Source organism: Lygodium microphyllum, chromosome 26 (assembly GCF_053477565.2).
Source record: "Lygodium microphyllum isolate KBCC chromosome 26, Lygodium_microphyllum_v1.1.10, whole genome shotgun sequence".
NCBI lineage: Eukaryota > Viridiplantae > Streptophyta > Polypodiopsida > Schizaeales > Lygodiaceae > Lygodium > Lygodium microphyllum.
Window position 1 is genome coordinate 53,124,796 of NC_141160.1, and position 72,089 is coordinate 53,196,884.

General features: G+C 38.3%; 2 protein-coding genes and 2 pseudogenes across 2 annotated transcripts; 3 read left to right on the forward strand and 1 right to left on the reverse strand.

Annotated features, from left to right (window-relative positions):
• Positions 1-30,178: 30,178 nt before the first annotated feature.
• LOC148013273 (alpha-galactosidase-like) lies at positions 30,179-35,234 on the forward strand. The gene is made up of 15 exons (XM_087667773.1): positions 30,179-30,501; positions 30,678-30,736; positions 30,965-31,021; positions 31,126-31,160; positions 31,611-31,714; positions 31,902-31,974; positions 32,734-32,792; positions 33,369-33,434; positions 33,571-33,654; positions 33,803-33,867; positions 34,096-34,178; positions 34,349-34,439; positions 34,575-34,624; positions 34,736-34,876; positions 35,003-35,234. The coding sequence occupies exons 1-15, from the start codon at positions 30,323-30,325 to the stop codon at positions 35,093-35,095; spliced, it is 1,239 nt and encodes a 412-aa protein (XP_087523899.1). The 5' UTR covers positions 30,179-30,322; the 3' UTR covers positions 35,096-35,234.
• A 2,827-nt stretch (positions 35,235-38,061) lies between these two features.
• Positions 38,062-40,290, reverse strand: LOC148013274 (uncharacterized). Its single transcript, XM_087667861.1, has one exon. The coding sequence runs from the start codon at positions 39,742-39,744 to the stop codon at positions 38,062-38,064; it is 1,683 nt and encodes a 560-aa protein (XP_087523987.1). The 5' UTR covers positions 39,745-40,290.
• Positions 40,291-44,946: 4,656 nt separating this feature from the next.
• On the forward strand, positions 44,947-45,618 carry LOC148013275 (tryptophan synthase beta chain 2, chloroplastic pseudogene; annotated as a pseudogene).
• Positions 45,619-54,083: 8,465 nt separating this feature from the next.
• On the forward strand, positions 54,084-54,756 carry LOC148013276 (tryptophan synthase beta chain 2, chloroplastic pseudogene; annotated as a pseudogene).
• Positions 54,757-72,089: the final 17,333 nt, after the last annotated feature.

The window sequence follows — 72,089 nt, forward strand, 5'->3', positions numbered from 1 at the left end:
TGTTCTAAATCCTCATAACCTGTTGGCTACTCCATATATACTTCTTCTTGCAATTCACCATGCAAGAAGACATTCTTAACTTTAATTTGCTGCAAACTCCAACCTTTGGCTGCTACCAAGGCAATCACACATCTAACAATTGCCATTCTAGCAACTGGACTGAATGTCTCTTCATAATCTATGCCATATGTTTGAGCATAGCCTTTTGCAACCAGCCTAGCCTTATACCTGCTAACTGAACCACCTACATCTATTCTTGAGTTTGTAAACCCACTTACATCCAATAGCTTTCTTACCCTTAGGTAAGGGTACCAAATCCCAAGTCTTATTGTCTTCTAATGTAGCCATCTCCTCATCCATTGCTGCATCCCAATGAGCATGACCAACAGCATCCTCAAAACAAGTGGGCTCAACATCCTCAAATATTTCACCATATAAGCATAATGGTGAGCTGCATAACCTTCAAAACCAAATCTTTTAACAGGATATCTGACCCTGCTAGATTTGCGTACCATCGGATCACTCAATGGAGCCTTTACATTACTATGGGCTCTCTGTACACCTAGTGTCTTGACTAAAGGAATACCAAGCTCATCGTCCAAACTCTCTGAACCACTAGAATCTCCGTCAAATCCCAAATGACCGGTAGATGCATCATTACCATCCAGCACTTTCTTCTTTCCTTTGTCCTTCCCTGCAACACTTATAGATCCACCTGAAGATGTGGGGCTACTCCTTAGTCTCCCAGACCAAGGGCTCACTGTAGGTATAGTACTAGATGATGTTTTTGGTCCACTAAGACTCCGTGATTCTTTTTTTTTTTTTGCACACAACTGTCCTAATCATTATCATCATCTAATACATCACCATCAGGTGCATACCAGCTGCCCAACTCATCAAAGATAACATCCCTGCTCACTCTGAACTCACCTATGACAGGGTTATAATAGCGATAAACTTTCTGCTCTAAAGAGTATCCAATAAAAATACATTTTTCTGCCTTTTGATCAAGCTTCTTTCATAGGTCATCTGGCACATGAACATATGCAACACATCCAAATACCTTCAAGTGTGATACATCAGGCTTCTTGCCAGTAAAGCATTCTTCAGGAGTCATCCCATGAACTGCAGCAGCTGTGGGGGTTCTGTTCATAATATAGACAGCAGTATGGACAGCCTCAGACAAAAAATGTTTAGACATATTTTTTTCAGCCCCATTAATGCCCGTGCGACTTCTGCAATATGCCTATTTATTCTTTCTGCAACCCCATTTTGCTGTGGGGTATACTGCAAGTAAATTGCTTCTTTATCCCATGAGTTCTCAAGAAGCCACTAAACTCATTAGAGAGGTACTCTCCCCCTCCATCTGATCTGAAGCACTTCACTTTTAAGCATGTTTCTGTTTCAACAGTCGCCTTAAAAGATTTGAAGTGCTCGAACACATCACTCTTTTCCTTCATGAAGTATACCCATAACTTCCTTGAACAATCATCAATAAATGTGACAAAGTATTTGTTGCCACCAAGAGATACATTCTGTGTAGGCCCCCAAACATCTATATGCACTACATCAAGTATTTTTCTACTCACTTCTCTGTCATGCGAGAAGGGTTGTCTTGCCTGCTTACCAAACTGGCATGCTTCACAGACTTTATGTAATTCTGCAACTCTAAAAGAAGGCAACCCTGTAACCAATCCTTTGGATTGCATTAATTTCAGCCTTTGCACATTTGCATGTCCAATACGTTTATGCCATATTTCAATATCTGCAACTACTCATTTTCCTTTAGCATACATATCAGCATCCATTGCAGGAATTCCAGCATCTAAAGTGAACATGCAGCCAACTCTACTTTCTTTGCAACCAACCTGCACTTATAATTAAAGTCTTCTACAAAACAACCTTTTGCATTGAATCGGGACTTGCAACCCCTGCTCTACCATTTGGCCAACAGACACTAGATTCTTTGTGATTGATGACACATGTAATACATTTGTTAGACTCTTTGTCTGGCCATCATACAAGGACAAGGGAACCTTTCCAATGTGTGAAATTGGGTGGCATGAATCATCACCCGTCTGCACATAACCTGGATTTTGTAAGTCCTGCATCTCTCCAAACCATTCAACATGACTGGTCATATGATTAGATGCACCTGAATCAACATACCATACATCATCATGTGTCCCCTTTCCTGTAACTGCATTCATCATATGCTGCTGCATAACAAATAAGCACTCATTTTTGTCTTCATTCTGTCATAAAGACGATGCATAGTTTCCTTGCTGCAATTTATCATTGCGAATATCATCCTTCTTACATAGCAATGGGCTGCAATATGGCCTGTTTTGCCACAATAATGGCAAACAATAACAGAATTTCCAAGCTGCATGTGAAGTTTCTGCATTCCTGATATGTCCCAACATCGTATTATCAATGACTGCAGATAACCAATACATCACCTTTTTGTCTTTCGCATTCCATTCTTTCCATGCTTTTAATTCATCTACAGTCGGAGGGATACCCAGCTCTGGCTCCTTTTCTTCACCTGAAACAAACTCATAAAGGCCCTTTCCAATGAGGAAGTTCGTCACACGGAACTTCCATGAAGGGTAGTTGTTCTTGTCAAGCTTCTCAATAATGGGATTTCCACTATTCTCTACCATTATCACAAACAAGGATACAATACAACAAGCTAGTCTTCTACAATCTTTCACAACACGTGCAGAACAATATACCAAGCAACCTTTTTCACTGATTGCTCAATAGTACATGTAATCTGCAACCTATTTGCAGATAAACCTTATGTTTTCTTCCTGCAAACACCTCAAAAAATTACAGATTCGAAATCTATAACTTGTGCACCCACTTTTGGTCAATACAACCGAAATCACAGTGTACCCTGAAACTGATGTCCGCAACCTTGCGGCTCTAAAACGGGGCCTGAAATGGCCTTAGACACCCAAAATAACTGTAGAAAAGTCCTAAAGGATTTATCTATAGAATATACATTGCCCTGCTCGCACATCAAATCTCACAGCAATCTGAGGTTTTCACTCTACCCTGCTTCTGGTGCCTCTACAGGCACTATCCAAGAGAGGGAGTGGAAGAATGGGAGAGCTTCTTACCCATTGCTTGCTTGCTCAAACCTTGCTTCTTCTCCTTCACTTCAACCTTAAAAATCATCCTCTCTCAGTGGTGCGGCTGTGATACCATGTCAAGAATCACGTGGTGAGGGGATTTGCTTGAGCTGCTACGCCAAACACACACTACATACACAAGAGGAAGCTCACTCAAGAACACGAGAAGAGAGTTGGAGGCCAAAACGTTTTCTTGCTGATTTTTTCTTCTTCTTCCACACACTATACAATATACGTGATAAGTTAGTGGCCATGTGAGTATCATAATGGCCACCAATGTGCTAAGTATAGACGTGCAGACTCCTTTAGCCAGGTGGTCTATCATCAATGTCCGCACATGTTGAGCTTGCCATCTCAACAGAAACTACCCACAATAGCACTATTTACTGCTAAGGTAGAGTATAGGGGTTATATAGTTGCAACTTGTGAGATAGCTTGGCTTTGCAAGCTACTTAGTGATTTGGGGCTACAAGTGGATAAGAATATTATCACCTATTGTGATAATCTTAATAGCATTTAGTTGGCCAAGAATCCAATATATCATGCACATAACAAACACATAGAGTTCCATTAAAATTTCATTTGAGAGTGGGTTCTAGTAGGTGATATTAACTTGGTTTATGTCAGTATAAAGGATCAAGTTGTATATATTTTTACCAAGGCCTTGGGTGCTAAGAAGCTTCATCACTTCAAGACTATGCTTGGGGTAAATGAGCTCAAGCTGACCTCAAGGGGAAGGGTTGACATGCTGAGCTCCACATGAGCTATCATCCATTACACACCTCAGTGATGTGGCAAGAATTTACTCACTAGTGTGTTAGGTGATCTTAATGAAGGATATGGCATATTCATTGTGCCACCTCATCTCCTTTATTGGTACACTTAGTAACCACATGTATATATGTCTTAGTACTTTCATATTAGCCTTTTATCTTATTGTAGACGAAGTTCTTTTGTGTGGAATAAGAAAAAGGAAGAAGAAGAAGATTTCAGTCCTACTTCTCTGTATGCTCATGTCTCCATTGTGTGTGTGTAGTTTTGATTTCATCTCTCTCTCCGCTTGTATGCTTTGATAGATTGAGGAGCACCATATGAATCTTGAGGCTATAATGAACCTTTAATGACATCTAGAATATAATGAATGAAGGTGAGAGGTCGAGTTTACCGCTCTTGCTTGAGTTGTTGGGTTTTCTTGCTTGAATTGGGAGTACAAGAATGGAAACACAATGACTTAGAGTTTGGAATGTAAGTCAACTACATGAGAGATGGTTGATCCATGATGGTACAATTGAAGCTGTTGAAAGAGTAGGAGTCCATTCAATGTCCCATCATTGAGCATTGAGCTAGAGATCGAGCCCAATAAGTTCACACATGAGTTGCAACTTAATATTTGACATCCAAGTAGGAAAATGGGGATACACTTAGTAACTCCAAAAGTACATATGTTTTAATACTTTCATATTAGTATTTCACCTTGTTGTAGACTAAGTTCTTTTGTGTGAGGAAAAAGAAGAAGAAGAGTTTAGCCCTACTTCTCTATATGCTCAAGTCTCCATTATGTGTATGTATTGTTGGTTGCTTCATCTCTCTCTCCTCTTATATGTTTTGATAGATTAAGGAGCACCATATGAATCTTGAGGCTACAACAAACCTTCAATGGCATCTAGACTACAATGCATGAAGGTTAGAAGATGAGTCTACTAATCCCTCTTGAGTTGTTGGGTTTTCTTGCTTGCATTGGGAGTGTGAGAAGGGAACACAATGACTTAGAGCTTGGAATGAATGTTAGCTACATGAGAGCTAGTTGAGCCATGGTACAGTTGAAGCTCTTGAAAGAGTAGGAGTACATCTAATGTCCCATCGTTGAGCGTTGAACTTGAGGTTGAAGTCTAATAAGTTCACACGTGAGTTGTCACCCAATAAGTTCAAAGTGAGTTATAGCTTAGTATTTGACACTCAAGTAGGAAAATGGGGACATTATAAATACTATATCATAGATAAGTTATGTCTCTTTGAAAAAGCCCACACACACACACACACACACACACACACACACACACACACACACACACACACACACACACACACACACACACACACACACACACACACACACACACACACACACACACACACACACACACACACACACACACACACACACACACACACACACACACACACACACACACACACACACACACACACACACACACACACACACACACACACACACACACACACACACACACACACACACACACACACACACACACACACATGTAGATGTATAACTAATAATAACCTAAGTTTAAGCTTCATCCCATGCATAATTTTTTGTGTAATTTATTTTGTTAATATACTACAAACTGACAATATATCCAAATTTCAAGCTTTTTTATAACTTTGTGGTTTTCAATCATTCTTGTGAATTAATGCTTATAGTCTATTTAGTGTAAAATTTGCAATGTAAATCTTTGTTTTGCAAAATCAAAATGCAACTTCATGTGTTCTGAGCTAGTCAATGTAAAAATACTACTACAGATCTATCGTTTTAATAACCAATTAGATTAGAGTACTTTTCTTGGAAATGCCTTCATGAAAACCAAATTATTGCGAATGGGTGAAATGGATAGTACATTGTCATTTTGTTTGTCTCCAATGTATTAATTATGGTGATAACTAATCAACATCACATTTACAAACCTTAGTTGCAAACCCCCCTTTTGAAGTAAATCTATGTTGCTTTTAAGGCTCTTAAGTGCCTTTCCGTACGTTTGTGAGAATGCTATTGTCTCTATATAATGCTAAGATTGGTACTTTCAATATTATCCAAATCAATTTTAGTTTTTCCCTTATCTAATCTCATGGAAGCAAGCATTCAATGAAAAGTTAGATACAAGAGTGTAAGAGAGAACATAAAAGAGAAGTGCACTCTCAAGATTGTGATGAGGGTGACATGCATAGAATACTGGAAGAAGAAGGGTCTCTTGAGGATATTTACTAAAGTATTCTAAGAGCACTTGAAACTCTCTATAAGGAAGGAAGACATTTCAAGGAGTTGAGAATGGTTTCAATTGCCTCAAGTGTTCTAAGAAGGGACATGACAACACAAAGGTACCCACATGTGAATACTAATGTAATAGTTTTCATTTATTCCATTGCATATAACACGTATGTATGTACACATGCGTACATATATTCAATTGCATATAATATGTATGTACACATGCGTACATATATTCAATTGCATATAATATGACACGTATGTATGTACACATGCGTACATATATTCAATTGCATATAATATAACATGTATGTATGTACACATGCGTACATATATTCAATTGCATATAATATGTATGTACACATGCATACATATATTCAATTGCATATAATATGTATGTATGTACATATGCATGCATATATACATCTATTTTTCTTACATACATGCATTAATATATGTACATAAAGCATATTTTCTACATATAGATATACATAGATTCTAGCAATATTCATATGTATACACACATGTGGTGTAATGTTGTGTGTGCACAAAGAGAGAGAGAGAGAGAGAGAGAGAGAGAGAGAGAGAGAGAGAGAGAGAGAGAGAGAGAGAGAGAGAGAGAGAGAGAGAGAGAGAGAGAGAGAGAGAGAGAGAGAGAGAGAGAGAGAGAGAGAGAGAGAGAGAGAGAGAGAGAGAGAGAGAGAGAGAGAGAGAGAGAGAGAGAGATTAGCTTTCGTATCATCACAAAGTAAGTTACAGATCATTATTAATGCTTTTTCTTAAAACTATGATCTTTGTTTTATGTGATCTATATGGACTCTTTGGCTTCAAGCTAGATAACAAAATAATCAAGGGACATGTTTCTTGCAACCCCTTTTATGAAGTTTTTCAAAAGTTGTCCACTCTAGAAACATGTAGTTGTGGTTTAGGCTTCTTGGTCTATTGTGTCTAAAGAGTGGGTTGGTTATTTGTTTGTATTGGGAGGTAGTGGTTCTTTTGTCATCAACACAATTGTATCCAAAAGAATTCATGCAACCTTGTCATCAATAGCTTCTAGATACTTATGCCATTCAAACTCTATTCCAAGTCACATCATTCCTAAATAATGTACAATCTTGTTGAATAGGAGATTTATCTACTTTAGGTGGCAATGGATTAGGCATTTATCAAATTTTTCTCTTAACATTGAAATTACATATTTTGTTATAACACAACCTATCAAACATAGTTCTTTTGTAGGTTTACCATTCTCAAAGTGTAGTTTTGTTGCATCAAAAAATTACATTGATTTTATAAAACAATTTTTAGAATGGTCATTCATGAGAATGCCAAATAAAGGATAAAGATATTCTTTCATCTAACAAAAGAGGTCATATAAGGACCCATGTCCACCAACTTACAAGGCTATCGTGGTTTGATTGGCTCAACAAGGATTATCTAGGATGGAATATTTCTCCTAAAAAAGAGGTGCTACTTTTGAATTGATATGTTCTTCATATTGCACTTTGCCAATCTAACTTTATCAAAGTCCCATCAAAGCCTTTTGGATGCTAGACCCCAAAACTCCTAGTCATAGAAGAACAACCCAAAATGGAGGAGAAAATCCCAAATGTATCAACCAATGTAACCTCCTTGGACACACTTGCCATGGTAAGCCAAGATGATAACTCATAGGACTACGAGACTTAGCCAATGGGTATAGTTGAGTCCTCTTATGGTGGAGAGTAAGAGTAAAGAAAACAGACATAGTCTATCACCTTAAGCTTAAACATTGATCTAGCCATGCATCCATTAAGGGTAAATAGATATGCTAAGAATAAGGACATTTGAACATGTTGCCACATAGCTTTTCATATGAGAATTTCAAATTGCTAGCCTACAATGAAGATAAAGTGATAATTCTTATGAACAAACATTTCATTTCTTAGCATTCACCTTACCTAGTATGCCTTTTTATTACTCTAAGCCATTTTTTGCACAATCGAAGTTTTATTTCCTAACATTCACTTTACCCAATAGTGGTTTTTCATTAAGCTTTGTTGCACTTAGAGAGTTGTCCCTTTTTGTGCACATTGATTTCCATTAGGCTTTGTTGCATGTGACTCGATTGTACTTTTGCCACACCTCAAGCACTCTAGCTCATCATGTGCTTCTATCTTAACATATGAACTCTCACTTCATATTGGAAAGAATCATAGCTCTTTTTCACATGACATTGTACACACACACAGAGGGTCATCAAGCTTAGTACAATTTTCCTTACACATCAATATTTTGAATACCAAGAGCTTTCAAGACTTTGTATTCATTTCATACAGACTTTAAAGGTTTATGTTGAATTTTTGTTCTTCTTTGGTCAATTATTCCATTGGGTGGTTATAAACGTATCTAATTCATTTACTTCTCTTGCAAGGAGATTTGATCTTATCATATCTTTAATGTAAAAAGTTGCATGATGTCTTCATTTGACTTTCCAAATTACATTCACCTACTTTTTCATTCAATTGTGTGGACATTTAACTACTTTTTCTTTTTTTTTACATACCTATCACTTTTCTTTTTGAACATAGGGAGCTCTCTCTCTCTCTCTCTCTCTCTCTCTCTCTCTCTCTCTCTCTCTCTCTCTCTCTCTCTCTCTCTCTCTCTCTCTCTCTCTCTCTCTCTCTCTCTCTCATGCACTCATATATGCACACGCAAAGTATGGATGTATGTGTTGGAGCCCCGTTGTCCTTATAAAGCTCATTTTTTGCCATGGAAACCCCTTGGAGAAATCTTGCAAAAAAGACAAATATCCTTCTCATTCTAAACAACTCCAACAACAATTATTGTCTTATCACATAGTGAATCATGCCTTTTGGTTCATATTGATGTTAAAGTGTGAACATCGTGTGAACACAACTAACTAATTTGCACGTTTGTCTCTTCATTCTTGTTAGGTTTGGTTCAATCGTATCTATCATCTTTATTTTGGTTCATATAAGGGAGGTTATGGTTGAGTATTCTTGGGCACTAAAAATGTGCTTTTCAATAGTAGTTGTGCTAAATAGTGGAGCTAGTGAGTAGCAAGGACTAGAACCACTCCTTAAGTACTTTTCATAGTAGTTGTGCCACTATAAGGAATAAGGGCAACAACCAATCCTTACATACTTTTAATTTGTGCTAGTAAAGAGAGCTAGAGCATGAAATACATGGTGGGCTCACCATGAGAGACAAAGATCATAAGTGGATGAAAGGGATAGAACTTGTTCTTTTTTGCACCAACAAACAAGAAAGCTTATGTGGAAGCTTAAGTGGACTCATGAATAATCACAATCTTCCTTCTTTGACACATGTCTCAAAAGAGAGAGAGGGAGAGACAAAGAGAGAGAGCCTTTTAGCTCAAAGAAGAGTCTTTGCTACCTTCTTCCTTCTAAGCATCCCTATCCTAATATCTCTTTTCATGCATCATCCAAAAGACAAAACATCATTATTAAGGCTCGTCCTAACTATCCCTCAAATGATAATGGCAATATCTTGCCTCATACAAGCCACACAAGTTACATTGAAGTAGCCGCTTCTTCATGCAAACCAAGCTTGATTTTTTGGGGATCTTGTTTAGTCTATACACACCTACAACTACAAATGGAAGAATCCATCAAATGGAAGAATACATCACTTTACACCTTCCATGTTCCACATCATGACAAGGAGGATGCTCCCATGAAGCTGTTGACACATTATTTTACCTTGTGGATTAGCTATGGATTGATCATAAATATGTCAAATCATTCACCCATGGGTTCCATAATGCATTAGAAGTGACATATATGACCATTGTGAAAGATGTTTATCTTTGGGTCCTAAGACATTGTGGTACAATCTCAAATAGACTTTTTGATCCCCTTGTCACTTTTGGTCTAACTCTTTGATAGACTAAAGGTTTTTTGTAGCCTTTGGAAGTGTCAAACTTTGACATTTGGTCTAACTCATTAACATATTGAAGATTTCTCATAGCCTTTGGAAGTGTCAAACTTTCACACTTGTTCATAGTAATATTAAACCATTTTATAGTTTTTGTTTTCACTAGTACAGATGTCTCACCACCCTAATGCTTTTACATTGTTTATTAATATTAGTAACATTAATTCAGTCACATTTGGTGTTTTGGTTATTACACATCTCACACAAGGATCTTGTGTTATTGTTCCTTATTACAAGCTAGAATTGTCTCACTACCCTTTGTAGTGCAACATATGATTTATAAATTTATAATTTTATTAATTCAATCCAATTTTATGTCTTCATTACACCATGAGGTTCGATGTTTCTTAATGCAACCTAGATTTTAGGTTCAATCAATTAATGCAACCTAGATTTTAGGTTCAATCAAAATAAGTGTTTTATTATAATATATTTTGAATAATGGTATCCTCACCTCCATAGTGCAAATATTATTTATAAATTATTTATTATTTTGATCTAGTTTTATGTTTTCATTAAATATGTCACACAAGGAGATTCAATGCCTCGTAATGCAACCTCGATTTTAGGTTAACTAGGAGAATCATATTTGTTGCAAAATATTGTGAACAATGGTTATGGTGATGATACTTCAAATGGCATAATCATATTCTGTGTGGCCTTTTCTTGAATAAAAAGTCCCCTTTTCTTGCATCCTTCTTTGCCAAATTCAACCCACTACTCCTATAAAACACACTTTGTTATAAATAGACTTCTAGAGATAATAAACTTATATATGTGAGAAAATATTTATATTCTTCTATTATGATAGATAGTTGCTTTTCATATCCTTTTCATGTGGATCCACTCATATGGGTTAAATTTTCTTATCTAAAGGTAGCAAAACCACCCTAAAGACTTGTGCAACATTTAGACCATGTCAAAGTGGTACATAGATTTGGTCTAGCTACCTTCAAGAGTTATGTGTGTGTAAACATCAACTTGTTACAACTACCTTCAAGAGTTATGGTGCGTATACATTAGTGTGATACATCAAATATGCTATAAAATTTCATATGGTTTCATCTATCATGAGCCACTTTTGTACTTAAAAAGTTTTGAATAAAAGGGGAATATCACATACAGACAATGGAAAAAAATCCCCACCAAAGCTTATTGGACTTACAACATCCCTACCAAAATGAATTGAGTATCTCCTAGATACATTGCTCATGTATTAAATCCTACCTCCTACCCTATTCCTCTTTCCATTTTATCTCAAGCAAGCATAACCTCCAAAGAACCTTTTACTTATACTAAACGTTTTAATGTAGATGGTATGGATAGAAGACTGAAGGATATGGGGTAGATCTCACCTCCTAGGCTTCTTCTTTAGAGAGTGTATCCAACTCTCTTGGGTGCTTAATTCTATTGTTTTTCAACCACTTAACTACTCACATTTTGGTAACTTTTAGCACCTAGAGTTTTCTTACTCACCCAAAGTTCACTAGCCAATAATACTTACCTTACCTCTACTAGCTTCCCTAAATCTCATTCACTTTTATCATGGCTTAAGATACATTGGCCCTTTGAATCTTCCTTTTTGAATTAACTTGTTGAAAAAAAATGTAAGCATCTATGAAGCTCCACATAGCAATAAACTTGATGCACTCCATTTGGCATTTGAATTCGCCTAGTGTAATATTTCCTCCCTCTTGAGAAAGTTTTCATCCCTCTTGAGAAAGTTTTCGCCTAGTGTAATATTTCCTCCCTCTTGAGAAAGTTTTCATGTCCAAGAGTGACTTCACTTTGGACTTTTTGAAGTTATTCCATTATTGGAAATTTGGGGCATACATATTTCTTAATATATAGATTCTTTTTACTTTAGTGATATTTGCTTTGATGTTAATGGTCTCAAATCAAATTCTTACCCTCTTTTACCAAAAACTATGATTATCATCTATTTGAGAGTACATTCACATGTTTATAACTCTATTTTTAAGTAATTGAATTAGTTAACACATCCTTTGTAAAGATGTGTAGTCCATTTTATACTAATGTTCTACCATGGAATTCAAAGCATTCCTATTCATATATCTTATCTGTGTGTGATCCAATAACTTGTTGAGACTTAGCTAGTACTGAATGATGTTTTGGAGTTCATATTGATGCAACAATCTCTTGCTTTGCAAGATAGGCTTCTAATGTTGCTCAAGAGGTAATTGAGGCTCCTTTTGTGTAGTTTTTTGATAGTAATAGATGGATCAAGTTTTTCTCCCTTAGATCCATTCTAAGTAGGTTGTCCTTCCCCCTTATAAACTTATAGATTCTCAAGCTACTAATTCTTGTACTTGGAGCAAGTTACATAACCATCATAGACTTCTTTAACAAATATCTCTCATCAATTTGCAATTTTATTGAACCAATTGAATTTTCTCATTGCTTTCTTCTCAAGTTGGCTTTGACTTGATTCTTCTTTAGGCTATAGGCACTAAATGTTATGGAAATCATGAAGACACCAACTTTAATAAAAGATAGATTGAATGGCCTCTAATCTCCTTACCACATGACTTCTTGCATGCTTGAATTTTCTAATTACTTATTCACTTAGTTGATGTCAAAATCCTAAATTGATTTGGAACATGTATCATGACTCTTCAGGCACAAAAGGCTTATCAATCATCTTTGGCTATCTCTCAAATAAGCCATCATTTGGAATCTTGAACTAAAGCACAAACATTGTGTCGTTTTGACCATCTATGATACTTCTAACCCATGCTCACTATATTGTTGCATAAGACACCATCTCTAGTTATGCATCTTGCATGTTTTACTCTTTGGGCATGGCATACATCTAGCTTATACAAGGATGTGATCATATGCATCCTAGTTTAGTGCAAATAGTCTCACTAATTAAGAACTAGTCTTTGGATAAAATATGTATGCATCTCTACAATGCATATTTTGTGTGTACATCCTTAGGTTTAGGTGCAACCACTATTAAGGAAACACATATATCATAGGCATGCAAGCCTAGTATGCAAACCCTTATATCTATTTGTTAATATGCTCTTAAATGTCATTTTCTAATGTTAAAAATGTCTTTTTGTTAAATGTCTCTGTATATATACTTTTCTACTTAGAACTTAACCACTCCAAGTGTAGCAAAACATAAACTCTTTATGTAATTGTAAGTGACACTTTTAATAACTCGGTGTGTGTGTGTGTACACATAAATATAGTGGATCCTCTAAGTGTTTAATTTGTGTTGTGTTTTTGTTAATATTGTTGCTCTAGGGTATTTCAACATTGCTAAATTATCAACACATCTATACTAATCTCCTTTCCCTCCTTCTCTAATTGATTGATCCAATGATTATCTTAACATTCAAAGTGATTGATCCTATAAAAAAATTTGATGCCCTACATACATCAAAGAAGTATGGCTTCACATTTGCTAGGAAAATGCAACATGCCTTAACTACCATTTACAATTGTCTCCATTTGTGTGTACTAGGCTAAAGCATGAATTGCTAGTGCTAGAGAGTTGTGCTTGTGGACACATCACTTTGATCACACTAGACACCTAAGCAAAATGAAATTTAGCGATCTTGTATCAATGGATGTCTTAAGAAGATTAATCCAAGAGTAAAAGTCCACAAGACTGGGGTCTACTTATAAAAATTTAGGTGGATACCCTTTCTCTATGTTAGTACTTTAAAGTGGACATATTAGCACCACAAATTCATGCTTTATCCCTTGTATTTTTGTTTTCTTCAAAAGTGCAAGTCTAATGAATGATATGCATAACTTGCTCCTTTAGACCTAGACCGAAAGGTGTCAATTACCTAATCATGACATCTGTGTAATTGTTACTTTTTCTAAAAGAACACATTTAAAATTTTATCTCTTCAACAATTTCCTTTACTTTACTTTCTTTAATTCTCATATGTGTGCTATGTTTTTACAATATATACATGGACTATTATAATCAAGGTACTAAATAACTTAAAATAGTGGAGCATTTAATACAAATTACTATGGAACTAACTCCCCTTTAAATATTATTGAATTCTTTGTTCGAAACTTCATTGGTTTGCTTTCATTCAATTGGTTGGATCAACAATTGATGACTAGCCAATCTCATATAAGGGAGTAAGATATCCAAAAAAAGCATTATTAGCTTGTGTTTTACATGTACAATGTTTTATGTTGTGCTACACAATAGTAGAGCAGTTGCTAGAATAGTATATGTGTTATGGTAGACATGCATGTATGCTCCATAGGGTGCAATGCAACATACACAAGCCATACTTATTAAATTGAATGTTATGCTATTAAATTGAATGTTATGCTATATATTAGCATTTGGGTTTTAAAGAACATGTGTTGTGTTGTAGGCTGCACTAGATACAACATTTTTCTTTTATAAAGAGTTATTATGCTTATCTACTAAATCATTTTCTAGGTGCTATGTCATGTAGCAACAATTTTGTTAGGTGAATGACTTTTCAATGTATAATAAGTGATTATCTATGGAGAGAGAGAGAGAGAGAGAGAGAGAGAGAGAGAGAGAGAGAGAGAGAGAGAGAGAGAGAGAGAGAGAGAGAGAGAGAGAGAGAGAGAGAGAGAGAGAGAGAGAGAGAGAGAGAGAGAGAGAGAGAGAGAGAGAGAGAGAGAGAGAGAGAGAGGGAGAGGGAGAGGGAGAGGGAGAGGGAGAGGGAGAGGGAGAGGGAGAGGGAGAGGGAGAGAGATAACTCAAGAAGTTTTTGTGGGTACTCCATTACCCTTATTCTTCATTCTCTTCACTTATATATGAATGCATAGTGTGTATATATACAAGGGATGCTTGCCTTGGCCTTTGCCATTGGCCTTTACGCCAAAAACCTCCCACTTAAAGGCCAATGTGCCTTTAAGAGAGAATAAATAGTGAAGATACTATCTAACATGTCAACATTGTATAGTGTGCAAAGCATTTAGAAGATAAACCCTTCATAAGAAGATCTACATGGTCATCATCTATGTGAATCTTGACAAGCTCTGTTTGCTTATCATCAAGTACCTCCTTGATGAAGCGATATTTCACCTCAATATGCTTTGCATGAAAGATAGGATTCTATGCTAAAAGAAAAATGGGAATCTCTCGTGCAATACATACATCCCCCACTATACTAGTAAGCATCAATGGCAACAATATATTTCATCTAAATGATAGGCAAAGTGGTATATGGCTACAATCAAGAGACCCATGAAACAGTACCTCCTGTGAATGTGAAAACAAATCTTGTCATGGACTTCTTAGAGTCTACATTCCTTGGAAAATCTACTTTGCACAACCAATGACAAATGCATATTCACATTGTTCTTGTTTCATTCAAGTATCTTAGGATACTCTTCACTGCTTCTCTAAAATTCTTGCTAGGGTTTACCATAAACTATCTAACCACTCGCACTATTGAAGGAATGTTTGGATGTGTAGCTACCATAGCATACACAAAGCTACCAACCATAGATGCATAAGCTACCTTTGCCATTTCAACCTTCTATCATGTCCCCTTGATTGAGTTTCAAATATGAGGCAACAAAACACATATAGCCCCCCCTCCATTTTGAAATGCTCAAATACTATCCCAATGTACTCCTATTTGATATAGATAGAGAACTTTCTTATGTATATCCCTCATAATCCTCAAGCGAGTGTTCCCCATATCCTTCATATCAAAGGTTTCATGCAACCATTTCTTTAACACATCCATCTCCATGATAGGGTTCTCGATAATAAGCATGTTATCCGTACAAAGTATCAAGATCATGAGACTACCATCCATAACCTTCTTTATGTAGAGACAATAATTTGTCTTTCTCCGTGTATATCCTTAAGAGACCTTATAAAATCATCAAACTTATGGTACCACTCCCTTGGAACTGGCTTCAATCCATAAATAATTTTTTGAAGCTTACATACCAAATGTTCCTTGCCCTACACAACAAACCCTTCTAGTTGTTGCATGTAGATGTCATCATGCAAGTCCCCAAGCAAGAAAGCTATATTTACATCCATCTAGACAAGCTCCATCTCCTTCTTGGAAACCAATGCAAGCATTGTACGAAGCTCATCTTGACTATTGGTAAGATGTTCTTATCAAATTCTATTCCCTTTTCTTGCCTAAAGCTACAAACCTTTCCTTATACTTAGGCAATGCATCTCATGGTGATATTCTCAGCTTATAAACCTATTTTCATGGTAATGCATGCTTGCCTTTAGGCAACAAATTCAACTTCCAAGTGGCATTTGCTATATCAAAGAATCCATCTTTGATTACATAGCCTTTTTCTACTTGTGACTATCATCCCTTGATAAAGAATCCTCATAACATAAAGCCTCTCCACCACAATCTATCACAATGACATAATCAAGAGATGGAGTTATCTCTATGGACATCTAGGGACTCATAATTCATCTCAATACCTACTCACTTGAGCATTTTCCTCTCCCAACTTTCTATCCCACTAAATGTGAGGCTATCCATTAGCTATTTTCTAGGTTTCCTAGGCACATATAATGTGGAACAAGTTGTGCATGCTACTCATATTGCGGTTGTCCATCCTTCTCAAATACCACCTTGCATATCTCAATGGACTTCATAGGTTGTTTATGCATCTCTTCTTCATTGAATATCAAATCATGGTTGTACTAGATCCTAGAATTAGTACCTCCTCCCTCTTGAATCTCCATATCAAAGAAAAATATAATATAATTAGTACCTCCTCCCTCTTGAAAACTTGGGTCAAAATGGGCATGTTGAGAAGATGACTAGGAACATTCAAGAAAAGAGTTAAAGCATGATGTCTAATGCAAGTTATACATATGGTTTTTGGGTTGAAGCTATCAAAATAGTGGATCACTTTATCAATAAATGACTTAACAAGTCATTGGATGGAAAGATTCCTAAAGAGAAACCTCCTGTTGTAGTAATGCTTTCTCTTTTTGAAGTCAATTAATGACAGACAAAGCTTCAATTGCTGTAACATTTGTCACGTTTCTCTCCTTTTCAAGTTCAACAGAAAGCCAATGAATCATCTCAATTGGAGATTTAATTATAAAGTGTACCTCATGTGGAACTTTAGAAAAACCATACAAACTAACTACATTATGCAAGTCTTGATATCCAACCAACTCCTATAAAGGAAATGTAGTGCTAATCTTGCAATCCTGCTCTTCCTATAGAGGAATTACAATGCTAATCTTGTAATACTGCAATTTGTGTAGTGGAACACTGACTTGTTCTTTAGATTGAGCAATGCAATGACTTGAAATATTATCTTGCATGCTAAAAACATCAATATCTTGAATAAATACATTCAAAGATGGTGCATTTTGCACTACGAGTAGTGGCACTTCTTCAAGTTCTTGCAAAGTTCCTTCATTGAAATCCAATTTAATAGCTGCATTATCTTTCTTAACATCAATAAGAGAACCAAGAAAATCATCCACAATGACATCCTCATTGTGAAAACCATAATCCTCAAACTTATCATCGATAACAACATTATCTTCTTGAATACATAACTGATCTCCTTGATAACCAATCTGATCATCTTCATTGTTGATAACTTCTTGCTTGATTAAACCTAATTGGACATTGATTACAACAGTTTGCAAAATACCAAAATATGAAAAATACTTTGGGATTATTGATGCAAAGTGTGTGATGATCTACTCTTCCATTGGCAAGTTGCTCTGTTGGGTTTAGGGCACTTGAGGATTCTTGGCTTCTTTGGCTCTTGTCCTCTCTTGCTCCCTTTACCTCAATCTTTGACAAGTCCATGAGTAAAGAGCACCAATCATTATCATCATCACTTGAAATCTAAATCTAAATCCAAAATGTCTTTATATCTTTCCTCGAGCTTTTCAACAGTTGTAAGCAATCTTCGAACTGCTTTTCTTGCCTTCATGATCATCATGCCATTCATAAGCATCATGGAGAATATCCTTAAAAGAATCCAACTTATCCCATGCTTTATCTATCTTCAAACTTGAACCCTTCTTTGCTGGCTGATGAAAACTTATTGCGGATACCATCAAACTCATTACATAAACCAAACATGAAGAAATACTTGTAGGATTTTCCTTCTTCACAAGATCCATGAACATAAAAACAATTCTTTGAAGTATGTCCAGACTCAAAATAAACTTTGAATCATTGCAATTAATCATATAGAAATTTTAAACTTCATAACTGAAAGCGAAGGCTCTCTTATTAATCCTACATAGGCTTCCTATAGTAGGCAAAAGATATTGCTTCCTCATTGTGAATTAGCACTTTCATGCAATCTCCCAATATGCTTAACACTTGAAAAATATGTGACTTTCTTGCCTTCATGATCATCATGCCATTCATAAGCATCATGAAGAATATACTCAAAAGAATCCAACTTCTCCTATGCTTTGTCCATCTTCGAACTTGAACCCTTCTTTGCTACATTAACGAAAACTTCTTGCAGATACCATCAAACTCATTTCATAAATCAAACATGCAGAAATACTTGTAGGATTTTCCTTCTTCACAAGACCCATAAACATAAGAATAATCCTTTGAAGTATGTCTAGATTCAAAACAAACTTTGCACATTTTTTTCTTCTTCTATAATTTACCCATTGCAATTAATCAGATTGAAATTTTAAACTTCAAAACTGAAAACGAAACCTAAATGCTCTCTTGTTAATCCTGCATAGGATTTCTATAGTAGGCAAAAGATATTGCTTCCTCTTTGTCACTAGATTTAGCCAGAGTTTACTATACAAAGAGGGTATTCATGCAATAATTCTTGCATTTTGAAATGTCTCTATGAACAATCTAGCTCTATTTTCATCAAGGAATATTCATGCTTCTCCTCGTGCATTCTTCTAAAACTCTTGATGTTGTTGCTTTGCTAATGATTTTGTGTGCGCCTTATAACAAAAGGCATGGCGCCAATATTTATTTAAGTGCACTTATTTATTAAAGCACTTGACAAAACATTTATTATCTTGTATGCACATAGACACTCATTAAATATTTCATTATTTGATATTTGTATTTGGGCACAACCCGACTTTTGGATGCCCAAATGCCTTACTTTATATTTGGGAAAAAGCAAACACAAAAGCAAAATCATGCTATTTGTAAAGTGGGCTATTTTTTAGCTTGAAGATAAATAAATCTTTAAGTATATGCCTTGTGAAGCGCTCACACAAGGCATGGGGGGAGATTGCACCCAATTTTTCTTTTTGTCCCATGTCATGCAAATTTACTTTTGCTTTGTACTTGAAATTATGAAGGTTTGTAGAGTTCATTGTTCTTGGGGACCTTCAGGCATTCACTACAAAAGCATCTAGCATCTGATTTGTGCACCGGTGGTATCAAAGTGGAGCTGAGATGATCAAGAGCTTCCAATTGCTTGTCATCTCGCGCGAAGGCGCAGCTCCTAGAACGAACGGGTTCTATAGGCTGTCTCGCATCGAATTAACAACACAGGCGTGTTCTTGGAGGTGAAAAACCCCTTGCTATACCCTCTGATCGCGAAGGACCACGCGCAGGAGGCGAAGGACTGTGAACATACTCCCACACAAAGTGTGAATTTACAGAGAGAAGCAGGAGGGAGTTTTTTAAGTATGAGTTTTAGATAAGCTTGAGGAGCTTAAAAGAGGCACAAGCCTCTCAAAATTGATGCTTTATGGCTGGGAGTATGTCCTCAACGACGACGAGACGACGGTGACATCCTTTGACAGCAAGCAATTAAAAAAAAATGAATTACCTAAGCTTAAAAGCTTAAGTCAATTAAGCTACTCAATAAGGCTTAATCATCCAAGTCACAACTCTACCTTCCTCAAGTGGTTGTTCACACTCTTTTACACCGATTTGGTTTTCAAACTTCTTCAAATTCTATTCACACTCGCAATGTTGCTGAACCAGATTCAGCAAGAGCATTGTCATGCGCATGCCTAAGAAGATCATGTTCACATGCAGGCCTACGAAGATCACATTTGTGCTTGAACAAGGTCGTCCCAATTATCGAGATCACAAAAGAAAATTTGTGACGGTAGCATAATGCAAGCCGCCTATGAAATATTTGAAGTGCCTACTCATACGCTGCTTCCTCCTATTTAAAAGCCATAAAAAATAAGCCTTGTAAACCCAAATTTGAGCTACGCTCATCCTTCTAACAAGATTTTGAGTGTGTGAGGTTATTTGAGATTTTTGTAGGATGTTGGATCATAACATGGATTATTTTATGGGCGAAGGCGATTTGCCAGAGCTAACTATGGAACATAAATTGGATCTAATCATGATGCAACTTCAAGAAGAGCAAAGGGAACGTCAAAACTTGCAAGCACAATAGACTGCACTTCAAAAATCCGTTGTCAAGCAAGACGGAGTGCAACCTAAAGATGTCATTCGATGTACTATTGATGTGGCGCTCGATGCACAGGCTCTCAGGAAAGAGGCCAAGATAAGTAAAAGAAATTTTAAATTCCGCACTTTTAATGGCCAACATGATGGCAAAACTATTCTTGCTTTCATTAGTTAGTTTGACGACTATTTTCATGAAGAGAAATATGTTGAAAAAGATAAACTTAGATGCGTCACTAACCATCTAGCAAATAGAGCATCATTATGGTGGACTATTGTCTGCAAGAGTGTTGATTGTCCCTCTACTTGGAAAGCCTTTCAAAAGAAATTTTTGTAGAATTTTCTTCCGCCTCAATTCCATGAGAAAGCCATCAAATAGTGGAATCTCCTGCAACAAAGAGATCGTGAATCCATCCTGCAATACACTGAGCATTTCTAGAGTGTCTTAGTTCAACTTTGAATGCTTGAAGATGTTCATGAGGTGACCCATAAATGCAAGTACATGTCCGGTTTTCTTGGTCACTTCTATATGAAAGTGAATATGTTCAAGCCAAAGACTTTAGAGGATGCAATTTCTTTAGTGCATGATGTGGAGGATAAAATTCGTGGATGAGAAAAGTGACCTCAACAATTTTCGGTTAATGGTAACTTTGATACAAAGCAATTCAATTCTAATTTTTGAAAATTCAATCAAAATCTCTTTGCTCCTTCTTTTCGTAAACCTTGGACTCGACCTCCTGCTTTACCATCAATTGCTAATTCAAACCCTAAGCCTTCCCCTCAGCCAAATCCCAATATACCCAAATTTCCAGCCCTTACCAACAATGTCTCGAAAGCAAAGCTTATAGTTTGCTACAAGTATCATCAACATGGACACTTAGCAAAGCGAACTGTCAATCCAAGAAGCAAAATATTCAAATCAATCACTTGGGAGTAACTGATGACGAGGACCATGAAGATATGCCAGACTTCATTGAAGATGATGATGATATTGATGATGCTTCAGATACTTTACTAGGTATGCCAAATCCTCATTCGTTATTAACAATAAAATGTTTTATGCATGGTCAAGAAAAGATTGTTTTGCATGATAATGGAAGCATGCATGATTTTATTTCCATAAAGTTGGTAAAAGAATTGAATTTATCTACTATTTCAACTCATTATTGCCATAAAGGCTGCATTCTTAGGCACTAGATATAATGGTACACAAGAAGTGCATGATTTAGAGATTAAAATCAGTGATTATGTTGAGAGTAAAAATTTATTGGTTGTGCCTTTACAAGCTAGTGATATTATTTTAGGAATGCCTTGGAGTCACAAATATAACCCTGACATAGGCTATTTCACACATTCTATGAAAATTCCTTTTAACGGAAACCAAATCACATTACATGGATTGCACACCTTTGATAATTTTCCACTGCTTAGTCACACACAAGCTAAACGTGCATTGAGAAAATGTAGTAAATCATATTTAGTATGGGTGAATGAAATTGAAGGTAAGAAAATAAGATGCATCCTAGGCATGCATAATTTCTTTCACAATTTAAAGATTGTTTTGCTGATGGTTTACCACTTGGTTTACCACCTACACATCCTGAAGACCATAAAATAGATTTAATCCCAGGTTCTCAACCACCATGTAAAGCACCTTATAGACACAATCAGATTGAACAAAAAGAAATCCAAACACAAGTTGGAACCAAGGACTCATTAGGCCCAATAGTTCTCCTTTTGTGCACTTGTCCTATTAGTTAAGAAGACAAATAATACCTATAGGATGCGTATTGACAATCTTGCCCTAAACAAAACCACTGTTAAGAATAGATATCCAATCCCTTGGGTAGACGACCTCATGGATAAACTACAAGGGGCCACTGTTTTTAGCAAGATAGAGCTCAAGTCTGAATATCATCAAGTACGTGTGAATACATCTGACATTTTTAAGACTACATTTAGAACTCAGTTTGGTCATTATGAATTTCTTGTTATGCCTTTCGGTTTGATCAATGCACCATCTACATTCAATCTTATGATGAATTGTATATTTTTGAAGTATCAGAATTGTGTGATTGTTTTCTTTGATGATATTTTGGTTTTCAGTAAGGATGAGAATGAGCATTGTAAACATGTATCTTTAGTTTTCAATTGTTGAAAGAGAATCAATTGTATGCTAACCCTGATAAGAGTGAATTTTTCCAAACCTAGATTGAATACTTAGGTCACATTGTTTCTTCTGATGGTATTCGCATTGATCCTAAAAACATAAAGGAAAATTTGAATTGGCCAATCCCTAAAAATATGCATGAGTTACATTCTTTCTTAGGTCTTGCCAGCTTTTATAGAAAATTTGTGAGAAATTTTTCATTGCTTGCATTGCCTTTGACGAAATTATTAAAGAAAGGTGTTGTGTATTGATGGTCTGACAACCAGCAAAAGTCTTTTGATTTGTTGAAACATGCTTTAACACATGCTTGCAATTACCTGATTTTAGTCGACCATTCTTCCTAGTAGTCACTGATGCTAGCAGATCAGGAATAGGAGCTATCCTCATGCAAGATTTGCATTCCATAGCCTATTCTAGTTGCAAACTTAAACCTTCTGAGCTGAAGTATTCCACTTATGATAAAGAATTGTTAGTTGTAGTTCAAGCCTTACGTCAATGGAAACACTATATGATGGGATCCGAATTTATGATTAAAACTTACCAGCAAAGTATCAAACATCTCCTTAGTCAACCACAAATTTATGACCGCCATATCAAATGGTTTGCTTTCATTGAAAGTTTTCATCCACTTATACAATATCAGCTAGGAAGAGAAAATGTTGTTGCCGATGCATTGAGTAGAAGACCAAGTATCCATAATATTTCCGTTCTATCCTTTGGTTCCCTTACACCTATGAAGGATACCTATGACCATGACCCAGTTTTCAAGCTGATTGGAATAAATTAGTCGCTAATAACTGGATTCCAATTGATTCTTCGTCTTATTCTGATGGATTTATGTTTTATGAGAAAAGATTGTGTGTCATTGTTCAATTTAGGTCATTTGTATTGCATGAAATTCATTGTCCTCCATGTCAATGTCATAGAGGTATTATTTCCACTTTAAGAACATTTGTTGAAGATTTTTACTGGCCGCAAATGGAATCTGATGTTTCTAACTTTGTTTCTGAATGTTTAATTTGCCAAAGAGTCAAGCAACACCATGGTAAGCAATATGGTTTGTTAATGCCTTTACCAATTCTTGACTATCCATGGGAACATATTTCAATGGATTTTATAACTAGTTTGCCTAATACACAAGCTAATCATGATATGATTTGGACTGTAGTAGATCGATTTAGTAAACAAGCATATTTTCTACCATGCAAGATAATATTAACTATATCCCAAGCTGCACAATTGTTTTTAAAGACTGTTTTCACTAATCATGGTTTGCCAATTTGCATACAATAATACACCACACACAGCTACTCATAAAGCACATTTTAAAATCATTTATGGATATAGATTGCCTACATCTGTCATATCATTGTCGAATAAAGTTAAAGCTATTGATGATATTGCCAATACGCATGCTACTATTTTTACTGAAGTTAAAGATATGATTGTGAAAGCGCAGCAATCATATACTCAATAAGCTAATAAGAAAAGACAAGCCATGAGTTTCAATATTGGTGATTATGTTTGGTTACTCATTGAAAAGAGAAGATTGAAAAGTTTTGAGAAACACCCTATTGTTAAATTAGCACCTAGGTTTTATGGACCTTTCAAAATAATTCACAAGATCAATGACAATACATTTAAATTAGAACTACCCAAACATTGGAAGATCCATAATACTTTTCATATCAGTTTGTTACGACCTTTTAGAGGCCAATTACTTGTCCACCCTGTCTATGAAAACCCTCCTTTGTTAGAAGAAAAAATTGAAATCCTTGAACCTTAAACTATTCTAGATACTAACTTTATGACCACTAGAACTGGCCATAGATATTCTAGGTATTTAGTTAAGTTTAAAAATCATCCTGTTGAAGAGGCCCAATGGATGCAAGCCCGCGACTTAAGTGCTTACCCCTCACTGTTGGCTCCACATTGAGCTAATAGCAATTGAGGACAATTGTTATCCCACCCTGGGGATATGATGCCAGGAGACATATTTCACGATGGATTCCGTGACCACAGTGGATTCCATAAAACTAATTATTTGCTGAGACTCGTACACAAGGTGGATTCCTTGTGCGAGAAGTTGACAGGGATGCCTGTCCTTTTTGGGCGTCAGATTAATTTAATGTGCACGTGGGTGATTCCGCAACATGTGATTCCATAAAATACATATTAAATTAATGGATATTTACGAGTTTAGAGTGCGCACTCGAATTAAATTAAGGTTAGAACAGATTTCCAACCTATTTAATTATTTTGTAGCTGAAGACTGCTAGGTATTCACTTTTGTTGGGTTTTATTTAATTATTTTCTAACAATTGTGAATGTTTCAGTTGATGTGTAGACAGGCAGCGGTGGCATTGGGTAGCATTGGGTGATAACATGAATCCAAATGCCTAGAAGAATTACTATTTTTGATGGGTGCACATCTTATCACTAAAGGCGTGGTGCCAATATTTTTCTTAAGTGCACTTATTTATTAAAGCGCTTGACAAAACATTTATTATCTTATATGCGCATAGGCGCTTGGTCAAATATTTCATTATTTGATATTTGTATTTGGACATAGCCCGACTTTTGGATGCCCAAACTCCTTACTTTTTATTTGGGCAAACGCAAACGCAAAAGCAAAAGCATACTATTTGTAAAGTGGACTATTTTTTATCTTAAAGATAAATAAATCTATAAATACATTCCTTATGAAACTCTCACACAAGGCATGGGGGGAGATTGCACCCAATTTGTCTTTTTGTCTCATGTCGTGCAAATTTGCTTTTGCTTTGTACTTGAAAATATGAAGGTTTGTAGAGTTCTTTGTTCTTGGGTACCTTCCGATATTCACTACGCACGCATCTAGCATCCAATCTGCACACCAGATTTCTACAATTTTCGAGACTTGCTTCTAGATAAAATAATAGAGTAATAGTCCATCATACAAGCAAAAATGCGAAATTAACCATGTGAACTGCATCATCTTGCTTCAGGTAATATATCACTACTTCAGGCAATTGTTATTGCTTCAAGTTTTCACCAAAAAAATCAAATTTTTTGCATTAAAAAAAGGTGTTTCTAGTTAGGCTATAAAATCAGAGATACAAAACTTGGGCAATAATGATAGAATTGCATCATCTTGCTGTAGAAAATGTAGGCAACAATGATAGAATTACATCATCTTGTTGTAGGAAATGTATCACTGCTACATATTGAAATTTTGAATTTCTACCATCAAACAAGCTTGTTTTTGCTAGTGTTTTAAACCAGAGATACAAAGAAGCAATAACAGGGTATACATAGGGAAATCCTTTGAATTGCATACAACGAATTCGTTTTTCTTCCATAAAACAAACTCATTTTTCACATAGCTTCAAACTAGAGGTTTAGGATGACAATGGCAGGATTGGCAATGTGTTATAGCCCATAATCTATGTGGAATGCATAATAGGACTTTAATGCCTCATACAAGAATATAGCACATTGTTGTAAGCAGTATAGTAAGCACATAATGTTGTATCAAGCAACTCTTAGGAAAGTCAAAGATAATGACAGAGGAACATGGAAATACATCATACAACACTAGTAATAGCAAATCAAAGACACCAATCAAAGAATATGCTGGAAACAGATAAAAAACAAAGACATGAATCATGACACCCACTATGAGATTGCATTGATTATCCAAAAGTTTCATCATACAACATGCCATAATTATCAAGAATCAGCAAAAATATGAGAGACACCCATAATACCTCTTCAGGTCATGCCTGAAAATTGCCTACATAACTACACTTCATGAGGCATTTTAACTCAACTTCATACAGAAAATAGTAAAGACCAAGGTAATAGATCATGCTAAGAGCAAAGATAATGCATCAAGCCATGGCTAACAATGAGCTTCTACAAATCTAATACTAGTTGAGATACAGAGTCACAAGCTTGAGGGAGCAAGAGGGTGAGCAAGAAAGAGTGAGAAAAAGAATTTGTGGGTACTTTCCTACCCTTATTTGTGGGTCTTACCTTTATTCTTCATTATCTTCACTTATATATGAATGTAATGTGTGTACACAAATAAGGGGTGTCCTCCCAACCTTTGGTCATTAGCCGTTACCCTAGCAAGAAATAAGGAAGGACAAATTGGCATCGAAATTAGGACCAAATGCAAACTCTACTTAAGATCCCCTTCATTTGATCTTAGTACTTGTTCCAAGCTCCACACATAATTTACTTTCCCTATTTAGAATGCAAAGGAAGTTACAAAATGTTAGCAACATCATCATCCATTCTCAAATGATCTTTCCTCAAAGGATATATGCATATCTAGACATTATTTTAGCTTCTTATTAATACCACCTTTCTTCTTGTTATGTAGTAACCATATTTTGATAGAAGGGCTAATCATTTTAGACTACTTATAATGCTTAATTTTCCCTACACTTCAATATTTGAGATGTAGAAATTATTTTGAAAATGTCAAATTTTTAAATAGCTAGGGTCCCCAATGGGTCTAATGGTTGCTATGTCCTAGAGGTTTGATTGGTTCATGGAAAACTTTAGGAAGAAACCCAAAAAACACAATAACCTTTCCCTTGTTACTATTGAAAGAATAACATCTCTCAAATTCTTTATGAGAACTACCATGATATTTTATTATGTACTCTTTTCTTTTTCCAAAACCTATTGGGAGAATTTTAAGCCCATACCCTTAGTTTTTTATCAAATGTGAAAGAGTATGGATGCTTCTATGAGATCTCCTCACTTCACACATGGGCATGCATGCATCTACGCACACATACATGCACACTCACTCGTGCACACATGTGCACATGTGCATATGCTTACGTACAGCATGAGCATGCGTGTACATGCACGCATGCACGCGCGCACGGGCACACACACAAGGAGGAAACATAGAGACATGGTTGTGATTTTCATATAATAACCAAGCCCATACAGACTAGACCCTTGATCCTTAGTGATAGCTATGTGTTAGAACAAGCTAGACTTAAGTAGAGGATGGATAAATATAGTTCTCTCATTGGGAAAATAGTATTGATTATGGATATAGCTCCTTGCCCTGAATTTTTTTTTGTGGCAAGCACCTTCCCATTCTCCAAGAACTCATGGGAAGAGGTGAATCGGCTCTTTAAAGCTTTCTTGTGGTCATTTGCTAGGAAAAGATCTTGCTTTAGCATTTCATGAACTATAGACTATAGTCATGCTTCCAAGGAGGGTGCAAGGTGGTCTAGGCCTTGAAGACCTACAATGAAAAGTGTTGAGGCTTACCTTGCATTGGCAATGCCTTTTTGAAGATGATGTTGAACTAGAGACATTATTTTTCCCATCATAACTTTGAGACTATGGAAGTGCAAGCCTAAAAAGGTGTGATCCACCACCCCTTCTTAACGAATCAATGTGTTACTATGACACGTGATCACTAAGGAGCTACCCACCTAGGACACACTCTTTAAGATTATGAATGCTTCACCATTTTGTGTGTTTTGTAAAATAAATGTTGAGTCTCCACCTTTTCACGGACTACTTGGAAGTTAAGTAACATTGGTGCAAACTTAGTAGATTCATCAAGAAAGTTGGTTTTAAGGGGGGACATCTCAATGAAATCCACAGTTTTTGGCAACAACGGCAAGCATAATGAGGAAACTTCCAAGATCTGGGACCTACGGTTAGGGGTTTGACAATCCATAAGGGATCCCTGCGACTCCTAATGGAGGAGCTTGAAGATCTCCCATAGGAAATTATTGCCTTGTACAAGAACTGTTGAAAAGCACATGCCTTCAAGGTCACAGCCCATAGGCTATGTAGATCCCCCTAGTTTTATATAGTATCTCATATATGGTTGTAAGTACTAGATCATTTAGCTCTTTTCTAGCCTTTACATGGGTTATGCCCTATGGTCTCATTAGCCCCTTTGCTAAGTAAGTTTTACCGACCTATTTTAGTTTTTTGATGTAGATAACTTCATTATTTAATATAACACTCGCATTATAAGAAATCCTTTCTCATCATCTCTTATCACATCATTACATGCAATTTCTAGTATACTGTAGAAATTTTGGGGCTCCTAATGTTTGGGGAACTTTGTGTTCATACCCTCCACTTCTTTTTTCTACCTCACAATAATTTAGTAAGGAAGAGTGATCTCCCTCTAGGTGATGCATAAGCCTTTGATTATCTATTTTGTTATTTTGAGAGGGACAAATAGTTGCCGTGCTACCTACGAGACAAAAGAAGGGAGACTAATTTGATGTAGTATACATGATGGTTTTGCTTTGCTTTATGTATTTCATCTCAAAAGAATTTATCATTCTTTACAACGTATTAATATGCTTTGCCTAGCAATAGTCCACAAAATGAGAAATGATAGGGGCACAAGGGTGAAAAAGTGTATGCTTGAGCCAAAAAGTTGCATCTATCTATGAGGCCATAGGTAGTGGATGATTTTTATACTTGTGGGACTTTATAATGTCAAGAGATTATTCGCTCAACATATCACTGTACATGGGAAGTAGATTGATAGAATGTCATTCTAGTTTTCTTTTGCAGGAATACTCATCAATATTTACAATAATGAGGGACTCGTTTGAGTGCACAAGACTTGTTGCAATTCCACTATCATTAGAGTAGCAAAGTTGAAGGGGGTAGTACATTGTGATATGTATTGCTTCAATGTTGCTTCTTTTTTAATGAACCATTGTAGTTTGAGAGGTTTGATATGTAGGCCTTCTTTTGTCTTATATTATTATATACCCGTTGGGTTATAAAATATTCATGTGAAAATCATATGTTTTTTCCAAGGCTCTACTGCTAAGTTTTGCAAAGTTCCACTTCTAAGTTTCCAAAGCTTTAGGTGTGCGCTCCAAGCCCCCACGAAACCTCTAAAAGGACCTTTTATATTGGAGCTAATCAGCTTTGAGAATATTCCAAAAGGCGTGCATGGGCAAGAAAACCAATTTTTATACAGATAGAACATAAAATCAGGCCTCCTCTCTAAGAAAGAGACAATTTACTGATCTGATTGTAATGTTAGGATGTGCAGTCTAGGACCTACTAATTTGTAAAGGGAGAGAGCTCACTCACCTAATAATATGCAGTCCTTTGGTATGATACACGCGGTTTGACGCATAGATGGACTAGGGAGAGGTGGAAGGCAGGTGCTGTTCTCTTCTTATTATTTATATATATATATATATATATATATATATAGGCATTTAAAAAATAAAGCGAAATAATGATGAGTTTTACTGAATCGCCATAAGGAGGGATCATTGGTTGGTGGGCCGGGGGGGGGGGACTGATCATTTATGTGGGTATTTGATTTGTAAGGCAGGGGATAAGTAGGTATATTTATGTAGTTATTTAGCTATTTATTTATCTAATTTCCCAATAAATATTTGCGTTGTTGGGAGGGGAAGTGGGCGTGCCCGGAAGGAAGGGGCCAGCCACTCTTATCGTCTACTACAAAATTACCTACACACAGCTGATGCGTGTAAGGCTCTCTCTCTCTCTCTCATATTTATCTCTTTCAGTTTCCCCTTAACCATCTTCCTCTCGACCTTTAAAAAACCTCTCTCTCTCACATACATTCCAACCCATCAGCTTACCCACAATCACCAGCTTCCATTGAATCCCCCCCCCCCCCCCCCCCCCAACATCCATGGCTCCTCCCCTTATCCTCCTCCTCCTCTCCCCTCTGCTTGCCACCCACCTTGCCTCCCTTCTCACCCTTGCCCACCACCATGACACCACCACCGCCGCCGCCACCACCACCACCACCACCACCAGCGTTAGACGTCACATGTTGTCCAACGGACTGGGCACCACGCCTCAAATGGGGTACTACTGCTGTTTATCATCATGTGCTGTTCATCGTTGCTTTCCTAATCATACTCATACTGCTAAGTGCTAATCGTACCGTTAAAGCGCTACCCGTACTGCTAATCCTGTTCATTAAGCACTAACCATACTGCTGTAAATCTTGTTCATTAACCACCGCAAGTCTTCTGGCGCAGATGGAACAGCTGGAACCACTTCGGCTGCCAAATCAATGAGCAGATCATCCGTGACACAGGTTACCTCAGAAAGCAATCCTTTGATGCAATTATCAATGCATCCCAGTCCGTCATTATTTGCATATATTACACGTGATTAAGAATATGAGCATGGAGGTTTAGATACTCACGTGAACTGATCTCCTATTCATTTTATTTCCATCGATAGCAATTATCGATGTGGGAAGTATTGGAATGTAATTAATCACGCACTGATTATGTGCTTGTGGGTGTGGTTGGTGTGGCAGCGGATGCGTTGGTATCAACGGGTCTGGCACAATTGGGATACAAATACGTCAATATAGGTAGAAATATGAATATATATATATGTATATATATGAGAGAGAGAGAGAGAGAGAGAGAGAGAGAGACTAGAGTCTCTCAAATTACCTTTGCCTCTTGGCTGCAGATGACTGTTGGGCAGAAATGAGCCGCGATAGCCAGGTAATTTATTGCTATTATTATCAACACTGAAAAGTAGTATTTATGACTATTATTATTACTATCATTATCTAAAAGTATTGTTATTCATGTGACGCGACTATCCATCTTCTAGGTAGCACAAAGTCGTCAAGAAAGGATTCTCGTTTAAAGTCTCGTCGGTTGTGGTAGTTGTGTGTTGTTATTATATGTTTATAGGATTACATTTACTTTTTGTTGTTGTTGTGGTATCAATGGTAGGAGTACTTTCACCTCTTTCATTTACATGGTCCTTATAGCATGTGTGTGTGCACGTGCATAAATGCAGTTGTGTTGCAGAAACATCCTCTAAGATCCTCAAAGGCTCATGTTGAGAGAGAGAGAGAGAGAGAGAGAGAGAGAGAGAGAGAGAGTCTATGCATGTGTGTGTGTGCACATACACGTGCATGTGTGTGAACCTATGGATGTGGGCAGGGTAACTTGCAAGCAAGATCCTCCACCTTTCCCTCGGGAATCAAAGCCCTCGCAGACTATGTGCATGCCAAGGGCCTCAAGCTAGGCATATACTCTGATGCAGGGTAAACTCATAATGACCTTCTTACAAAGTTATAAATTGTGTTTCAACTTTCCATCATTATATTACTTGTAGTATCTTGTACCTTTATATACGCCTTCATGTAACCATGAATTTATCAAGTTAAACTATGGCTTGAGCCAACTCGTCACCTAATCTTAATATTGTTAATTTACATTTTGTGTGGACAGTTACCAGACCTGCCAAGGCCAACCAGGATCCTTAGGGAACGAATATAAAGATGCAGCTACCTTTGCTTCTTGGGTAAACATCATTTCTTCATTGACTTATGTAGAAACACACACATACTTAATCTAAAGACATGCACACACAAAAACTCACGCAAACCGAAGTAAACCATGCAATCGTATGAGTAAATTGCTAACGTAGAATAGATCTTGACTCAATTGGGACTTTGCGATATGTAGAGTCATTTCCTATGCTTGTTGATTGCACGACTTTCTAGAATTTTATTTAGAATGCATCACAATAGAAGTGAAGATGACAAAGCAATAAATAACTAGGTAAACATATATTTTTCTCTCAAAAGCATAAAGATTAAATGGTCCATTAATGGCAAAAAATGTTTCAAATCATTGGAATGTCAATAAAGATTAAATGGTCAATTAAATTGAGAGTATATTTTCAATTGTTGGAATGTCACTAAACCACTTACAAATGGCTTTACCCAACTTTTCCAAAATTCATGTGAAAAGGGTGTATTTTCTGTAGGATGAAAAGTTTTGGAGCTACATGTGATGATGCATACAATGCAACTCTCATTGTTCTACAAACAATATCCAACAATTAAGATAAGGAAGGATAATGTCAACAATTGACTTGTTTGCTCATTGCCTTCTGTCATGTAGCTAAATAACACATGAATTTTCCTATGTCTTCCTTAGTGTGTATAGTTTTCATATAGTTTTGATTTGAGGTGCACATTCATATGTGATCTCTATTTAATAATGGATTTCATGATATTGCTTACACGAATTTTAACATGATCGTCATGTCGTGTAGGGTATTGATTATTTAAAATATGACAATTGCAACAATGATGGAACAACCCCTGAAGTGAGGTATCTCAATAACACATGTTTTTCATATGAATCATTAGTGTTAGTGTGTGAAACTAAGCTAGGGAGTATGCATGTCCATTTTATTCTCACATTACTAGCCATGCTCACTAGAAATGAAAAATTTCTAATGTCTTCATTAAAAATCATGATGTTGCCAAAATCATATGAATTAAATAATGCAAATGACTTGGCATGTGGAGCCTAAATATGCATTGAGGTTGGAGATCCTTGTTCATAGTTTTCATTGTGCATGTATGCAATATGTTGCCCTTATTCTACCTTGATGACACATGTAGTAGTAGCTTTGTTGACATAGGTGAAGTATGAGAAATGATCATGTAGTAGCATTGTTGGATTCATCATTATAGCTTTATGTTCATATACCCACAACAAATATAAAGAAAAGAAATAGGATTTTGATAGTTAAACATGCATTGTAATGACACTACATATGAAAGTTTCTGTAAAAGTAACAACAAAAAGTATGTGTGTGTATGTGTGTGTGTGTGTGTGTGACCTATGTATCATGTGCACTGTAAAAGTGGCTATTTCAATTTTCTCTTATTTTGGATGTAGGTTTCCTGTCATGGGAAAGGCTTTGCTAAGCACCAACCGCCCTATATTTTACTCACTATGTGAATGGTTGGTATTTATGCATCCTATTATGTACATGGTTCATGGCTTTGGTTTTGGTTATGGCTAAGCATCACTAAGTAAATTTTTGGTTTGGGTCAATGAATATATACACATTTTCTTATATTTTACAATACAATATTAGGGGAGTAGACAATCCAGCCACATGGGCTCCTAGCATTGGAAATAGTTGGAGAACAACTGGAGATATTAGTGATAATTGGTCAAGGTAAATGAAAGTTGCCTCATCAAGGGTAACCTTGTCAAATTAGTCCTACCATCAATCTTACTAATTTGGTCATAGGTCTAATTTGATTATAGTTATTAATGCTAATTATTTTTGGGATATTTTGGGTTTTCTTAAATATATGTGGCAGCATGATATCACGGGCCGACCTCAATAATGCATGGGCTTCTAATGCAGGACCTGGTGGATGGAATGGTATATTTGACTTGAAATTTCTAATATGTGCATAACTAATCATTATCAAGTCTCCTTAATCCAAAACGTAATTTGTAATATCCAAATCAAGGAAAAAAATTATTTACAATTTAAGTCTAAAAAGTAGTTTTCATGATGAACAAGATGTAACGAGAAATTCATGCAAGCTAAGATATAAGAAACCTTGTATACTTTAATGAGAATGAGGATATGCTTACTATATTTTAGATCCTGACATGTTGGAAGTGGGAAATGGAGGCATGACAACACAAGAATATCAATCACACTTTAGCATTTGGGCAATTATGAAGGTAAAGGACTATAGTTATTATATTTTTCATCAAGAAATATATCTTATGCTTCAAAGAGTATGTAATAAAGGATTAAGGATGAGAGGTAACACTTGGTAATTTAGTTAATCTTCCTTTATTTTTTCTCTCTTATAGAGTCTAGACTTGATAAGCAAATTATTCTTCTTCAGGCTCCCTTGTTGATCGGTTGTGATGTTAGGAGCATAAGTAGTGAAACCCTTTCCATATTAAGCAACAAAGATGTTATTTCAATTAATCAAGGTAAGCATTTAAGGACTTATATGCTTGCTGTTTATGAGAGCTAATATATTCACATGAGACATGTATCTTAAGAACTTGGATTATTCCTTCTTATTCTTTCAAGTCTTCTAATGTAATTTTATACTCCATATGTAGATTCTTTAGGAGTGCAAGGTACAAAGGTCAATCAAAATGGAAATTTAGAGGTATATAATATTTCACATTTTGAAGTGCATATTGAACTCCCTATAAATGAGTCTTGACTACTTAAAAGTCACCTTATTATTTTTATTCTTGTATTGTTACTTGCAACTTAGGTTTGGGCAGGACCTTTATCGGGAAATCGAGTAGCAGTGGCCCTATGGAATCGTGGAGATTCACAATCTATCATTACTGCTAAATGGTCTGACATTGGGTTATCATCCTCCTCGGTGGTACAAGTTCATGATGTATGGGAGGTAAGTTGCTTAAACATCATATGACTACAAATGAGTTGTATTGAGTGTAAGGTCTTTCTTTGGTTCTCTTGTCCATGCATCCACTCTTGTGTCTAAGCATAATTCTTTTCCAATGCCTTTGTGCAGAATCAAGATTTATCAACAACTTACCAAGGAAGCTTGAGTTCCCAAGTCGGAGCACATGGAGTAAAAATGTTCATTTTGAATCCTTCAAGTTAACACATTTTTTGGATGGGATCATATTCCTAGTGGAACTCTCCAAACAAAATTCCACTCTAAACCATGAATGGTGTCCTATTGCAAAAGGTTGTTTGATTTTGGCCATTGAGAGGCATGAATAGAAGCATACTCTCAAGTATCCAAAAATCCTTATTTGTCTTCACAATGTCCTATACAATATAAAAGTGAATACAATCATACAACATTTTCTTAAAGCTCAAAATTTGAGTGCAAACAAATTAGAAGATATAGGACACAAATTAAATACCATTGTTTTCACCTTCAATTGATATGGATTTTACTTGATTGCAAAAAATGATAAGCTACAAGGTTAAATTTATGATTGCTTTGCAAATTGAATTGTTCCATCTTAATTGTCTTGACAAATGTTTTGTGTATGGATATAATCTAAAATGTCAATTACCACAAAAATAATGCTAATTTCTATTCGATAGCTTATAACAATGTCAAATAATTATATTGATAACTTTCTACACTACCATATGTCAAGATTATCTTACCTTTTGAAAACTCAACTTATAGATGTGCATAATCTTATACACATTCTTAGAGAAGAAGAAAAAGGAAATGATTAATGCGAGAATAGTTCGTGTATTTATCTCAATGCCACTCGTAGAAAAATTCATCTTATACCTAACCCTGCTATCGTTTTTAGCATGTAAAGTATGCAAAATTTTGGGTTTTAATCTTCTTTTCTCTTTACTTGTAGTCCTTTTACTACATAGTATACACTTCCAAATATCTCTCCTATCATTTTATGGTGCCAACCTTCCTAATTTGTCACCCCTTAAATTATTCTAATCGTTACATTGATTTCAATTTTGTATGTCCATATACATAATCACAAATCCATAAATTTATCTTGATGGAAGTTTCCATACATATGTCTATCAAGCTAGTTTTACCTATATGTACATACACATGCAAATGCACATACCTAGATATAGATGTAGGTTTACATACCACTAGTTTGATTTATTAAACAAATATTGAACACAAAGCTACAATTCAAAGTTTGCAAAATGCTACATCCTTTCAAAGCCTAGTTTGGGATTTGTTGCTAATAAGAAAAGGAGAATCAATTTTAGAGAAGAATGTCTAAGGTGACGAGTGTATCTTATTTCCGCATTTTTGTGTGCCATTCCCACACTTTTCCCCTTATTTTATATGGATGGCCATATATGAAGGCAAGCTACATAGAATGCAGCTCCCAAATGGTTACACTTTTTCACTCATGCCTATGTAGATGCCTCTTCTTGAATCCAAAAGGTTTGGAGGTGGGTGTACATGTAGCTAAAGGCATCCATCTCTAATGTGGCACAATGGTTAGTTTACATGCTAACTTCAACACATCAAAAGATTCTCAAAGTCAAGAATTAAGATTGGCAGTATTGTCCTATTTCATAGCTAATTTGAAAGAGTGCTAGCACAGCCCCTAGCTTTAGCTATAAAAATGCAAAAAATTTTAACACAAAAATTTTCAAGCTTGAAAAGTCTAGCTTATAGCTTTGGATGGTAGATGAAGTGAGAAAGTAAAGTTGAACTTGCAAAAAATAAAGGCGAAAATATATAACTTTGCTTCATGGTCATGGCATGTCAAGCTATTGAAAGGTGAGAAGGATCGAAGCTTGCTTGGAAGAGCTATGGTGGGAGAGCAAGAGCAAGGAAGAGAGAGAGATCAAATGGGAACTCCAACAGTCGCAATATGTGACTGGGCCTTCCTTTATTCAAACTATCACTAAAATAATAAAGAATAAAGTGAAGGTGATGGGCACCCGCCACATGTAGTGTGCAGTGGCAAGTATTGTCAATGTAGTAATACACTGGGGACTAGGCAGAGGCGCCTTTACCCCCAACAACCTCCCACTTAAAGGCGAATCAGCCCCAATGAGGAGTGAAAAGAAAAAGAAAATATAGTACAATGTACACATGTACAATAGGATGAGGAAAAACATCATCTCATCCAACACCCATCAATCCAGTGTTCGGGGAAAAAAAAAAATTGAGCCTAACATAGATCCTTCTTCTCTTAACCTAAGGCGGTTTCATAAAATTTGAACCTTACAAAACCTTTACATTCTAAATCGAATCGGCCCAATTCCCTTGATTCTACAAATTGAATCGGTCAAATTCCTTTTTAAATCTTTAATGAAAAGATAATCATTTTTTTTCTATTATTTGAAAGGGTTTTTATCTCAAAGTTTTCCTTGGAATTTGTTCAATTACTTCTCTTATACCTTAGAAATGAAAACCCTTATTATCATTAGTAACTTGATCTACATTACATATCTAAAATTTAAATAGATAAAAACAAATGTATGCAAGTTGTTTCTATGTCTCTTAGTGGGTCTATGCCATATGGCCTCAGAGAAGTATACACATTAAAGGCACAAAGATAAAGAGAACGTTAAAAAAAAATCGAAACCCAAAAAGAAAAGAAGTTAACTATTAAAAGCATAGAATAAACAAAAAGAAAAAAAAAACTAGCACAAAAGATAACATAATAAAATATAAGCAAAACAAAAAATAAAAAAGTTTTAAAAAAGTCAAACACAATTTATAAAAAGCAATCATGATAAAAAAGAAAAAAAAAACTTAAGCAAAACAAAAAATAAAAAAGTTTAGAAAAAGTCAAAACACTTTTTATTAAAAGCAATCATGATACAAAAAGAAAAAAAAAACTAACATAAAAGAGAACATAATGAAATACAACCAACATTATAAACAAAAAAGTTCAAGTACATTTTATAAAAGCAAGCATGATCTAAAAACAAATTGAAAGATATTTATTCAAAAGATAGAAGCAAGCAAGGGAAAAATAAGTTTAACATAGGAAAATGATTAAGAGTCAAAAGAATCAAAACAACAAAAGTGCAAATAATGCATAGTGACTTCAAAATCATCATAGGCCATAAAAAATCAATTGCTCTTATGAATATGCAAATTTATTGCAAAATCAATGAACAAATTCCTTGTGCTGTGTATAAATGGCGATGTGTTTTTTCAGCCCATAAGTCCATACTCTCAATGAACTCTATATCAGTGAACTTAGAAGGCCCTTCAATAAAGATTTTCATTAATGCATCTAAACTCTTAATCTCCAAACGATTACGAAGCTTACTCTTTATCACAGTTCGAGCACTAAAACCTCTCTCACAAATAGCAATGCTCGAACATTGAACAAGAGCTACTTGACAAAGAGTAAGAATATTCGGATAAGCATCCCTCCACATACTATTGCAAGCAAGTGTTGAAGTTATTTCTAACAATGTGAATCGTATCCAATCTCTAGAAGCTTGATGCTTAAAATTTCTAAATTCTTTCTTAAACTCGTCAACTTCTATCATTGCAGGGAATTCTTCTATATTTAGCTTTTTAGGAAAACCATAATATGAAGTTAATTGATCTATCTCTTGGGTTCCATAGTTTTTTAAGGCCTTCTCATGTATTGGATGTTGTGCAGGCACAAGTATTTTTAAACAATTAAGTATAGAATTATCTTGAAATCGAGAATTCAAGTTACTTACCACTGAATTGGCAAAAGCAACTTGAAATTCTAAGGCCTTGTTAAAGTCTTCTCCATTAATTTTACATTTTAAATCATGCTCATAAAATTTCTTCCCATGCAAAGCACCTCTTAATGTATATAAATATCCTTTTTCAGGCCCATAGTCTGGAAGGATATCATATCCATATACTCCAATAGTTAATGCATTCACATCAACAGGAGGACAATCAATGTAATATTGTGTTATGGATACAATTTCGTTCTTTACAAGACTATCTATAGTGGTGACATCTACAAAGTCTTTTTGAAACATTTGGCTTAGTGTTGTTAAACCTCTCAAAATATCAGCTAAGAAATGTAAGCAATAAACACACTCAAACTCAACCAATTCTTCATAAATATGCAATGCCTCTCTTTTAGTGATATCAAGTATTGCATCTAAAGACTTACACACTCTACTAATAGCTCTATATCTACTTAACCATCTCACATCAAAAGTATGCTCAAGTCGAAGAATGGGACATGCCAAATCTTGTTGCATAGCTTGCAACCCTTCTAATCTCTTCGTGCTAACATTAAAATGCGAAGCTATAGCATTAATAAGTTTTTCTAGCTTTTTGCAATAAGGCATCTCTTTTGCTACACTAGATATTGCAAGGGCACTACGATGGGCAACACAATGAATTGATGTTAAAAATGGATTAACATGTTTTTTCAATAAGGCCTGGACACCATTCTCCTTTCCTACCATTGTGGAACATCCATCAGACCCAAATGCAACAAATCTAGATAAATCTAGCTTACATTTCTTTAGTTCTTTAATAATAGCCTCAAACAAAGATCTTGCAGTGCCATCATGCACACGTATGATACCATAAAAGCTTGTTTTAGGAACACAATCAGCCTCAAGATATGATAAATAAATAACCATATGTCCATGTGAGGAGATATCATTTGACTCATCAATTAAAACACCAAACCATGGACTAGTTGAAACCTTTTCTATTGTACTTTTCATAAGAGACGATGCCATGCAAAAAATCATTTCAGCACATGCCTTATCATCATTATAAAGACTAGTAGTGTATGGTGCATGGCAATCTTGCAATAAGCTTATCATGTCAGGAAACACAGAAAATGGCAAATTTTGCTTTGCAATCAAATATGCCGTTCTAAATAATGAAAGTAATGCCTCATCTTTTACTTCTCTAATTTTTTAAACACTCTTTTCAATTGAGTCTTTTCCTTCGAGTAAAATAGCTTGCATAGCAAACTTATGACATGATGTGCGAACATGGGATTTTAAGTTGCTAATTTTAAAATTTATAGATCCCCCTTTTGAATATGCACTATGTGGATGAGGATATTTCAAACAAAATTTACAAAACATTTTTACTTCATCTCTATCATAAACAAGCCATTTAAATTGGTTTTGCCAGTCCTCTTGAAAAAGTAAGCGTCCTTCTTTTTTCCTTTCAAATTCAGCCCTTTCTTCAAGTGACATGTTATCGAATGATTCATTTGAAGATAACACATTAATTGAAGTTGAGCCCCCAATATTATCCGTATTTTCTTTTAACTTTTTAGAAGGATGCTTGGCTATGTTTTCAATCCCAACCCATGCAAGAAGGTTTCCTTGTCTCTTATCTTTCAATTTAGGTGCCATTCTCAAAGTTAAAAAGAGTGGTTGCGATCTTACCGTGTTTTTTATAATCGTTGAAATTTTCTACCTTTTGTTAGGCATTCCTTCCCTTTGAAAATCTAAGCTCCTCCAACAGCCAGCCTCTATCTTCAAACTACAATGTCTCACAAAGCTTTTTAACCTATTAACAACCACATAGCAAAATAAAAATAAAAATTAGTACTAATATTTTGCCTTTAAGCTTTCACTAACACACATATACACACAATGCACATTGCACACGTATGTCACACACACACATATATTATACACACACACACACACACACATATTATACACACACATACACACACACACACACACACACTCTCTCTCTCTCTATATATATATATGTGTGTGTGTGTGTGTGTGTGTGTGGTTGACAAAGCAAGTGCTCCTACGAGCTTTGTTGGCCATACTAAGTACTTTCCATCAGACTTCGGAGTATTATCAAATGATGATTGATCGTGTAAACTTAGAACTACCACCTCTCACCTTTCTTTGCTATTCTGAATCACTCATTATTGGTTAAATATGATTCTCACCTTCACGAGTTAGCCTTCAGGAGGTCGCGACTCGCAGCGGGAGCTTGGAGGTTGCAGCGGCGCAGCCTGGAGGTCGCAACGTCGGGCAGGAGTGTGGAGGTCGCAGCGGTGAAGCCCCAGGAGGCGTGGAGGTTGCAGCCCTAGGAGGCGGCAGCCCCAGGCGGTGTGGACTCTGGAGATCACCTGGAGTCCTGGATGCCAGATGGTGGAGACTCGAGAGTCGAGGCCCTGGAGTCTGGACGGTGGAGACGTGGTCCGTGCCACGTGGAGTCGAGGCCCTAGGAGCCTGGAGGCGGCACTGCGGCAGCCCCAGGAGGCGTGGTCCGTGGAAAGTCAAGGCCCCAGGACTCAGGAGGCGGGCCGCGGCAGCCTGGACAGTGGACGCCGGACGGGTCACAGTGCACAGTGCACACCGTCACGCTGGCGGCTGGAGACTCGGAGAGTCGAGGCTCTGGAGTCTGGACCGTCACGGTGGACAGTCCGACAGTGGAGTCTGGACTCTGAGCCTTGAGGCGGGCCGCGGAAACCCCAGGAGGCGGGAGCCTGCCACCTGGACGCCGGACGGTGCTAGGTGGAGTCACCGTTCACGAGTGTCTGGACTCTGAGAGGCAGCCTGCAGGCTGGCCGCTGGCGGCTGCAGGTCCTGGGGCTAGGACTCGAGAGTCAAGAGGCACTGAGCCTTGAGGCAGCCTGCAGGAAGTTCAGGAATCCGACCTGAAGGAGGCTGAAGGGCCAAGGCTAAGACTCGAGAGGCAGCGTGGGCCCTGCAGGAGTCTGGGCTTTGAGACTCGAGAGTCGACAGGCAGCCTGGGCCCTGCAAGAAGTTCCGACCTGAAGGCTGAAGCCTGAGTGTACAGTGTGCAGTCACCAGCGTGAAGTTCTTCTGGATTCTGGAATCATGAATGATGAATTTGCTGAGTGCCCAGGGCTGAGGGCCACACATCTTTTGAACTTTGAAGACTGAAAGTTTGCATTGTGCACAGTGCACACTGCAACTTTGCATGTGCCATGATCAATGATGAAGTTATGACCATTGAACTCTCGGAGTCTCGAGTCTCCACTTGGCACTCTCTCTCCAATTTACTGACAGTAGTCAGCAGCAGCCAGCTTTAATTATAATTAAGGCTAAATTTTAAAACGTTTAGACTCACAAGGGACACTACTAACTTCTAAGTAGTAAGTTCTAACTTCTAAGTAGTAAGTTCTAACTTCTAAGTTCTAACTAGTCACTAGTGCTATTAGCTAAGTGAGTCGTGACTACTAACTACTAACTACTAACTACTAACTAGTTACTAAAATGTTAATAATAATTAATTCGAAATTAGAATTTAAATTTTAAATATTAATATATAATATATATATTGTATTATTAAAAATCCTTTTTCATTTATATTTAGAAAGATCTTATCCTTCTACTTTAATCATGAGAAGGATATTCTCCTTCTATGATAAAGATGAACTGGCCTAAATCCTTTTCGCATGTATTTTTCACAAGTAAACAATTCCTCCTCAGATTGAATCGAACGAGTTTTCTCCTAAAATGAACCGGCCCTAGGATGAAGCGAACCCGCCTTTTCCCGAACACTGCATCAATCTCCTGAGGAAGGCAAAGCGCACAATAGTGAGGCTTTTCGTGAGCAGATTTGCAAGATTTTCATCAGTGGAGATCTTGACAAGGTCAATAGACTTGTCCTCCATGACCCCATGTATGAAGTAATACCTCACCTCAATGTGTTTCGTCTTCGCATATAGAAGACCGGATTCTTGGCCGGATTCTTGGCCAGCTAAATAGCACTCATAGAATCCAAATGCAGCCTAGGTATAGTATCAATCCCAAGATCATGAACCAAATGACCCAACCATATGGCCTCCTTACAAGTCTCAGTGGTTGCAACATACTCGGCCTCAGTGATAGAGAGAGCCGTACACTTCTGAACCTTGGACATCCAAGAGATAGCACCTCCAACATAGGTGAATACATAGCCAAAAGTGGACTTCCTACTATCTGCATGACCTGCATAATCGGAGTCTGTGTACCCCACAACTCTTATATCCTAGCTACCATAGCAAATACACATATATATTGTGCCTTTCAGGTATCTCATGATACCCTTTACGACATCCCAATATTTCTTGCCAGGTGTAGCCATATAGCGTGCCACAACACCAACTGCAAAGGCAATATCTGGTCGAGTGGCTATCATGGTATACATCAAACTGCCCACAGCTGATGCATAAGGGATCTTGGCCATCTCAACCCTCTACTAATCTATATGCGGACAATCGGCTTATGAAACCTTCACATAAGAAGGTAATGGACATCCAATAGGCTTCACATCTTGCATGCAGAAATGCTCAAGGACTTTGTGAATGTACTCTCTCTATGAGAGGTAGAGTAGTCCCTAATGCCTATCGCGCTTAATGTACATACCAAGAATGTGAGAGGCATGTCCCAAATCCTTCACCTCAAAGCTCTTCTTCAACTGAGATTTAAGAGCATCCAGCTCATCATGAGCTTTCCCTGCTATCAACATAGCATCCACATAAAACATCAAAATAAGCAATGAGCCATCACGAGATGTCTTAGTGTAAAGACAAATATCCATAGCACTCATGCTATAGCCCTGTGGCTGCATAAAGGGATCAAACTTATGATACCACTCCCTAGGTGCCTGCTTTAAGCCATAAAGACTTTTCTTCAACTTGCACACTAGGTGCTCCCTGCCAGGTTCCACAAAGCCCTTAGGTTGCTCCATGTAAATCTCATCATGCAAATCCCCATGCATTAAGAATGTAGCCTTGGCATCCATCTGATACATGTCCAAGTCAAGTTGCATGACTAAGGCCAAAACCAAGCATAACGTGGTCATTTTGACCACAAGAGAAAAGACTTCATCAAAGTAAACTCCGTGCTCTTGTTTAAAACCCTTAGCAACAAGTCTTGCCTTATAAACCGGATTGGGGTGCCTAGGGGTACTTTTCAGCTTGTACACCAATTTGCATGGCAAAGCCTTCTTGCCGTTAGGCAATGCAATGAAATCCCAAGTCATATTCTTATGCAAGGATTCCATCTCAGACTACATAGCCCCCTCCCATGAGTGAGTGTCACCCTTGTGTATAGCCTCATCATAGGTGAGAGGCTCTCCTGCATCTGTAACCAAGACATAATGCATCGAGGGCTCAAATTGATCAGGTGGACGTCTAGCTCTAGTAGATCGTCTCATTGCAGTCATTGTTGCATGTCTAGTATCCTATCCAACACCTTGGCCATGTGTACCAACTCGTACTGCAGGCTGTCCACCAACTGGTTGTGCAAGAGCACGTGGCTCCTCCTGGAATATAACCCTACGTATCTCTACCACCTTCTCAAGCTACCTATGCATCTTATCTTCATGGAAGACTACATGGCTGCAGATGACTTTCCGTGCCTATGGATCCCAGAGGTGGTAACCCATTTCACCTACATCTCCATAGCCAAGGAAAATGCATTTGACACTCTTAGGATCCAGCTTACTACACTTGTCCTTGGGAACATGGCAGAATGCTTCACATCCAAAGACTCGTATATGCGCATAAGACGGGGAGGTTTCCCAATCCATATCTCCTCTACAACCTGGAAATCCAAACCACTGGAAGGTGATCTATTTATGATATGCACAACTATATTGACTACCTTAGCCCAAAAGCTTTGTGGTATGCTTGCATGGCTAAGCATACTGCATACATGCTCCTGGATGGTTCTATTCATCCGTTGTCGTATTGCTGCGCATTCGAAGTGTGAAAACCACCCAAAAATTGTGTGTGTGATTTGATACTTTGTACATACTTAGTTGTTGTGTTTACATTTATTTTCTGTGTATGAGTATAGTGGGGAGGAGTTGGAGGCATAGTGGTGAACATGATGAGATGCTTTCAGCCTATGTTGAGCAAGGTCAAGTGGAAAGCACAACTGATGCTGGTGAACATGTTACATGTATTCGTTCAGGACTTTGTCTTCTCCTTCTCCAGCTACATAAAAAATACCTAATGATACCAAACCTCCACATCCGGGAGTTGGAAAGAAGGAGGCCAAGCATTGAAACGTGCTATGAGAAGCATGGGGCATGGAGCACAGCTGGAGGCCGCATTCACTTATCTCTCGGCAGATTCTGCCTTCCAGGAAGAGCTTGCAGGAATCCTAAAGGATTACGTTGGGCGAGAATCACCACTTTATTTTGCAGAGAGATTGACAGAACATTATAAGCAAGGTCAAGACGGGGGGGGGGGAGCCTCTTATTTATCTGAAAAGAGAGGATTTGAATCATATAGGTGCTCACAAGATCAACAACGCCATTGGGCAAGCTTTGCTGGCTACGCGGATTGGTAAAAACCGTATCATAGCAGAAACTGGTGCAGGGCAGCATGGAGTTGCCACTGCTACAATGTGTGCTCGCTTTGGGTTACAATGTGTTGTTTACATGGGCGCCAAAGATATGGAACGACAGGCTCTTAATATATTCAGAATGAGACTCCTTGGAGCTGAGGTACGTGCTGTCCAGTCTGGTATAGGTACGTTGAAAGATGCGACATCAGAAGCAATAAGAGACTGGGTTACAAATGTAGAGACCACACACTATATTTTAGGGTCCGTAGCTGTGGACCTCACCCTTATCCAATGCTGGTGAGAGATTTTCACGCCATTATTGGCAAAGAGACCCGACGGCAGGCTCTAGATAAGTGGGGAGGAATGGAAGGGAAAAAAAAACACGGAAAGAGAGTCGCTAATTAGCGGATTCAAAAGCTAAGGAGGGAGGGAAAAGCAAGCGTGTGGGACGAAAAGGAAGGAAGGCGAGGCTAATCTGGGAGAGGAGAAGTCTGACGACTGGTGATGAGGCTTCATCAATGAAAAACATTTCGGAATCCTGGACTCAGCTGCTCCACTGGGGGAAAAAGAGGCTTTTCTGGGAAAAAGGGGAATCGTGGCTAATGTTAGGGGGCAGAAGTATGTGAAGGAGGAGGAAGAGTGGCGATTTTTTGTCGATGGCAACAAGCAGCTCAACAAAAAGCCTTTGAGACACACAATTCCCTCACTTCCAACAAAGGGACTTCACTTTCTTTTTTATAATCCCTATCACAGAGTATCGGATTGATCAGGATTCACAGATCGAAGTGAAGGAGACAAGATGATGCAGAGGATTGAAGAGTGATAGAGGCAAGCGATGGAGGAGAAGTAGAAACTTGCAGACAAGGATGAACGATGAAGATTTAGACCTGCAAGACGACCGAAGTCAATTTTTGCAACCAGGGAACAAAACGTAGCAGTAGCTGTTTTCAAGGAGGAACACTTGATCTACGATTTCTGCCGCTACTGCTTCATCTTGTTAGGAGGATATTGCGGTGATATGAGTGAAGAAAATCACTAACAATTGACCCAGGTTTCGCAAACACTGAAAAGCAAAAATATGACAGCACCTTCCTCAATGCAACGAAGTTTGGAGGACGATGTAATGAGGACGCTGTGCTAAAGATGATAGCTGAAGACGATGCAATGAGGATGCTGCATTACAGACAAAGTGGTGAGGTCGATGCGATGAGATTGCTGCGTGAAAGACGAATGGGATCCAAAGAATACTGCTGAAAATCTGATAGTTACTAGTCGCTATAAAAGCAATGACTTTGATGGCATTGTATTATACCCAATCAACTTCATCGATATCAAAACATGGCGACTTGTGACAGAGATGATTGACAAAAACATTGCAACCATTAATCCTGTAAACAAGCTTCAATCACAATTAAATTTCTTGCATCTGTGACTGTCCATATTGTTACAGATTCATCACAATTACCATGACTTTTCTTAGAGCCTGATCCAGAAGAGCACCTTACCATAGGTTTTAATTGTGAAGATGTTGATCTTGCCCGACATGGTTCTCTTTGTATTATGCAGTTTGCCTTTGAAGATGGAGTTTATCCTATTGATGCTTTGAAAGGTGGAAATACTTTGATGTAGGCTTACAAGCCTGCATTAGAATCTCCTCATGTTACCAATGTTGTGCAAGAATGCAAGCAGGATAGTGAGGCTTTGTACTTCCAATATGGGATCAAGCTGAATAATGTTTTCGATACTCAGATTGCCATTCTTTAATTGAGGAAGTAGATGGCATTAGTGCAACAGGAACACCCTGGTTATTTACAGATTCAGAGACTACAGATGGTGCAGAAACAAAGGCTATTTATATGACATGAATTTTTGTCAAGATGTTTATTGAAGAGGCTCCCATTCAGATGAAGCTGATTGTATGTCACATATTATCTGAAATTGAGCTTTTAAATTGAATCTGATCTCACTAAATTGACCTCCTATCCTAAAATTATTCAAAGTCCTCCGTGGACGCGACTTTGCTTTCGAAAACCCTTCGACATCTTTGGTGAACCCGACGTGAAAGCGTCGCAGAAATTTCAGGATGGGAGATACTTCAGCCTCTATTTCAGCTTCTTCTACAATTCCAGCTGCGTCTACTTCAGCTCCATCAATGACTGCTGCATCAAGTACTTCAACTAAGGATCTAAAGCAGATTTTGCAGAATATGTCCATGTATATGCAACTCCAAAATCAGCAAACACAATTGTATATGCAGCAGCAACAACAATTGCATCAACAACAGTTGTCTCAGCAAAGGCAACTCTATTCGGAGCAGGAGAATGCAAACAGCGCGACTAAGGCTATTGAAGCAGTTGAGAATGAGAAGAAGCTATTTGACGGGCGTAATGATTCAGCATATTTGAAGACATATGAGATCAAGATGGGGTTTTTCGGAGTTCCAGCTGGACTTATGAGTAAGTACTTCCTTCGTCTTGTCAACCTGCTTTGAGGGCAAAAGTGACTGATATTTTTATTCAAAATACACATTGGCAAGATTTTAAGAAGGCCCTGAAAGAAGAATATTTCCTTGAGGACTTTGGTATGGCTACTCGGCGGTCATTCCGAGAGTGGGTCTACATGCCAAACAAAGGTCTAGCTGCTTCGGAGTTGATTCGAGAATTTGAGGAGAGGTATAGTCAGCTTGATGCCATTGAACAAAGAGCATTGGATGTTGAAAAAGTTGAGCTTTTCTTGCAAGCTGCTGATCCTGCTCTTCAAGAAGAATTGGGTGAGCTTCTTGAGGATCGCACGAAGCCTATGGGTCTTAAAACTGATTGGCAGGATGCTCAGGATGCAGTCTCGACTTTGACCAAGAGGAGGATATGGAAGACTCGCCTACAGAATGGTTCCATGACACCTACACCATCATCAGCTCCTATGCCTGCTTCTATCCCTGTTATTTCTTCTCCTCCTCAGCCAGTTTCTTGGCCTATGCCAGTGCCTACTGTTTCCACTCCACCTATTCCTCCTGTTCCACGACCGATGCCTACACCTTCTGCTCAAAAACCATCCGCTCCATCGGTGCCTACCTCTCTTGATGACATAATCAAAGGCATAACAGATTTGACACTGGAGTCAGTCAAAGCGGAGTTGGTGGGAAAGTTGAAAGAGCAGTTTGCTTCGACTGCGCCTACTACTTCTTCTAGTGCTCCTACTGCACCTAGGAGTGCTCCTAATGCACCTAGGAGAGATCGGAGATGTATTTGGTGCGATAGTACGGACCATCAGCATTGCAGGGATTGTGAATCTTTTCAGGATGCAAGGAGGAAGAATTTGGTATATTGGGGGCAAGATGGTAAGATTTGGTTGACTGAGACAGGAGCTCCACTTGCTACCAACTTTGGTAAAGGTGGAATGAAGAAGTTAGTGGATGACATGGCTGCGCGTACTTCTTATGTGACAGCTAGAGGTGATGCTTTTGCATATGGAGTCCAGATTGAGAAGGGATTAGAGACTCAGTCAGTGCTATGGACTTATGCTATGGAGACTGCAAACAAGGGGAAAATTCAACAAACTGTTTTGACTAGTGCAGGCTCTAGCATCAGATCAGAGACAGGTTGGGACTCGCTTGTTGACAGGTATTCTATTTATGCTTATTTGGCTAAATCTCATGGTGCAGATGTACTTGTTGAGGAGAAGCATAAGAGGGATGAAGAAAATCCAAGTGCAGCTAAGAAGACTAGAGGGGGTGAGTTTGTTACTCCACCTACTGCAGGACCGTCTTCAAGACCAGGGCCAGATCGACAGATGGAAGATGCTCAAAAGAGAGAAAAGAGGCAAGAGCCTAGAGAGAGAAAGCAGCCAGGATTTAGATTGATGTCCGATATTGAGACATCTACAGACATGAAGAAAATCTTTAATGATAAGATACTTGGCAGTGAGGTGACTTTCACTATTTCTGAGATTTTGGGCATCTCAAAAAGAGAGTTTCAGGATCAGTTTCAGGAGGTTTTGAAGAGGAAAAGACATGCATTGTCTACCACTGATACACAGGGAGTTTTGATTGGGGAGTTGGATGAGGATGAGGATGAGGTTATGGTTGATAATGCTTCTGTTTTTCCGCAGGTAGAGAAGAGGGTTCAGCCTATGCATTATGCTGAAATTGATGAGCCTGTCATGATACCGCGTAGTCACTTTTCGCGGAGCCATTCGGCTAGGGCAACTACAGAGACGATGGTAAAGATTGGAGAGAAACAGGTGCCTTATGTTGCATTGGTGGATCATGGTTCAGAGATTAATCTCATAGTTCGTGGAGTTTATGAGAGTAACAGATGGCCTATGGATGTAGAGCATGGGTGGCGTATGAGAGCCGCCAATAACACTGCAGGTGATTTGTATGCTGCCTGTCCTAGTGTCAGGGTTTCTATTGGTGATGTAGAGGAGGATTTTCATTTCTTTGTGCAGGATTCATGCTCTTATCCCCATAATTCTTGGTCAGCCATTCATCACAGAGATGCGCATGGAAACAAAGGTCATGGATGATGGATCTGCTTATGCACGGATTCGCAGTAAAGATGGTATGAGAGCAGTTCAGTTTATGACTGTGTGTGTGAACCATGTTAGAAACAGGGATACTCTCAGAGATGCACCTTTGCCCACTGTGAGGGATTCGGGTTTTCATTAGGTACCGCCGTTTCGCGAGACGACGGTGGTACAGAGCAGAGGATATTGGAGTTCTCGCCTCCTGGCAGCAGTGTTTTCTTCTCCGGTTTTGTTGGGATTTTAGCAAACAGTTCAATGAGCTATCAGAAGACTTCTAGGTTGCCTAGAGCTGCCAGGCAGTATATATGCAGGAAGGAGAAAAATTTGAAAAATGCAGGAATTTTGGAGGATGATGAGCACATAGATGGGATGTATGACAGTGTGATTTGTGCAGATACGATGACAGAGATGGGAGATATGCTGAAAACTGATATGCAAAATTGTCATAGTAATGTATTAGTGCAGTCCCTGGACATGTTTCATGAAATTGCAGATTTTATGTCACAGATTGAGTCAGAGGCTGAGGTAACTCAGCAAAGAGTGTTGAGTGCTGAAGAAATTCAGCAAACAGAGTTTCCAGCTGGTTATGATCAGCTTTCAGAGAGACAGAGGGCTGAAAACTTTCAGCCAACAGAGTTTACTGCTGAAATATTTCAGCATTCAGAGTTTAGGGCTGTTTCTATGCAGTCCATAGAGCAGAGGGCTGAGGATATTCAGCCATTGGAGTGCAGAATTGCTGATTTACAGCAAGATTTATGTAATGCAGAAGAGCATAATGAAGCCAGGGTTGACACGAAATACAAAACGGTGGATAAGAAGGTGAAGCCGGTTGCTGTACCGCTTCCATCTGACAGTGATCAACAAATAGAGAGGGCTGCCAAACAGCAAATTTTGAGGAATCCGGAGCATATTGGTCATAAATTTTCAGCAGAGACTCTTGCTGAATTGAAAATAGGAAATTGTGATTTCTTGTTACCCATAGAGAAGCAATGCTTTCAGGAGATGCTTGAGCATCATGGAAGGGGATTTGCTTTTTTCCCACATGAGATTGGATGTGTGAATCCTAATATTGTTGCTCCTATGGTCATTTTTACTATTCCTCATATTCCATGGAATCTCCGACCTATTCCAGTGCCTAAGGCACACCTGCCAAAGCTGATTGATTTATTGAATGAGAAAATCAGGATGGGAATCCTTGAGCCTTCATCTGCACCATACTCAAACAGGTGGTTTACAGTTCCAAAGAAGAATGGTACTCTCCGATTTATTCAGGACATGCAGCCAGTGAACAGAGTTACTATCAGGAATGTTGGTATAGGTCCAGTTGTGGATGAGTTTGCAAAGGCATTTGCTGGACATGCCATCTATTCTTTAGGTGATTTGTATTCAGGATATGATCAGTTTCAGCTGGCTTTGGAAAGCAGGGACATAACCACCATGAGAACTCCTATTGGGCTTGTCAGGATGTGTACCTTGCCTCAAGGTGCCACTAATTCTGTTGCGCATATGATGAATGCCATGCATAAGGTTCTTCGTGATTACATACCTCAGCTTACCATGCCTTTCTTGGATGATGTGCCCATTAAGGGGTGTGCAGAAGAAGAGAAGAATGAGAGTCTAAATGAGCAGGGATGCAGATACTTTGTGGCTGATCATATTTCAGCATGTGAGAAGACTTTGGCCAGGTTAGAAGAAGTGAACTTGACACTTTCAGGGCAAAAATCTGTTTTTGGAGTGAATGAGGTTGTCATTGTTGGACACATGTGTGGATATTATGGCAGGAAACCCTCACCTGATAAGGTGAATGCTATAGGCAAGATTGCGGAGTATTGTTCTACCACTTCAGAGGTACGGAGATTCATTGGAGCTTGTGTGTTTTATATGATTTGGATACCTCATTTTGCACACATAGCAGATTGTTTGTATCAGCTACTTCGAAAGGGGCAGAAATTCTATTGGGATGAGAGCCACACTAGAGCCATGCGGAAATTGAAGAAGTTATTGCAGAATGCTCCTACTCTCAGGAAAGCGGATTATAATTGTGAAAGGCCTATTGTATTGACAGTTGACACTAGTCCAATTGGCATAGGTTGGGCTGTGGGTCAAGATGATGCAGATGGAAATAGGTATGCTATTCGGTTTGGGACGAAAGTCCTAAACGAGAGACAGAGGAGATATCCGCAAATCAAGAGGGAGCTATTGGGGATTGTCACGGCTCTCAAATGTGACAAGGAGTACTTTATTGGAGCTTCAGTTGTGGTAGAGACAGATTGCTTGCCATTGATTGGTATGATCACGAGTTGCTCTCTCCGGATATAGCTATGTTGAGATGGATTGCATACATCAAGTCATTAAATCCGGAATTTAAACACATAGCAAGGAAGGATAATCCAGTGGCAGATATGTTGTCTAGAGCCAGATATGATGATGAGGAGACTCTACTTGCAGAAGAGGATGATGCAGAAATTTCAGCCATTATGGTTGATCATGTTTGTCATGTCTATGATATTGTGGCTTTCACAGAAGAACTCTATGTTGGAGATTGGTTGCAGATTGGCAGGTACCTTAGTACACTAAGCAAAAGAGATGAATGGACAGATGAAGAGTTCAAGAAGATCAGAAGGAAAGCCTATGGTTATTTTCTCAAGGACGGATTTCTTTGGAAGCATCCGAAGAAAAGAGGCGGATTACCTTTGCGGGTTGTCTGCGATAGAGAGACACAGTTACAGGTGATGAGGGAGTTTCACGAGAGTCCTTGGGCTGGTCATAGAGGAGTGTGGGCTACTTATGAGAAAATCAAGGAGAAATATTGGTGGAAAGGCATGTACAGAGATGTTTCTCACTTTGTTGAGACTTGCAGAGACTGCCAGATGTATTCAGTAGTGGGTCATCGAGATGAGCTTCATCCGACCTATCCACTATGCATTCATTATAAGTGGGTAGTTGACTTGGTTACCATGCCTATGGGTCTATGGCAGATGAGATACATTGTTTTGGCTAGAGAGGATCTTACCAATCATGTTGAGGGCAGATCTTTGAGAACGAAGACCACTAGTGCAGTGTGTAAATTCTTATTGGAGGAAATTTTCTGCAGGTATGGTTGTGTGGGTAAGATCACTGCGGATCGTGGTGAATTGGATGCAGATGAAGCTAGGGAGTTTTTCTCTCAGCTAGGAATCAAGTTGGCTCTAACTACAACATATAATCCAGAGGGAAATGGGAAGAGTGAAAGAGGGCATCCGCCGATAGTGAAAGCATTAGCCAAAGCATGCAGAGGACGGATTGGAGAATGACCGAGACTTCTACCATTTGCTTTGTGGGCTGATCGTACGACTCATAGTGTTACCACAGGATATATGCCTTCAGAGGTGATGTATGGTCAGAAACCTGTTATGCCGACTGAGACTTGTGCTTTGACTTGGTCAGTTTTACCTTGGCAGGAGGATTTGACGAGAGAAGAGCTTTTGGCTCTTCGGATTCGACAGTTGGAGAGGAGACCTGAGGATATTCATCTAGCTATTGACAGGTTGAAGGTTGCTAGACTAAGGAATAAGGACAGGTTTGACAGCAGGCATCGCTTGCAGCCTAGAGCAATAGAAGAGGGAGATTGGGTATTGGTCTTTGATAGCAGCCTTGAAAATCAGCATACTGCACTTCGGAAGATGGTGAAAAGATGGTTTGGGCCGTACATAGTCAGACATGTCTTTGATAATGTAACATATGAGCTGATAGAATTGGATGGGACAGTGCTTAGAGTGCCTATTGCTGGAAAAAGAATCAAGCTTTTCAAGAAAAGAGATGATGAGGATTATGCATTGGAAGAATTTTCAAGAGAAGAGCAATGAGAAGAAACTCCAATGGAAGAGACAGATGATATGACAGATAATCTTGTTGATCTACCGGAAATGCATAACGAAGAGATTGATCTGTTTGTGGATCTTGATGATAATGATCATGGGTAGTTGGCCCATCCGGAGGATGCGCAGGATTAGAGGGGGTGGATGTCGTATTGCTGCGCATTCGAAGTGTGAAAACCACCCAAAAATTGTGTGTGTGATTTGATACTTTGTACATACTTAGTTGTTGTGTTTACATTTATTTTCTGCGTATGAGTATAGTGGGGAGGAGTTGGAGGCATCGTGGTGAACATGATGAGATGCTTTCAGCCTATGTTGAGCAAGGTCAAGTGGAAAGCACAACTGATGCTGGTGAACATGTTACATGTATTCGTTCAGGACTTTGTCTTCTCCTTCTCCAGCTACATAAAAAATACCTAATGATACCAAACCTCCACATCCGGGAGTTGGAAAGAAGGAGGCCAAGCATTGAAACGTGCTATGAGAAGCATGGGGCATGGAGCACAGCTGGAGGCCGCATTCACTTATCTCTCGGTAGATTCTGCCTTCCAGGAAGAGCTTGCAGGAATCCTAAAGGATTACATTGGGCGAGAATCACCACTTTATTTTGCAGAGAGATTGACAGAACATTATAAGCAAGGTCAAGACGCAGGGGGGGGGGGAGCCTCTTATTTATCTGAAAAGAGAGGATTTGAATCATACAGGTGCTCACAAGATCAACAACGCCATTGGGCAAGCTTTGCTGGCTACGCGGATTGGTAAAAACCGTATCATAGCAGAAACTGGTGCAGGGCAGCATGGAGTTGCCAGTGCTACAGTGTGTGCTTGCTTTGGGTTACAATGTGTTGTTTACATGGGCGCCAAAGATATGGAACGACAGGCTCTTAATATATTCAGAATGAGACTCCTTGGAGCTGAGGTACGTGCTGTCCAGTCTGGTACAGGTACGTTGAAAGATGCGGCATCAGAAGCAATAAGAGACTGGGTTACAAATGTAGAGACCACACACTATATTTTAGGGTCCGTAGCTGGACCTCACCCTTATCCAATGCTGGTGAGAGATTTTCACGCCATTATTGGCAAAGAGACTCGACGACATGCTCTAGATAAGTGGGGAGGAACGGAAGGGAAAAAAAAACACGGAAGGAGAGTCGCTAATTAGCAGATTCAAAAGCTAAGGAGGGAGGGAAAAGCAAGCGTGTGGGACGAAAAGGAAGGAAGGCGAGGCTAATCTGGGAGAGGAGAAGTCTGATGACTAGTGATGAGGCTTCATCAATGAAAAACATTTCGGAATCCTGGACTCGGCTGCTCCACTGGGGGAAAAAGAGGCTTTTCTGGGAAAAAGGGGAATCGTGGCTAATGTTAGGGGGCAGAAGTATGTGAAGGAGGAGGAAGAGTGGCGATTTTCTGTCGATGGCAACAAGCAGCTCAACAAAAAGCCTTTGAGACACACAATTCCCTCACTTCCAACAAAGGGACTTCACTTTCTTTTTTACAATCCCTATCACAGAGTATCGGATTGATCAGGATTCACAGATCGAAGTGAAGGAGACAAGATGATGCAGAGGATTGAAGAGTGATAGAGGCAAGCGATGGAGGAGAAGTAGAAACTTACAGACAAGGATGAACGATGAAGATTTAGACCTGCAAGATGACCGAAGTCAATTTTTGCAACCAGGGAACAAAATGCAGCAGTAGCTGTTTTCAAGGAGGAACACTTGATCTACAATTTCTGCCGCTACTGCTTCATCTTGTTAGGAGGATATTGCGGTGATATGAGTGAAGAAAATCACTAACAATTGACCCAGGTTTCGCAAACTCTGAAAAGCAAAAATATGACTGCACCTTCCTCAATGCAGAGGATGCAATGAGGATGCTGCATTACAGACAAAGTGGTGAGGTCGATGCGATGAGATCGCTGCGTGAAAGACGAATGGGATCCAAAGGATACTGCTGAAAATCTGATAGTTACTAGTCTCTATAAAAGCAATGACTTTGATGGCATTGTATTATACCCAATCAACTTCATCGATATCAAAACAAGGCGACTTGTGATAGAGATGATTGACAAAAACATTGCAACCATTAATCCTGTAAACAAGCTTCAATCACAATTAAATTGCTTGCATCTGTGACTGTCCATATTGTTACAGATTCATCACAATTACCATGACTTTTCTTAGAGCCTGATCCAGAAGAGCACCTTACCATAGGTTTTAATTGTGAAGATGTTGATCTTGCCCGACATGGTTCTCTTTGTATTATGCAGTTTGCCTTTGAAGATGGAGTTTATCCTGTTGATGCTTTGAAAGGTGGAAATACTTTGATGTAGGCTTACAAGCCTGCATTAGAATCTCCTCATGTTACCAATGTTGTGCAAGAATGTAAGCAGGATAGTGAGGCTTTGTACTTCCAATATGGGATCAAGCTGAATAATGTTTTCGATACTCAGATTGCCATTCTTTAATTGAGGAAGTAGATGGCATTAGTGCAACAGGAACACCCTGGTTATTTACAGATTCAGAGACTACAGATGGTGCAGAAACAAAGGCTATTTATATGACATGAATTTTTGTCAAGATGTTTATTGAAGAGGCTCCCATTCAGATGAAGCTGATTGTATGTCACATATTATCTGAAATTGAGCTTTCAAATTGAATCTGATCTCACTAAATTGACCTCCTATCCTAAAATTATTCAAAGTCCTCCGTGGACGCGACTTTGCTTTCGAAAACCCTTCGATACCGCTCAGCCAAACCATTCTGGGGTGGAGTATAGGGGGCGGTCAACTAACGCTTAATACCCCTCTCATCATCACATAGCTTCTCAAAGGCACGTGACACATATTCTCCCCCATTGTCAGTCCTAAGGTATTTCAGGTTATGCCCAGTTTGGTTCTCAACCAATGCAAGCCATCGCAAAAAATTATCAATAAACGTCACAAAATACTTTGCACCACCCATAGACTGACAGGTCATGGGCCCATAGACATTCGAATGTACTAATGCCAAGGGCTTACCCATGTGTGTCAGACCAAACATCTTATGTGTATTCCTAGTCTGTTTGCCATAAAGACAATGCTCACATGAATCAAAACATGAATAGTCAAGGGGCAGTAAGTACTGCAAACCAGAAAGCATTTTCATTCCCTTCAAAGACATATGGCCCAAACCGGCATGCCAAAGAGATACATGTGGGATGGAACCCACTGACAAAACATAGTCAACAAAGGACCCATCAACTACAAGAGGATAGAGGCTGCTAGCCTTGGCACCTCTAGCAAGCACAAGTCTGCCACATGTAATCTTCCAAGAAAAATCTCCAAATGAAACATGAAATCCAGCATCATCAAGCTGCCCTGCTGACATAAGACTGCGTGTAAGCACAGGTACGTGACGTATATCCTGTAACAGAAGTAATGCCAGTAGAGAACTGCAAGTGTACATCTCTAATGCCAACAATAGCAAGTGACATGTCATCACCCAAGTGAACTGAACCAAAGATAGTGCAGTAGGAATGGAACCACTCATGGCATGGTGTAACATGAAATGAAGCACAGAATCCAAAAGCTAGCATTGCACATACATAGAGTGAACCTTGGTCAACGGCGTAGCATCATAAAAACTAGCTGCAAGAATGTACTCCCTGTCGAAGTCATCAGTCTACATGACATTTATCTCCTAAATTTTCACAATGGATTTCGCAAGCATAATGCTGCGATCAGAGGAATTTTCATGTACTTTGTCTTTCCCCTTCTCTTTATGCTTCTCATTGCGCAACTCATGACACTATGGGCGTATATGACCCTTCTTGCCGCAATGATCGCATGCCACATTAGCATTTCTCCTAGAGACTTGCTGTGCAACTTACCATATGACTTAGACCTAGACTTCAGCGAGTCTTTGCCATGACCATTTCCACGATCATTCTTTCAATTACCATATTTGCCTCTAACAGTCAAAGGATGGGACACACAAGAGGCATCCAAGTTATTACGGTTGATCTCTTCCTACAAAAGAGCACTCTCTATATCAGGCAAGTTAAAAATAGTAGTAGGAGCACATAAGGTAGTGTAGAATACATTCCATAACTCACTCAAAGTCCCAAGAAAAAACAATGGAGTAACCTCATCATTAAAGGTAATGCCCTCCGAAGTCAAGTTCTTGAGAATAGCACAGAACTGGCTCAAATGATTTTACATTGTCATATTCTCCTTCATGTGCAGGTCCATAAACTACTTTAGCCAATACATCTGACTTGCTGGACTTTTCTTATCATAGAGGTTCTTAATTTTAACCCAAACCTGCCAAGCACTCTATGCTTCCTCAACCACATTTTAATGCACATGTTTAGTGAGAGACAAGATGAGGGTGGACTTGCATAACTCATCAAGCTCATCCCATTCGCCATCAGTCATAGTTTTAGGCTGCTCGCCATGCATCCTTAGTGGCTTTATATGCGAATTTTGCACCAATACCTGCCAAACTTGGCTCTTCCAATAGCCATAATTCATACCATCAAGCTTAGTGATGTTGAAGATAGCAATATCAGTGGAAGGAGATGCCATACTGCAGTCCAAAATGGTGTAGACAGTTCAAAACTACTTGTTGTTTTCTGCTCTGCAAATAGCCAAAATACCACCAAAACCAAGGCAAAATGACCATGAACTGATAGCTAATGATGCTGTCCACCAAGTACCATCAAAAGTACATAAAATCAAGATGATTCAGCATGAAAATTCCATGTCAGTACATGCATAACTACTTGCTGTAATAAATTATAGTTAGGTACAATGAGAGCAAATTGTAGGCAAAATGAATGCACCAAGTCAACATAAATCAACATGTGATAGGCATATGGACATCGAGCAAACACGCATGTAAAATGAATCCGTCAATAAGCTGGCACACCCCTTGTGTAATAGGGCAAAGCGTACACAACACTAGCAAGACCTGACACAAAGAGGTGTATGCTCAAAGAGTGCAAAGCCCAAATCAGCCCAAGTACATCTGCGAGGACCACATCATATCATCCATGAAACATCCAAGTGAAGATCCCAGCCTCAAGTATTTGAATGCTCAAGTAGCATAAACCGCTTTCTCAATGTCTATCAAGCATATCAAGAAGCTCCCACTCGCACAAAAGTGGTAAATATCAAGCAAAGAAGCTCAACAAGGGCATATGATAGCACAAGTGTTAGAAGATCCAAGATCAAGTATCAATAAGACCTCATGAGCTATATAGACCATGTAGCATCCGTGCATAGCATCCATAGACATCAAATACATCTAGACTGTAACTCTAGCAAGCTGAGAAATAGCCAAAGTAAGCTCTGGGCAATCAAATGTCAAGCCAAAGCAAGGCTCAGTAGCATCCAACTCCAAACAATGTAACGGGCATGTAGTAGTGGCATAGGCCAAGCATGTCAAGACCGATCAGACATAAGCAAAGTACATGCCATAAGTACAACATAGATGAAGATCCAAATGCTATGCATAGTGAGCTCAAGCTCAACCAATGACTTGAGAGCAAATCCAAGCTCTATGTTGATCCCCAAGAGTCACTACATCATTCCAAAAATGATGTAATATTTCCACACAATAAAAGTTAGTTGGTTGGTTTGAAAGTTAGTTAGTCAATTAATAAGTTAGTAAGGTTACTAGCTAAAGACTAACTAAGGTAAAAACTAACTAACATTAATAATTAAGGATTTTTATATATGTTAAAAAATCGAGGGTCGTAAATCCGATATTTTTCTCGGATTGACAAGGACCGTAGCCACCCTTTACGGAAGTTACAACGTGAACGAGACTTATGAGCTATATTAATCACTAGTATTAATGTGTACAGTTTGGATGGTCCAAAAATATTAGATTTTGGGCAGAACTAGCATATTCTAGATATTTTAGATATTATCCTAAAAAGATATGGAGATTTCTAAAACTGGATGTCATTTAAAAGAAAAGACAAGTGATGTTTTAGTTATTTTTGGAGATTTTAAAAAGAAAAAATAAATAAAGAGAGAGATTTGTGAAATCGCGCGTGCCGTGATCGCAGTCTACAGACAAAAAACAGCACTTCGAACAGAGAAAAGGAGTGAACTAAGAGTTTTCTAAGCAAGTGTCTTGGAGTTTTCGAGCCAATGGAACCATCAAATTTATGATCTGAGCATCAGATCACTGATCTTTCCAAGATCCCCCTCCATAAAGAGCTCCACTTCTCAAACACAAGCCCTCTTCTCTAATTCACTATAAATATGAGGCATGGGGAGGCACAAGGAAGCATAAGGAGACCCTGAGAGGCTGTGAGAGAGAGGTAGAGAGAAGGATACCCCTCCAAGAGATTGTGAGGGAGTGCTTGAAAGAGAGAGAGAGAGAGAAGAGTCACCCCGAGAGGCTGCAAGGGAGAGAGTTAGCTCAATTCCCTCTATCTCGATCCTCGACTTAACCATCTTCTCTTACACTCTCCCATCTTGAATCTATTCTGACTTCTTAATCGCTTGAGTCTACCTGTGGACGATGGCTCCCAAGCGAAGAACGTCACGTGCGGATGGCAATCCCATAACCAACAACGAAGCTTCAGACGAAGGCATCATTGTCAATTCAACTGCGGTACCGGTCGTAAGTAATGTATTTCTAAATTGATAGATTCTTGTTTTGATTCTTGTATGAGATACATTAGGGGAGTTTTGAGGTCTCGAAAATGCCTTTTAGGATGTGGAGAGAGAGTGCTCTAGACCAATAAGAGCAAAGCCTCCGTAACGGAACTTCTATTTAAAAAAAAATAAAAAATCATTTTACAAAAATATATAAATATAATAATATTATGAATTTGTATTTTTATTATGTATTTTTAGTCTCTTATATTCGTGATTATGACATCTTTTGCATTAATGGCATAGAGTCTCGGCTACTTTTATTTAATGATGTTTCTAGATTAATGATAATGACTGATGTAATCGAAATTCAAATTGGTGAAAAGCATGGCGCTCAGTTTTTTCCCTCCTTTCTTTTATTCCTCTATTGTTTTTCCCTCCGTTTTGGTAGCCTAGTCCCCTCTCTCTCTCTCTCTCTCTCTTCTACCATGGATACAGAAATTTGACCTTCAACAAGGCGTCCAAGCTCCCAAATCACATCCATATCAGTGTTTAACTCATTCCAAACTCCTACTATCATTAGCAAAGGTAGTTGGATCACCATGCAACAAGCAAAATGTGGAAAAAGGCAAAGACATGAGAGCTTGTTTATCTCTGCTTGGAAGGGCAGAATCCGAGATTTTAAGCTTGGAGCAAATAAGAATAGCATCAAAGAGGTACTAGTGCAACATGTGTTCATGCATAGAGAGTTGTGTTTGAAACCTGGATCTTCAAAGCTTCCAATGCATAGACCAAATTGTAAGAATTTGATTCTTAAAGTTTTTCCTTTCTTAAACATGGTTTAGGTTTTTCCATTATAATATTTGTTTGTCTTGTAGATGTCTATCCCTCTAATCTTGAGGAATGGCAACCAGTGGAATCTATTATTGATGTTATTGATGTTATACATGGTTCAATTGGAGAAGAAATGTATAGAGGCAGAAAGAAGACAGAGCTTGCAGAGAATGGAATATTCTTTTATGACCATTCTTATGTTATTCCTATGCGACGTTGCCAATGGGGATCAATAAAACTCCTTCCTTTGCCAGATTTTTCAAGCTTTGAGTGGCCTTTGCCAAGTCCAGCTACTAGTGAGGGCTATAGATGTAAGATATTTTCTGAGATCCAGAAAGCACTAAAATCTAATATCTCAAGTAGGCTAAGCAAAGTTACTTTATTTATGCCTATTAATATATTTATTGATTTCTTCTCTAATATGGAGATAAGAATAACAAAACCATACTTTCAGTGAAGAGACTAACATATGATCATATCATACAATTTGTTGATGAAGGATGGGATACAAGGACAGAAGGAAAAATTATATGCAAGATAGATCAAGACTCTATAGCTTGTAAATATATGATTGCTACTCAAAATTTTATCCTTAGCTTTTACTATAGTCGATGGCATTTTGTTGGTAGTAGTCTAGTTGCTTTAGACCAGAATCTTAATGATTTCAGCAAAGATCCTATAGTGGATCTTGATATTTGGTTCAACGAGGATATTATTGCAATCTTAAAGATCAGAAAATCATGTACGCTACATCAAGTGAGGATGGATTTACAAAATGAAGACATTGAACTACCATGCTCCTTTGTATTCCAACTTGACAAGAAATGAGTAAGTTTTCACATCATATTATATCTACTTAGATGTATATCAAGATCTCACTTTCTAACTAACAAACATTTGTAATTTATTTTTTGCAGATATCGAAAAGGAGAGAAAATAATATACACTGCAAGGACATTCAAGAAAATATATCTTTACTATCAATATAAAATATATGTACAAATTTTGTAGCAGATGTCTATCTGCCATCTCTATGAGATATACAAGGACTGAAGGGCAAATTTCTATATATGAAGGCTTACAAGGCGATATGGCAAAGCTATTTCTTTTTTGGAGAACTATCCTTTCTAGGAGTCCTTTTGCCTTTCTTTGATGTCTTGGGTATAGAAGGTGTTGAAGCTGTGGCTTTGCCTTCCGTGGTTATAGGCACCGCATCTCCTTCATGGTGCAAATCCCCACCAATCTCTGTTGTTGGTTGTATACAATTGAGCATTATATACTTCAAGAGCTTTGCTCTGACGTACCAAACATACTCAGATGTATAGTAATCCTTTGAAAACTGTCACACATTTATAGAAAAAAGAGTTTTAGTTCATTATTGTTCTTACAATAGACTATATTTTTATCATCAATGGACTATTTGCAATTAATATCTATCTTAAAGTTTAGCATCTTTCATATTACCTTTACATGTTTATCATCATTAAGATAAACAAAGTTAACCATTCTTCTAGCATTTGCAATCACCCTCCAGCCCCACAAGAATGGCTATCATCCTGATGGGGACACTGGAACCACCAACACAAAGTAAAACTATAAAGAGGACGGATGGTAGTTCATAGAATAAACTCATGTTTCAATTATTTTAATGAATAACTTACCGCAACTTGTCTATATTGCATTGTTGCAAGCAAATCAAACGGCATAGGGGGTCTTTTCTCTAGCTCTTCAATTAATCTTTTGGCACCTCTATATATAAAATATGTTGAAATTTAGAGTACTTACAAAAAAAAGAATTGAAATATCAAGGAGCCCTTGGATAATATAACTTACAATTTAGCATTTCCATGGCTTCCTTTCATAGAGTTGATTAAAAAACATTGCTTATCCACAAGGTCTATTGCAATCAAGCTCCAATGAGAACTAAAAGCAATCATATCTCAACAAGATAAAATCTCAAAAACTCTAATAGAATATTGAATCACTTACTTTTCATTATATGGAATTATAAGGAGCTCCAAAGTATCGAAGTCAATCAGATTGAGCCAGTGCTCAATAAAACTTGTATCAAGCTCGTTCCTCATAAAGAATGAGATAGATGGATCAAGAACCTCAATTTTTTGTTGTATATCCAAAGGAAACTCATGCATTATACACCTAGAAAAGGCATAGATATAGTGAGTATAAACAAGAAAAATCTTATTGTTAAAAAAATATCAAAAAGTATAAGTAATTATGGATGGATATACCTTAGGCCAACAAGAATAATACTGTCATTTACTTCTCTTCTTTTATCCTTAAGAATCTGAACACATGCAGCATCAAAGGAGATAACCTCAGTTCTTTTGCCCAAGTCACCAGGTAAGAAACAAAACACACTGAATCCTTTTGGATTAGCTGCTTCAAGAAGGGTGGCTAGCTCATTTTCAAAGGACTCTAGTTGCTCTGTTTCCCTTTCTTCAACCCTTTGCCTCCTATACTCTCTCCATTTATCTGCCTGTTCCTCTTTAGCTTTCTCCTCTTTTTCATGTTGCCTTGTATCCTTCTCATGGGTGACATCCTCAACCCTGAGACCAGAATCATCTTTCTTTCTCCTAGCTAGGGGCACATTAAGGATATTAAATGTCTTCACATTAGTGAGGGGAATTGGCTCAAGGACCTTTGAAAATCTATATCTTAGCCTCCTAAGAATTACCATGTCCTTGTCCATGAGTGTGAGCCTATGAGCATGAGCAGCACAAATATAGGCATCTTGAAAAAACTCAACTAAAAAAATCCTCTGTGGCTTCTTGTATACAATTAAGAGCTGTTCTTGTCCATCTGAAACTATCCAAACTATATCTGTCACAAATTTCCCTGACAAGCCTCTGAAAAGACAACTTTGGAATTGCATTGTCAAGAGCCTTTACTGCCTTCCTAATCTCCCTTAGGCACCTGACATTTTGAGAAAACTTTTTCTTTGGCTTTGACTTTCTAGAGAGCTTCTGAGGCTTTGAAGACTCATGAATCTTTGATGCTAAATCCCTAGGATCAATCTTCTCCTTTCTTGCTGTTGCTTTAGTCCTAGCCATCTGCCAAAAAAAGACATGCTACTTCTTCTCCAGCATGTCCAGCGAAACGCGAGTCCCAGACAAGAGGTATCCATGCTGCATGTCGTTTTCGCGTTTCAGCTGAATTTTTCTCGAGTGTGTCTAGTGAAACGCGAGTGTCAAGCAAGGCGCCTCCTTGCAGCTGCTTCTTTTCGCGTTTCACCGGACTTGTTGTCCATTATGTCCAGTGAAACACGAATTTAAGACAGGAGGCCTCCTTGAAGCACGTTATTTTCACGTTTCACCGGACAACTCATGAATGGCATAGAAATCGACAAAACCAAGAAAAAAAAGCTTTGATCTAAGGAAATATTTTAAAATTACATAAAATATCCACAGATCTAGGAAAGAAGTTTGAAGATTTCCTTAAATCTCCACAACATTAAGGAATGCTCCCACTGTGGAAAAAATTCTTTTGTAGTGCTGATAAGCTCATAATAACATAAAGGATTAAGGAAAAGTATCAAAAGAATGCATTAAATGGAGCCTGTTATTGAAAAGCAAGATGCAGAAACCATACCTTCTTTTTAGCTTGTTCTTCACAATCTCAGCCTAATGACTAGAATATGCTCGAAGGTTTCCTTTGTTGGGAAAGCAGTGAAATGCTTGGAGATTGGAAGGAACACCAAAGGTAAAGGCGGAGTAGCAATGTTTTTTGCTTGTTGGAAATGCGGTGAAAGGCGAAGGTGGTGAATTTGGATGGACTCAACATTCTTGGCAAAGTGTTAATAACACACGTGTGACGTATTCTTGCTTTACCGGAATTTTTTTTAACTTGGAAAAGTGTTATGTAACACACGTGTGATGTATTTTCGAAAAAAGAGAGTGCGCACGTCTTCTGAGGAGTTTGATACGGTGTGTTAAGTGAGACACGTGTGCATGTATTTTTCCATTATTACACAAACTTTTTCGTTGGAACTATCACCACATGCTTAACGGTCAATATAAAAGCATTTCAAATCCATTTCTCCGACATTGTCTTCTTTTCTGCCGAAATTTTGTCTCGACTTCCCTTCAAGGTCCTTGCTTCCTGTGTGGAGAGCAGTTCAACAATCTTTGATAGGTAACAATTTTTTTTAATTACAAGTATTTTAACAAAATAAATTTGATTAATATAGAAAGAATTTTTAATAACACTTGAATAATTACAGATGTTATGTGCTTTGTATCTTTTCAAAGCAGCATAGCTTTTCCAGAAAGGATTTTATCATAAATTTCTGTGTTTCCATAGAATTAATTTATAGTTCATGTTTCTCTTCTTGATTTGCAACTTTTGACCAGTGAAATGCGAAATAATGTCCCTGTTAGTGATATTTTGCTAAGTATCGCGTTTCACCGGTGAGATATTGAAAAAAATTTCATCTTCAAGGTAGTGTCCGGTGAAACGCGATTTCTTCACAGGAATTTGCCTTGGACACTTTAATTTTCGCGTTTCACTGGTCAACTAAAAAAAATTCTCCTTTTTTTTGTCTTGAAAAATGCAATTTTGGGGTCTTTTTCCATGGTTCCATCTTGTTTTATTGGATATTGGTTCTATTCTGCTTTGTTTTCAGGGATAAATCTTTTCCTGTCAAGATGACAAAGAGGAAGCTATCTCTGGAAGGAATGGATGAGGAGGAGATAATTGAGACATCTGATGATAGGCTCTTTGATTTCTTACACACCACTGGAAATTCTTCCAAGTTTGGCTACATCAGGAAAATTTTCAATGTTCCTTTTGATTTGGAGTTATTGGAGGATCTTAAAGATAAACTTAAGGAGTACAGATGTTTTTATGATAGACATGTGCAAGGTTTGGAAGTCAATGGATTTGTTCATTATAGTGATGTCATGGGAGCCACCAGTACATCCAGGTCAACTTTGCTAGGCAGGTTCAACCTCATTGATGAGGAATTCAGAAAGAAAGAAACATGTTGCCCTTTCCACAGGTATCAACACCAATGCCTTCTGATCCACAAAGACGTTGGATTTATTGTGTATCTTCAGTACATGGAAAATTCTTCTCCAGATATAGACCAACAGAGAAAGCTAGAGGATATTGCAAGTATGGATAAGGAGGTCGAAGAGAAGGAGGAGATGTTCCAAGAAGATGTTGAGAATCAACTTGTCCAAGGTTTTGATGTAGGTTTGTTCAAGAGTGACAATATCACAATGGTGGAAGAAAAGGAGATCGAGCCAAGTGCACAGGTTGATGAAGTGCATGTGTTCCAACAATTCCTACTTATCTTATCAACAAGAAGAGATATGTGTTGCTAAATGATATTCAACATCTTTTTGATCTTAGAGAAGATTATTGCTTAGCAATCCTTGCAAGTTGGGGAAAAAATGAAATGAATTTTATAGGTTATGAACAAGAACCACTAGCAAGTCTTGATATTGAGGGAGAGAATTTCCAAGATAGCTCTATAGCCTTACATACATGTATTAATCAGATCATAGAATACGAAAAGGGGGGGCTACCTACAGAAGAACAGTTCTTGCAGGTCCAGAAGAAACTTCATATTGATGATGTAGGGTATGAAGAGAGATTGAAGTCTCCATCAGATGAGAATCCCAAGAGTTCAATAAATCTTTATGATGGTAGTCTTCTTGAAGAAGACGAACACCCTAAGGTATGAAATATAATTCGAAGTTACCCATTGAGTTTATGTTAGATTTTATTATACATTATAGATAAATATCTTATATCTTGTACTGTTGTGGTTTGTTCTGTAGATTGAGATTGAAGATCTGAACAACTTTCTTGGAAGGGCCAAGGGCTCTAGGCCAATGAAGCTTGGAAAAAATCAAAGCCTTGGCCATTATATTGGAAACTTAAACAATCAAACAATTGTAATATATCATAGTAGATTGTCAAGCTTTCCAAGTCTACCAATGATGGCTTTGAGAGCTATCTCAAAGGTTATTGGATCTCAAGTTTTCAGCAGAGGTTTGGACAAGATCATTTTAGTGGAGAAGGAAGAAGCCATAAGAGTTTTTGGCTTTATGCCTGGATACAGTGGATCTAGAGCTGGATATTTTAGAGTTCTTGGCTCCTATTTGCTCTCTTATGTAGGAGATAGTAAGAATTTGAAGCTTCTTCCAGGCTATCGGAAACAAGAGTTTTTGAAATACAGAGGTCTTATTGAGTGGGATGAAATAAAAGATTCCTCTAGAGGCCCTGTCGAGCTACCTGAAACCAAGGACTCCTCTGAAGGCCCTGTTGAGGTGCCTGAAACTAAGGACTCTTCTGCAACACAATCAGACTAGAAGATGCCAAAGATTAAGGGTTTCTTGAAACCCATCTTTTCCCAACTCTTTGTTTGGTTTGTAACCATTCTGTAAATCTTTGCTTTGCGCAAGAATTTAAATATCTATCTTTTCTTCTTTGGGTAACAATTTGTATAGTCCTTGCTAAAGACGATGTATTGCTTGATGTGGTTGTATCTTTAAGCTTGAATTTATGCCAAATTTGTCGATAGAACCATTGAAAGACCTTTAATAAACTATTGGCTTTGTGTGTTCCACCTCCATGTCTTGTGTGTCTGAAATATTTTGTTCTTGCTTGATAATGTGATTTTTCCATACCTTGGGTTGACCAGATAGATAGAGATCCATATTGTTTAATAAAGTATGGAGCATGGTTGTATAGAATATGCTGCATAGTCAACAAATAAAGAAAGTTATTGAAAAACATTATATGAGTTCGACAATGAAGAAACAAACATATACAAAATTTTTACCATATAGTGAGTAAAGTGTTGATCACCCCAAGCTTCTGTCATCGCCTTTTTGAAAAGGTTCAATTGGTTTTTAAAGTCTTTGAGATCATCATCATTCCATTCAGTCTTATCACAATAAAAAAACACTTTGTCTAGTGTTTCCCAAACTTTAGCTTTTCTATTTTGAGCTTGTCCATTATCAATGTGATCCTTAACTGCATTATGTAGGGATTTCCACTGATTAAATTTAATAGTTGAGCCACCATTTCTCGAGTTTATCTTGCCAAGTCTCCCATGAAAGCCTAGAAACCTTCTAGCCTTCACTCCACCAATAGATGGTTTTTTTGGGACACAATTACCATTCTTAGACTTTTGAAGATCTGGTTCAATAACAACATTGCCACCATGCAAACCAATTGCAGATAGAACTTTTTCAACCTTTGTTATAGCATCTGTTCTAATTGATAATGGCTTCAGCTTCCATGCAAATCCTATATAGAGATGAACAAGCTTTTCAATTATCCTGGAAAGTGCATGAAGTGTACAAATATGGGCATTCGCTAAAGGAATGTCCAAGACTGGTTTAAACTGTGGATCCTTATTGTGCCTAGAGGGAGCTCTATTCCAATTGCTTGAGTTTAACTCTGCAGCTGGTGACATGCAGTATAAGCAAGGAGATCTCGAGTTAGCTCCCTTTGATACATTATACATACATTTGAGTGTCTTTAGGTCACCAGCTATGTGCCACTCAATCCTGTAGTTCCCAAATCCTTCAACAAATAGCTCTTCTCCTGCTTGTTGCCTTTGAATAACATTAGGTATTGATGCTTGATGAAAAACCCAATATAGTATTGTTGGGGTAAAGGCGCCTCCGCCGTGCCGCCCCGTGTATTACTACACTGACAGTACCCGCCACTGCACACTGCAGGTGGCAGGTGCCCGTCACGTCACTTTATTCTTTACATTCATTTTTAGTGACTAGTAAATAAAGGAAGGCCCGGTCACACATTGTGACTGTTGGAGTTCTCATTTCTTGTCTCTCTCTTTCTTGCTCTTGCTCTCCCGCCATAGCTTGTGTGCAAGCTTCGATCCTTCTCACCTTTCAACTGGTATCAGAGCTTGGCTTCCTCTTGCCCGAGCTCGACTCGGTGCTTCTCTACCTTCGCATCGACTCCCTTCACGCATTGGATCTCCATCCCGGCAGCCATATCCGATCTCCCCGAGCTCCCGTCACTCCCCGGCTTCCCGAGCACCTTCCCGGCCTATTGAGGCTTCTTCAAGGCATTGATACTGAGGTATTTGATCACTCTTTCAGGGTTTTATTTCAGTCTACAGGTTGCAAACAGCAAGGGCAGCCATGGCTTCAAACCCTTGAAGCTTATTCTCCTCATATTGTGCCTTACACCTAGGCTCAAAGAGGCTTGTCATAGGCCTTTGATAGGCCCTTCTTGAGCCCCCCATTACCCCCTTTTCAGCCCATGTGGAGCAGCAGCAAGTTCAGCACCAATAGGGCAGATTGCACCATTTTTTTCCAGGCTGTTAGCACTCGTCTACTTCAGCTCCACACTTGGCCATTGGTTCTTGCTCTCTACCTTGATCAAGAGGGCTATAGACTTCATGTTTGATGTCATTCAAGCTTTGGGCATTGGTCTTGATCATTCGGGGCTGATTTCTTCAGATTTGGGACTGTCATAAACTGTTATAACAGGCTGAAAACAGGGTAGCACCATTGGCATTAGCATTTTTTGCTTATACTCCATTCCGGTTGTGCTATTTGATGCTCGTATGCGGTCTACATGATGCCTAGTGCCTTGGGAATGTATGCACATGATTATGCCATGATTTTGGCCTGAAATATTGGCTGATTTGGGACTGTTATTTACTGTTATACAGTGCTGGAAACAGGGCAGCCACACTTGGCATTGGCATTTGATGCTTATACTCTACTCCGGTTACCTTGTTTGATGCCCGTATGCGGTCTACATGATGCCTAATGTCTTGGGAATGTATGCATTCGATTTGCCCATGATTTGGCATTGTTTTTGGGCTGGAAATTGACAGTTTTGGACTGTTTAGAGCTGCTGTACATGAGCGGGCTGAAGCTCATTTGTCACATGTATTGCTTCTCTATCGATACCGGATGTATGCTATGGGTTATATCATGATGTATTACACTTTGGGGATCGACTTCGAACTCATGATCGTGATTCTGGAATGCTTTTGAGCATCGCATTTGCTCTGTTGTTATTGGTTTGTCATTGGCAGTTTGGTCGACTTGACTGGCATTTGGGCCGCTTATGCCTATTGTCTGTACTTGACGGATAAGCTCTATGCATTACATGCTTTGGTCCGTGGTTGATGTCTCTTAGTTTATCCATGCTTGACAGATATTTTGGAGCTCCGATTTGGATGTTTTGAGCACTTCTGACTCACAGGGATATTGACTTTGGCTTGCTACTGGATGTATTGACTTGACAGAGATCTTGCCATTGGGATTATGTCTTGCTTAGTAGTTGCTACATCAGTTGCTTCATGTATGTCATGCTCTTGGGAAGCGTATGACGCATTGACTTGGTCACTTGTCACTGGTACTTTGTCTTGGGTTGCTTGAGCCCTTAACTTGATTGTACGCCTTTTGTGCCAGTGGGAGCATCTTGCATGCTTACTTGACCTTGAGCAGGGATTACATGCTATTGGAGCAGTCTATGTCATTGAGCAATTATGGATGTATTGAGACTTTGGGATTATACTCCGACAATTGGATGTTGCATTGAGTATATGTCTTGGTTCACAGGATGCTTATGAGCTGAGTCTCAATTTTGGATTCGCTTTCTTTTGAGCAGACACCTATTTGTGTCAGGTTTTGGCAGTTGGTTCTATATTTTGCCTAGATTGTCTGGGGTGTGCCTCTTACTGGCAGATGCTATTTGACATCTCTCGGTGTTATGCTCATGTATTTTCACTGTCATTTGGCTTTGCTTTGTCCTCTTTATGCCGGCTTTGGACCTAGCATTGTTTAGTTGACATTAGATCTAGTTTTGGGACAGTTTGCTCTCATTATTGCAATTCTGAAATTTATTACAGCAAGCATTTATTGGTGGACTAAGCAGTATTTTTTATGCTGAAATATCCTGATTTGGTGTACCGCACCTAGTACTAAGTGGGCAGCAACTTTTGGCACACTTTTCTCGCCATTTGGAGCTCATTTCAGTTGATTTTGGGCATTTTCTGCAGTAAAACAGCCAACAGTTTTACATTGTCTGTGCATTTCCAGCTTGCATTATGGCATCCTCTTCGACTGATAATGCCATATTTAACATCACAAAGTTGGATGGTACCAACTACTCTTATTGGAAGAGTCAAATTTGGCAGGTCTTGGTGCAGAAATCTCAGATTAAGCCACTTCGGTTGAGTGGGGAGCAGCCTGAAACTATGGACAATGACGAGCTTGAACTTGATGAGCTATGCAAGTCCACGATTGTATTTTCTCTCACTGAACAGGTACATTATAATGTATTTGAGGAAGCACAGAGTGCATGGGATCTATGGAATAAGATCAAGAATCTTTATGATAAGAAAAGTCCGGCGAGTCAGATGTACTGGTTGAAGCAGCTTATGGATCTGCGCATGAAGGATAATGCGACTATGTCTGCTCACTTGAGCCAGTTCCATGCTATACTGAAGAACCTGACTTCGCAGGATATCACATTTGGAGAGGAAGTAACTCCTCTTTTCTTGCTTGGGACTCTGAATGAGTCATGGGATGTATTCCGCACTGCCCTATGTGCCTCTAGTGCTACTCTGAAACTGAATGATGTTGAGAGTGCTCTTCTGCAGGAAGAGGTTAATCGCAAAAACTTGGATGCCTCTCGTGTTTCACATGCTTTGACAGTTAGAGGCAAGAATGACATGAATGATCGTGGTAATAACCGTGGCCGTGACTTGCAGAAGGGTCGGTCTAAATCTCGTGGAAAGTCGCATAGTAAGTCGCGTGGGCGCAACGCTAATGTCACTTGTCATCATTGTGGGAAAAAGGGCCATATCAGACCACAGTGTCATGAGTTGCGCAATGAGAAGTGCAAGGATAAGGGCAAAGAGAAAGTGCAGGAGAAGTCCTCTGATCGCAGCATAGTACCTGTGAAGTCCAGCATCAAGATTGAAGAAATTAATGTCATGCAGACCGAGGATTCCGATGGTAGTGATGAGTTCACTTGACTGAGACACCTAGTATGTATGCACAGTGCTGGTTATTGGATTCAGGTGCGTCCTTCCATGT

Excerpts from the sequence above, each read along its gene's own strand:
- LOC148013273 (XM_087667773.1), top strand. The coding sequence starts at position 30,323 with ATGGCTCCTCCCCTTATCCTCCTCCTCCTCTCCCCTCTGCTTGCCACC. Across the intron at positions 30,502-30,677 it reads GGCACCACGCCTCAAATGGG|ATGGAACAGCTGGAACCACT; the intron begins GTACTACTGCTG and ends CTTCTGGCGCAG. Across the intron at positions 34,877-35,002 it reads AAGTTCATGATGTATGGGAG|AATCAAGATTTATCAACAAC; the intron begins GTAAGTTGCTTA and ends GCCTTTGTGCAG.
- LOC148013274 (XM_087667861.1), bottom strand. The coding sequence starts at position 39,744 with ATGATAAGCTTATTGCAAGATTGCCATGCACCATACACTACTAGTCTT.